Raw genomic sequence first — 72,089 nt, forward strand, 5'->3', positions numbered from 1 at the left:
CATTTTTGTGATGTGAACACTGTTCAAGCTTTCATCTATGTTCAGGCGTGATTTCAGAGTGCTCTTGTTTTTTATTTAATCCATCTGAGCACAGATCCATCAACATTTTCTGATGCTGATGTTCTGTGAAATTGTTTACGTGCAACAGAATAGCTAGGCCTAACTGTGAGTGCCAAGCCAATTCCTAGCTGTCAGCAGCTAGATTCTCACCAGGAAAACTCTTCATCGTTCAAAATCCAGGAATGCCTCCTGTAAATCCCTCCAGCCCCCCTTGTTCTGAGTTAGGGACTTGTCCTCGATGCTCCCCAATTGCATGCTCTGTGCACCCCAGGGGAGCACATGTCACACCAGGCTGTCCATATCTGCTCACTCCTCATTCTCCCTACTAGATTGGAAGCTTTTACTAGCAGGGCATTTTATCTGTATTTGCTGAGTGTTTCCTGTCTCCCCACACACACTCTTTCCCAGACATTTTCTCTGCCTGCTCCTCCACTCTGTTCTATCCAGAAGCTTGCCTCATCTGGTCTGCAACTTGCTCGCATGCCCTCTGCCTTCCAGTTTGATTTCAATGGAGGGGGCAGGAGCTGGCAAGAGATGGAGAAAGGGAAAAAAGGGAGGTCAGGGCATATTCCTATGGCACCCTCCCCACAAGGTTGCCTCAAGATGGATGTGTCACTCCTTGTAAACCTCAAGGGAACATTTCTATAAGACTCTCTCCCCTGGGTTTCAGTAACTGTTTCTACCCTCTTCCCCTCAGACCTAGATGGGATCACGGTAACTCTGCCCTTCCTAGCCTGGGGTACCACAGCATCCCCTGCAGGGCCCCATATCTGCCTTTGTGAATAAACCCTCCTCCAATTATCCTAACTTGAGTGTGTCTTCTTGTCCTGTTGTGACTGTGACCCACACAGTGTCTTTATCTGGTTATGGGTCTACTTCTGTGCCATATGATTCTATTGCTGAGAATAAGAACCCAACTTCATGGGTTTATATTCTGGACCTAGTCCAGTGCCTGTCACTCATTTGAATGAATGGATATGTTTACTCTTCATGTTAAATCTTTTCCTTTCTTCTGTATTTAGACTGCTTTCCAGGCTGTTGGTTATGTGTGTGGCAGAGTCTCCTGAAAGGACTCAGGACAAAATGGGAATAAGCCACACAAAGGGAGTACTCCCAGAATCAGTGGCTGGTTGAGGGCTGAAGAGAGCTGGGGGTGGAGGTCCCATGAAGGATGTGATAAGTTGGAAAAATGGTATAATAATTTCCATCTAAATTCACTTATTCTTACCTCACTAATTCAAAGACTCCAAAAAATATTTTACTTGAGTGAGATTTAAAAATGAACACAGAATGAAGGTTTTAGGACCATGCCTATCAGATTCAATGCTCAACCTGCCATCTTCCCAAGAATCATCCCCCACACAAAGGTCCAAGGTGGCTTTTAAAAATGCATTTTGTAGAAAAGAGCCACCTTTCTTCACATAAGAGGCAGATGGATTACACTAAATGTATTATTAGTAACATACACTACTGGGCTTGAGTGCCTTGCGAAACCATCTTCCACATCTGTCTACAATTTCAACAAAATAATGCCCATTCCCAAAGACGAGAAGATGTTATCATGTCCTTTCTTCCACTTATCCTTTAAAATAAAGTCAGACTTGCTACAAACAAGCAGACGTTGTACATTTAGAGCCCTCTCTGAGAAAGATCTTTGGAGGGTGACAGCATTGCCATCTGCAACAGAGGGTGGTAGGTTGTAGCATGAGGATGATATAATTATTTCTTGATGCCAACAGAGGTTTCACCTGATTGTTCTCCAGCTGTTTCATATTAAAATAAATTACACACATTTAAAAGAGCCAGGAAACAGGGTAATAATGATTCCTATGCTCTCGCATCTTAATAGTCAACTCTGTACAGAATTATTTGGAGTATAAATAAAGCAGGAATCACATTGAGAAATTCTACTTAATACTGATCCAAAAGGGGGAAAGTCTCTTTGAGAATATTTTTAATTCCCTATTTTATGCAAGGTGATATTAACAATGACGCAAAACAGCTACATTCTGTCCTCTAAAAATATCTGTAGGCAAGATGGGAAGATATTCAAAAAAAAAAAGAGGAAAGTCATGAGAGATTGGATCTCAGATTCTCTTACAAATATCATCAATTAGTATATGAAATAGAAGCAGGTGCTACATATTTCTAAGGAAGGTTTGGAGAAAGGAGTTAGAAGTAAAGTAAAACTAAACATGAAAATCTGATTTTTTGCAGTATTCTGTCAGTAAGCTATAGTTCCTACTAAAAGATTTAATTCAACAAGTATAAAAATGGATTGAATAACTGACTAAATACCTAGCAAAGCAAATATATATTAAAAAACACACACACATGCACAACACAAAACAATGTGATAAAACACCAGAAAATAAATATTAAGTCCTTAAAAGAAAAAATTTTAAGACTCGATAACTATATTTAAACCTACATGACTACAGAAATTGCTTGCTCCTTGTGCAACCAAATACTGGAAGAAGACACAATAAAAATTTCTAAATCCAATACCAGTTTTACTTCTAAATCATCTTTCTCTCATTTACATGGATGAAGCAGATAATTAAATAATATCACCATATATAACAAATCCTGTTTAGGGGCGCCTGGGTGGCTCAATTGGTTAAGGTCTGTCTTTGGCTCAGGTCATTATCTCGGGGGTCCTGGGATCAAGCCCCATGTAGAGCTCCCTGCTCAGCAAGGAAGTCTCTTCTCCCTCTGCCTTGCCTCTCCCCCGAACTCGTGCTCTCTCCAACTCTCTTTCTCAAATAAATAAATAAATAAGCTTAAAAAAAAGGTATAAAAAAAGATACACACATTTCAAAGAAATGAAATGTTACTTAATAGCTATATATGATATCCATTTTTCCTTTACTTTAGCTGCTGCATTTTGTTACACATTGAAGGATTTGGGGCACTTGGTTGATCAGTCTTCCAAATTGGTAGGTAAACCCCAAAGTGACTCTGTTATGTTCCATACTTTTTTTGCCTCCTTATAATGGCTTTTATTTGGCTGTGACTTTCTGCATTCATTCACTTACTTTTCATTAGAATAATCAAGATGATGAAGGCTCCTAATTCTAATATCCCATAATCTGTGACATGTGCTATAATTTTATAAGATTTGTTTCCTTTTATGTTTTAAAATTATCTCCCTTGGGGCACCTGGGTGGCACAGTGGTCAAGCGTCTGCCTTCGGCTAAGGGCGTGATCCCGGCGTTATGGGATCGAGCCCCACATCAGGCTCCCCTGCTATGAGCCTGCTTCTTCCTCTCCCACTCCCCCTGCTTGTGTTCCCTCTCTCGCTGGCTGTCTCTATCTCTGTCGAATAAATAAAAATAAAATCTTTAAAAAAAAATTATCTCCCTTGATGAGTATATTATTTTCTGAAAACTAATGAATTAATTAATATTTACTAAGTTAGATGATATGCAAAGTAAGGATTTTTAGAGGCTATAAAAAGAAGACCTGGGCAACAAGGGCTTGGTCATTTATTTGAAAACTCAAGGCACAAACACACGAAAGGCTAAGAATACACACTAGCAATGACAATTGCTGGGTAAATACACCAAGAAGAGGTGCTGTGGGTTCTCAGATAAACTGCAACAGGACTGAGCAAGATGTTCAAGAAACAGTATCAAATGGATTGTTTTATGTGAAAGAAAGTATGGGGGAGAAAAGGTAGAGGCAGATGACAACACCGGAAAGCCAGAGCAATCAGAAAGCACAAGGTTCATTTGAGGCAGATGGAGAGGGATTTGGTGACTGCCACCTACTTCAAAGGAGCAGTGTGTGTTTGGGGGGTGGGGGGTGGCTGACCAGAAACGTGGGTATGAGGCCTATCGGCCTACAGCTGCAGAGAAAGACAAAAGTTCCTTCCAATTTCAGTTCTTTTTTTTTTTTATTTTTTTTATTTTTTTTTAATTTTATTTTATTATATTGTGTTAATCACCATACAGTACATCCCCAGATTCCGATGTAAAGTTTGATGCTTCATTAGTTGCGTATAACACCCAGTGCACAAAGCAATACGTGCCCTCCCTACTACCCATCACCAGGCTATCCCCTTCCCCCACCCCCTCCCCTCTGAAGTCCTCAGTTTGCCTCTCACAGTCCATAGTCTCTCATGTTTCATTCCCCCCTCTGATTACCCCCCTTTTCTTTATCCCTTTCTTCCCCTACCGATCCTCCTAGTTCTTATGTTCCATAGATGAGAGAAATCATATGATAATTGTCTTTCTCTGCTTGACTTATTTCACTTAGCATTATCTCCTCCAGTGCCGTCCATGTTGCAGCAAATGTTGAGAATTCGTTCTTTCTGATAGCTGAGTAATATTCCATTGTATATATGGACCACAGCTTCTTAATCCAGTCATCTGTTGAAGGGCATCTCGGCTCCTTCCATGATTTGGCTATTGTGGACAATGCAGCTATGAACATTGGGGTGCATATGGCCCTTCTCTTTACTACGTCTGTATCTTTGGGGTAAACACCCAGTAGTGCAATGGCTGGGTCATAGGGTAGTTCAATTTTTAACTTTTTAAGGGACCTCCACACTGTTTTCCAGAGTGGCTGTACCAACTTGCATTCCCACCAACAATGTAGGAGGGATCCCCTTTCTCCACATCCTCTCCAACAATTGTTGTTTCTTGCCTTGTCTATCTTTGCCATTCTAACTGGCGTAAGGTGGTATCTCAGTGTGGTTTTGATTTGAATTTCCCTGATGGCTAATGATTTTGAACATTTTTTCATGTGTCTGTTAGCCATTTGTATGTCTTCATTGGAAAAGTGTCTGTTCATATCTTCTGCCCATTTTATGATTTGTTTATTTGTTTCTCGTGTATTGAGTTTGAGAAGTTCTTTGTAGATCTTGGATACCAGTCCTTTATCTGTGGTGTCCTTTGCAAATATATTCTCCCATTCCGTGGGCTGTCTCTTAGTTTTTTTGACTGTTTCCTTGGCTGTGCAGAAGCTCTTTATCCTGATAAAGTCCCATAAGTTCATTTTATCTTTTATTTCTCTTGCCTTTGGAGATGTGTCGTGAAAAAGGTTGCTCTGGCCGATGTCATAGAAGTTGTTGCCTATGTTCTCCTCTAGAATTTTGATGGATTCCTGTCTCACATTGAGGTCTTTCATCCATTTGGAGTTTATTTTTGTGTATGGTGTGAGAGAGTGGTCAAGTTTCATTCTTTTGCATGTAGCTGTCCAATTTTCCCAGCACCATTTATTGAAGAGACTGTCTTTTTTCCACCGGATGTTTTTTCCTGCTTTATCAAAGATTAGTTGCCCAAAGAGCCGAGGGTCCATTTCTGGGTTCTCTATTCTGTTCCATTGGTCGATGTGTCTGTTTTTGTGCCAGTACCATGCTGTCTTTGTGATCACAGCTTTGTAGTACAGCTCGAAATCCGGCATTGTGATGCCCCCAGCTTTGTTTTTCCTTTTCAACAGTTCCTTGGAGATTCGGGGCCTTTTCTGGTTCCATACAAATTTAAGGACTATTTGTTCCAGTTCTTTGAAAAATGTCCTCGGTATTTTGATCGGGATAGCATTGAAAGTGTAGATTGCTCTGGGTAGTATGGACATTTTAACTATGTTAATTCTTCCAATCCATGAGCATGGAATATTTTTCCATCTTTTTATGTCTTCCTCAATATCTTTCAAAAGTGATCTATAGTTTCTAGCATATAGGTCCTTTACGTCTCTGGTTAAGTTAATTCCAAGGTAACGCATGGTTTTTGGTGTTATTGTAAATGGGATGGATTCCCTAATTTCTCTTTCTTCAGTCTCGTTATTCGTGTATAGAAATGCAACTGATTTCTGGGCATTGATTTTGTATCCTGCCACCTTACTGAATTGTTCTATAACTTCTAATAGTTTGGGAGTGGATTCCTTTGGGTTTTCCATATAGAGTATCATGTCATCTGCAAAGAGAGACAGTTTGACTTCTTCTTTGCCGATTTGGATACCTTTGATCCCTTTTTGTCTTCTGATTGCTGTTGCAAGGACTTCTAGTACTATGTTGAATAATAGTGGCGAGAGTGGGCATCCTTGTCGTGTTCCTGATCTTAAGGGAAAGGCTTCCAGCTTTTCCCCATTGAGAATAATGCTTGCAGTAGGCTTTTCATAGATGGCTTTTATGAGATTGAGAAATGTACCCTCTATTCCTACACTCTGAAGGGTTTTAATCAGGAAAGGATGCTGTATTTTGTCAAATGCTTTTTCTGCATCAATTGAGAGGATCATATGGTTCTTGAGTCTTTTCTTGTTGATATGATGTATCACATTGATTGATTTGCGAGTGTTGAACCATGCTTGCATCCCAGGTATGAATCCCACTTGGTCATGATGGATAATCCTTTTAATGTACTGTTGGATTCTATTAGCAAGGATCTTGTTGAGGATTTTGGCATCCATATTCATTAGAGAAATCGGTCTGTAATTCTCCTTTTTGAGGGGGTCTTTGCCTGGTTTGGGGATCAAGGTAATATTAGCCTCATAGAATGAGTTTGGTAGCTTTCCTTCTGTTTCTATTTTTTGAAATAGCTTTAGGAGAATAGGTATTATTTCTTCTTTGAATGTTTGGTAGAATTCCCCAGGAAAACCGTCTGGGCCTGGAGTTTTATTATTTGGAAGGTTGTTTATCACTGACTCAATTTCTTCATAGTTAATTGGCCTATTTAAGAAATCTATTTCTTCCTGTTTCAGTCTTGGTAGTTTATAGGTTTCCAGGAAGGCCTCCATCTCTTCCAGATTGTTTAGTTTTTTGGCATATAGCTGTTGATAAAAGTTTCTAATAATCCTTGCAATTTCAATGGTGCTGGTCGTGACCTCTCCCTTTTCAGTCATAATTTTAATAATCTCAGTCCTTTCTCTTTGTTTTTGGACAAGTTTTGCCAGTGGTCTATCAATTTTATGGATTCTCTCAAAGAACCAGCTTCTAGTCCTGTTGATCTGCTCTACTGTGGTTCTGGTCTCTAATTCATTGATTTCTGCTCTAATCTTGGTCAACTCCTTCCTTGTCAGTGGGTTAGGCCTGTCCCTCTGTTGCTGTTCCAGTTTCTTGAGGTGAGAATATAGAAACTGCATTTTAGATTTTTCTATTCTTTTGAGTGAGGCTTGGATGGCTATGTATTTCCCCCTTAGGACTGCCTTTGCAGTATCCCATAGGTTTTGGACCGTTGTGTATTCATTCTCGTTGGTCTCCATAAATTGTTTAATTTGTTTTTTGATTTCCTGGTTTATCGAGTCATTCTTGAGCAGGATGGTTCTTAGCCTCCAAGTGTTTGAGTTTCTTCCAGGTTTTTCCTTGTGGTTGAGTTCCAATTTCAGAGCGTTGTGGTCTGAGAATATGCAGGGGATAATTTCAATCTTTTGGTATTGGCTGAGACCTGTTTTGTGTCCCAGAGCATGATCTATTCTTGAGAATGTTCCATGGGCATTTGAATAGAATGAGTATTCTTTGGTTCTGGGGTGTAGTGTTCTATATATATCTATGAGGTCCAACTCGTCGAGTATGGCATTCAAAGCCTTTGATTCTTTGCTTAGTTTTTGCCAGGGTGTTCTGTCTATTTCTGATAGTGGGGTGTTGAGGTCCCCTACTATTACTGTGTTCTTATCTATATGTCTCTTTATTTTGGTTAAGAGTTGGCTTGTGTATCTTGCTGCTCCCCTGTTGGGGGCATATATATTAATAATTGTCATATCCACTTGTTGAATACTTCCTTTAAGAATAATATAGTGCCCTTCTGTATCTCTCTCTATGGCCTCTAGTTTAAAATCCAGTCTATCTGATATGAGAATTGCTACTCCAGCTTTCTTTTGAGGTCCATTTGCGTGGAAGATGGTACTCCATCCCCTTACTCTAAGTCTGAATGCATCTTTGGGTTCAAAATGAGTCTCTTGTAGACAGCAAATGGATGGGTCATGTCTTTTTATCCAATCTGCAACCCTGTGGCGTTTTATGGGAGAGTTTAAGCCATTTAGATTGATAGAGATTATTGACAGATATGATTTTAATGATGCCATTTCTCTTTAAAGTCTTTGTATCGGTTGTGACTTGCTGCTCTGTATCACTCTTGGGGCCTTTTTACCTTTATAGAGCCCCCCTTAATATCTCCTGTAGGGCTGGTTTCGTGGTTACGAAATTGGTTAATGATTGGCGATTTTGGAACGTCTTTATTTCTCCATCAATTCTGAATGACAGCTTTGCTGGATAAAGGATCCTTGGCTGCATGTTTTTCTCTGAAAGAGCTTTAAAAATGCCCCCCCAAGCCTTTCTCTCATTCCAGGTCTCTGTAGACAGGTCTGACGTAATCCTGATACCTTTGCCTTGGTACGTGAGAAATTTCTTTGCCCTGGCCGCTTTCAATACTGTATCCTTGGATCTAATATTTGCGAATTGCACTATGACATGCCGTGGCGTAGGTTTGTCCTGGTTGAGCTTGGATGGGGTCCTCTCTGCCTCTTGGACACGAATGCTTGTTTCCCTTGCTAGATTAGGGAAGTTTTCAGCTACAATTTGTTCAAATATCTCTTCTAGACCTCTGTTTTTCTCCACCCCTTCAGGGATGCCGATGATTCTGACATTGGATCGTTTCATAGAGTCAGTAATCTCCCGTAATCTACATTCGTGGGCGTGGATTTTTTTAAGACCAGCTTCTATTTTCGTTTTTTCTTCTACTAACCCATCCTCCAATTCGCTAACGCGTTCCTCTGCCTCGGTGACCCTGGCCGTCAGAGCCTCTAGTTTTGACTGTATTTGGCCCATAGAATTTTTAATTTCTGTCAGATTCGCTCTCATTTCTGCCCTTAGGGATTCTATATTCTCAGCAACGCTTTCTCTGATGCTTTTTTCAAGTTTACTCATCATCTTGACCATTGTTGCTCTGAATTCCATTTCTGATAATTGGGATACATCCATATGTATTAATTCTGTGGCCGAGGCCAATTCTGTGGCAGAGGCCACAGACTCATTATCTTTTCTTTGCTGGGGGGGACTTCTCCTTCTCGTCATTCTGATGAAGAGAGATTGCAGGGTTGTCCAGAGCCCAAGTGTTGACTGGGACCCAGGCCGTGCGCCCTTGTTTTATAGAGATCTTAGGGATGTGGGCTTCTTCCTTAAAGAGTTTATTTATTTATTTGAGAGAGAGAGAGACAGTCAGCAAGAAAGGGAACCCAAGCAGAGGAGTGGGAGAGGAAGAAGCAGGTTCCCGGTGGAGAAGCCCGATGAGGGACTCCTTTCCGGAACGTTGTAAACACACCCTAATCCGAAGACAGGTGCTTGGTGACTGCGCCACTCAGGCGCTCCGGGTTGTGGGCTTCTTGATTTTTCAGCCTGCCTTCTGGGGGAGGGGCCTGCCTGCCGGTACTCAGAAAACCCTGTTTGGGTAGAGTCTCTGTGTCCCTTGCGAGGGGGGATGGGGATGGGCACCCTGTGAGCCGGTATTTCCGGGCTTTTGTTCTCTGGCGGCTTTCCCTGGCGGTTTGCTATGCCTCTTCTGAGAGAGCAGCAGCGGCTGAAATTCAGCCTCTGTCTCAGAACAGAGGGATCGCGGATCGTTCTCCACTGATGTTCTGGCCACTTTAACTCTGTTTCTGTTGGTGCTGCTCAACCCTGCAGCATCCCGGGCTGTGCGCCCCACACCCGGCGTCCCAGCCCTCACTTCCAGGGCCGGCACGTCTCTGTCCTTTGTGTTTCCAACCCCGCCCGCCGCCAGCCGCCCCGCGCGGGCTCCCGGAGCTCCCCGTCTCAGTCTGGTGTCTCACGGGTGCTGACCGCGAGTCCGCCTGCTCCCCCGTGCAGGTGGCCCTCCAGCCGCCAGCCGCCCCGCGGACGCTCCCGGAGCTCCCGGTCTCAGCCTCGATCCAGTGAGCACACCGGAGCTCCGGAGCTCCGTGAGATGCTTGGTGGTGCACGCTCCCGGCTCACGGACTCAGTCTGCCGTTTCCAGAGTGCGGGTCCGCGGTCCGCCCGCTCCCCGGTGCAGGTGGCCCGCCAGCCGCCCTGCGCGCGCGCTCCTGGAGCTCGCGTTCTAAGTCTGTTGTCTCGCGGGTGCCGTCCGCGAGTCCGCCTGCTCCCCCGTGCAGGTGGCCCGCCAACCGCCAGCCGTCCCGCGTGCGCTCCCGGAGCTCCCTTCTCAGCCTGCTGTCTCAAGCGTGCGGGTCCGCGGTCTGTCCACTCCCCCTTGCAGGTGGCTACCGCTTCCCGGCGCCCTGACACGGCGGCTCCCTCCCCCTTCTGTTTAGCTTCCGATATCTGTGCGCGGTTTCACGGCTCCCCGCTTCGTACCTCGATACTCAGCGCTGGAGATGTTCATTTGTAGAGATCCAGATGTATCTTCCTGCGTCTCAGGCTGATTCCGTGGATATTCCTGCTGGTGGTACCTATCCAGCTCAACTCAGGGGACCGGCTGAAAAAGGTGTCCCCTACTCCTCCGCCATCTTAACCTCCCCCCCCCCAATTTCAGTTCTGCCACCTGCCAGCCCGATTTCTTCATCTGCAAAATGGAAATGCTAATGTCAACTACCTCAGAGAATTCCCGTCAGTATTAAGTGGGAAAACACCTTTCCCAGTGTGTAGCACATTTCAAGGGACCAACACAGTATGAGTTCTTGTTATCAAACACACAGAGTCTTGCTGTATCACTGCTGAGTGATGTGATGACTCATCCCATTGCAGCCAGGGCTCGCCAGAACCAAGCCTGTGGCCCCTGTACGCCGTGGTCAGCTCCCGACAATGCTCTGTGTCTGCCCTCACGGACACTAAGTGTCACGGTACCCTTCACATGCACTCGGATCAAGACAGACCTACATTCAAACAGTGACTGTGAGTGTCACTCTTGACAAGTTATTTTCTCTGAATTCAATTTTCTCACAGGTAAAAAATATGTAAATAATAGCAACTTGTAAATGTTGTTATGATGCTTAAGTGAGATGACTAAAGCATCTTACCGAAAGAGTGGGCACGCAATAAAGGTGACACTATGGCGGACACTGCCAGGGCCTCACTTCATGTCCAGCAGTGGGCATCATCTTGTTTAATCATCTTAACGAGAGAGATGCTGTGACCTGTCCCATATTACAAATAAGGAAATGAGGTTCAAAAAGCTCAAGTAACTTGTCAAGTCACAGGCAACTTGGGTGGCAGAGCTGTGTCTGAACCAAGCAATCTGACCCCAGAGATACCCCCTAGCCTTCTCCTTCCCACCTCCTCAGAACCCCAAGAGAGTAACCACAGGGGCCAGTGTCAGCTGCTCCAGGCCCAGGGCCCCCTTGGCCTCACTGGCTCACCCATGAGAACGGCTTTGGTTGACAGAAAAGCCTTAATCAAAGGGAAATCCTTTGTGTTCTCTAGGAAGTTGTTCCATATTACTCTGCGTTTTATCCTTAAAGTCAGACCCTGACAGCCATTGCTAGTGTATAGAGAGGTGGCAAGAGTCAGCCAACATCTCAGCTGTTTAACTGTAACATCCTTTTTCCTTCCAGAGGAATGTATTTTGCTCAAAATTACCATCTTCTGAACACAGCTGGCCTCCTCCCTCTCCTAGCTGTGACCTGACAAAACCTGTGATCAGGCTGATTTTATGACTCAGCGTGCACCTGAACGGCTCATCACTCCTCCTTTCTTCAAGCCCTCGCTTCTTATCAACCTTCCCCTCAGTCTTTGCCAACGATCACCTTTCTGTCCTCAACACCTCCTGCTTTTCTTCACCTGTTTCAAGGCTGCACTGCTTGCTTTATTGCTTTTCTTGAGAAGCTTCCCGTTTCTTTGCTTTGACAACACAAAGCCTACTTTCTTTAATGTCAATTTCCACAGAACATTAATGAACCTGAAACTGTTCCCTTCCATTTCTTTGAAGACCTACATTCAGCACTTTACTGAGGGAAATAAATATAACATACTTCTAAGAATAGGGCTCAAGTCTTTTTACCTTTTTATAGTATGATGATCTACCACTCTCTTTTACTCTCTTAACTATATGATGCATCTTAAAATATATGTTGAGACATCTGCTGCCTCACCAAGCAGCCAAAAGCTATCTGCTTAAACTATGATTCATTCCTCTCAGATATATGTTGACATTCTGTCTTTATACTCCTCCACATGCCTCTTGTACTTTGGGGAGAGAGAAAGTGCGATGACCACAGGGATGGTGTATTTCCTCTCAAGCACCCATCGGAGTCAGCATCTATCTAATGAGGCCACATAACTTTGCTGACCTGAAGAAGAAGTGGCCTGATCTCATTTTGCCCATGGTTGTAGGAGACACAGCATATTTTTCTCGTCAGTGAACCCCTCACCTTTACCTCAGACATCAATATTTTTTGACTCTCCCTCACAGTTTCCAAGCCTTTCTCAGGGCTGCACCAGTGAGCAGATGGGTGAGCACAACCAGAAGCTGTAAGGTCACAAATTATTTTGAGAATTCTACCAACTAAACAGAAAAAAAAAACAAAACAAAATTATTTTGAACTGCATTATGGAAATAGTGAAAGAATCAGTCATTAGGAATGTGCCACATTCCCCATGCTATTGTGGGACCACCATTATCAATCTTTGTGAAGCCCAATTTTATTTAACTTTATTTTACTTCAATTCAGTAGCTGGTAATTTGCATTTCTATTTTGACTTGTTTTGCTTTTTACAACTGAAACAGTTATAAGAGACATTTCCAGCAATCACAGATCCTCCTGCCTCAAGGTGGGTAGTGGTTTAGCTGACAACCATGCTAAGCTATACTGTGATTATGGAGATTATGTGGGACCTCTGGGCTTTTTTCAGTTCTGTGTAAACATTTCAGAACATAATTTGGTGCATATCTTGGTGTGAACTTTGTTTCTTGACAGTACTTGGCTTCTGTTTCAAGAATTAGCCTATTCCAGGCTAGTTAAAAATATGTAATAGTTAAAATAACCAATCATCTCACAACTGTGGTCTCATCAAATGCAGAACTAGGCTGACCCTGGGTTAGGTGGACAGGGGTAAAGCTCATCAGGAGAAAGAAACACCCACTCGGAAGGCTGCCCCATCCCCCCAAGTGGTATATATAGCCCTCAGTGTCAGTCAAGGTGTAGTACCATCTTTAATGTAAAAATTCTGTCCAGTTGTGAAGTTATGAGATTTCATGTCAGCTAACTCTGTCTCTACATAAGGTGAGTGAAGTGGTTAAGAGCAGGGACTAGGAGCTAGCCTGAAGAAGTTTGATTTCCAGCTTCATTACCCACTAGCTCTGTGATCCTGAGGAAGGCTTTGTTTTGTTTTTTTAATCTGGGATAAAAAATAGGATTGTTGAGGATTCAATAAGTATGAAGGCATTGAGAACATGCATGAACATACTAAAGACTCAATAAATGTTAGTGTGATGGTTAATTTTAAGTATCAACTTGGCAGGCTATGGTACCCAGTTATTCAAACAAACAGTATTCTAGAGTGCTATGAAAGTATTTTGTAGATGTGGTTGACCTCTATAATCATTGACTTTAAGTAAAAATTAGCTTTTATTATCTGGAACAGCCTCACTGATTCAGCTGAAAAGCCTTAAGAGCAAAACTTAGATTTCCCTGAGGAAAAAGAAATTATGCCTCTGGCCTGAATTGCTAACCCCTCCCCCAAGAGTTTCTGGCTGGCCTGCCGTATAAATTGTGCACTTCCCTAGCCAGATCCTGCAATTACATGAACCAATACAACTCCTTGACAAGAAGCTGATTCTCATTATTCCTAGTAGTTATATTCAACAAAGTTGCCATGATCACTGAATTCATGCATATGCAACTGTTGCTCCTGGGAGAAATACAGGTTAGGTTCCTGCAAGCCTCCGGTCACATTTTTGTCAACCAACCAATACATAATCTTGTTTCATATGTCTCTACTTAAAAACACCTTATTTTAATATGTATTTTTTACAAATAATTAATTGCATGGTCTTTGAATGATTTAAAGCTAGGAGATTCAGAGGCTATTTGCGTTATGTAGGCTTGTTTGCCGGTGTTCTTACAAAAGAAGCCAGTCTCGGTGTGAAAATCTGTTCTTTCATATAACCCTTTTCCTGTCTAGCATTTATCAGGTATTTCTAAAATTCTTATACAGCCTCCTAATCTTCCGCACCTACCTCATCTACAAATTATTTTTCAGGCTGTATCACCTTTTGAAAGACGTGAGCAAGACAGCACTAGCCAAGAAGGGTTTAACATTTTCCTGACCATGGGTAACATGACCTGAAATTTCTTTGGCTTTCCGCCTCACAACACTGCTGTTCACTCTGCTTTTTTCTATGAGTTATTACCTCATGAATCCATAAACTTAGCCATTTCTCCATCTTTCCCATAGCTTCATCACATACTGCAGTTGTCACTTTAGCACTTTTCAGAGCAGCCTCGTGCAAAGCAGTGAACGTCTTCTTCCTTTTCCTGGATATGCGCTGTTCTTGATTCATTAACACTGAACTCATGACTCGCAGCACCGTGACTCACGCCCGACGATCCAGCACACATATTTTCTCCGTAAGGCACAACGCAGCCTTCTTGAGCTGAGGAACACTAGACAGCACTACACTTGGGGGCCACTGTAAACACTGACATCACCAACAAAAAGAGTAAAAATATGAAAAATGTGGCACTAAGCAGACCACGGAAAAGATGCTTGTTGACAGTATGATAGCTGAAGCGAGAAGGCAGGCCGCCGCCTTGTTCAGCCTCAGCTGGAAGCGAGTGCATCAGGCAATCCAAAGTTTTCGCCGCTCTGTGTGTGTCCGTGAATGACCGTACAAGCACTGCAAGTACTGATTTGGGGGTTACAAAAATTTTAGCAAATACGTGAATTGACAAAAACAAACTCTAAAAATAATGAGCATCAACTATACATATACCAGATATACGTAGAGATGATATAGATATAGATGGAGATCCTGCTGGTTTTGTTTTGCTGGTAAAACCCTGACTGCTACAGCTAGTCCTATTAATTATTCTGGATACATCTAAATCCCTGGGGTGTTTTTTATTGAATTCAGAATTGCATCTGATTAGTAGGTGTTGAATAAACATGAATAAATATTTGTATAATTAAACAGAAATGACTATGTTTCAGAAAACATTCTGGCATAGAATGTGATGGGAATGAAGGAAAGTTAACCCACATGTAACTCAGATGCCTGCCTCACAGGCTGAGGTAGGTATGTGTCACTAAGAGTCACAGTTGGGGTCAGGAGTCAGGTCCTGCTCAGAGTCAGCATGAACTGGAAGGCAGCACCCACCCATCCAGACTGAATGTCACTTGTGCAGAATGTGTTGTCTTAGGGGATAAAATAGGAAAAAAGAAACACAAGCCACCTAAAACAGAAACAATACCATAGAACATCACTAATAAATGTAATATTACTGCAAAATAAAGCAAAGCATGCGAGCTAAATAAAATTACAAACTTAAGGGAAATATATCACACTTCAGGAGAGAAGGAGATTTGAGCTAAAGGGAGTAAGGGAGGGATCTCAGGGTCATTCTAAAGAAAAAGCACAGTGACTTGCAACAAAGAGGAATGATTCTGCTGAAGAACAGTAATAAACAGGCTGTGGTGGTTTGCCAGGAAAAGAAACATTTAAATGGTTTCTCTGCAATATAAATCCAGGTTTAACAACAAATTTGACAACAAAAATTGAGAGCCAGAACTGCAGAGAATAACTCCGCAAACAAAAAATCATGGCAAACAGCATAAAGATACATGTATTTTTGTTAACACAAGATGCCTTAAGCCCATAGCACCCCAAAGGTATAATTATCTATAACTAAAACTGCAATATTCTTAAAACGTAGGCAAATTTGCCTAAGTACCAAGAGCAATAAAGAGAATTCTTACAACAGAACACATAAGGGGAAGGACAGATGTTGGGTGTGAAGAAGTCAATATTTGTCTTGCAGAGGAAAAGATGTCTTTTGGGTTGTTTCGTCTGGAGGGGAACATCCCAAAGAATTGTCAACAAAACTAAGTAGTTCCCAAGTAATGTTTTTTTTTTCTTGTGATAACCTAGATATTCCAGGGTAATTCAATCTCAATGACACCAAGAAAGGTACCTCAATGATCAGTTAACAACTATTTAGTTTTTCACTCAGAAAACATTTTTTTGAGCTTTAATATGAGCCAGACACTATTCTAGGAGCTGGGGATAGAGTAGTCAACATGAGACTTGAGGCCTCTGCATTTATGAAGCTTATATTCTAGTAGGAGCACAAACAATAGACAAATAAAGAGCAAAAAACAGCAGACAGTGTTAAGTGTTTTGCAGAAAATAAGGTGATGTGATAGAGAATGGGCTGGAACTACCCTAGATTGAATGACCAGGTCTGGCTTCTCTGAGGAGATTGGACTTGTAAGCTGAGACCTGAATGACAAGATAGAGACAACTACACCAACATCCAGGGGAGGGGTATTTCAGAGAGAAAGCCAGCACAAAAGGCCCCGCATTGCGATGTACTGGGCATGCGCCAAGGTCAGAAGACAAAGTATGGTTGGGATGTTGTCAACCAGGGAGGACGTAGGAGAAAATGGGGTTGGAGAGGAGTAGAGATGCCATGGATGGAAGGCCTTTTAGGCAGGGTGAGGAAGAGGGATTTCATTCTAAGTAGAATGGGAAGCCAACAGAGGTATTTAAGTATGATTAAGACATAATATTAACCTTTTTTAAAGATGACTCTGATGAATAGTGGATTGCAGAAATGGAGACGCTAATTAGGAGCTTCTGATGTAGACTAGAAGAGAAATAACGACAGCTTGGATCAAGGTAGTGGCAACACAGGTGAAACAAAATAGACAAATTTGGGATACGGTTTGAAGGTATTGTTAACAATCTCATCAGGAAAAGGGGAAATTCAAGATTACTCTCTTATACTTCTGGCCTGAGCAACTGCACTGATGCTGATGCCATTTACTGAGAGGAGGAGACTTGGGAAATATGTTAGAATGAATTTTGAGACACCTATTAGACATTTAACTGAAAACATCAAGTGGGCATTTGAATGTATGGATCTAGTGTTTAGGGGTGGAGACAAATTTGAGTGCCAATAGCTTACACGTGATATATAAAGCCACAAGACTGGATGAGAGAACTAAGGGAGAGACTATAGACACAGAAGAAAGGAAACCTCTCTTCAGAGACCTAGGGAATGCCAACAGTTAGCAATCAGGCTGACATGTAGCAGCAACCAGCCTCTAAGACGGCCTCCAAGGATCCTCCTCTCCTGGTATCTGTGCCCTTGTGCACTTCCCCACAAACCCAGGCCCCGCACAATAAATCCGGGCTAGTATGTGTGGCCAACAGAATAGTGTGGAAGTAACGGTGTATGACTTTCAAGGCGTGGTCATAAAAAGCACTGCAGCATCTGCCCAGCTCCTTGTCTTCTCAAAGGAGAGCCCGTCACCATGCTGGGACAGGGCTCGAGCAGCACCACAGACAGGCTGCTCCGAATTAAACCTTCAGATGACTGCAGGCCCAGCTGACATCTGACTGCAACTTCATGAGACCCCAAGCCACTCCCAAATTCCTGACCCACAGAAACTGAGAAAGATCATTAAAAATTATTGTTGTTTTAAGCCAGCTAAGTTTTGAAGTAATTTGTAAACCAAATTATTACAGGTATTGATGGGGAACAAGCAAAGGAGCCCAGAGAGGGAAAAGCCAATGTATTAGGAAGACTGTCAGGAAAACTGAGGTGACAGAAAAAGAGTTAGTTATAGGTTTGAAGAGAGCGAATGTGCAAAACAGTCATTTTGGAGTACGAAAAAGTGAACAGAGTAGAAAGTTCAGTAGGACTGATGGGCAGCATTGAGTCCCCATTTAAGATTTATATTCATAAATCTGCAAGTTACATAGTTTTCTTCATGGACATTTAGTTGCTTGGATTCTTGCAGAATAGATACAGAAAACTGCAGTTAAAGTAGAGCTGTGGTTCAGCCAGGTGAGTATAAAGAAGGTAGAGAGGGAGACAGGAGTGGATGTTGTGAGAAGGACTATGAAGAGGGACCACAGACGCTACCATGGGTAGAAAGAGTGCCCACATGGAGGGTGACTGAGAGTGAAAGGCAGCAGGATCCAAATCTTGGAGATGTTGGTGAAATGGAAGAAATGCTGGAGAGGAAGCATCAGAGAAAGTGAGGTGAAAGGGAAGGAGCCAGTTTGCTTGAAACTGAGATCTAAGGGAGATTGATGTATCTGCAATGTTTCATTTCCTAAAGGACCTGGAAGAATTTCAAATGTTCAAAGTTTTCTTTCTGGGGCAATAGGAATATGGGTGCTTGTTTTGTTTTCCTATATACTTTTTCCTGATTTTTTAACTTTTCAGAAAAAAAAAACAAACAAACAGGAAAAGCAGTCCTTGAAAGAATACTAGAAAATATGCTTGAGTAAGGAACAGTATATTTTAGATAACGAATTGAAAAGTATAAACATAAAAGTAAAATTAGAGGGCATTTCATTTCTAATAGGAGACATACTAGACCACTGCTCTTACTTGAATTAACTGCCTCACGTTTTTTTCCCCAAAAAAACTAATGACTCGCTAGTGCTTGACCAAGACAATTACAGTGTAACACTGTTTTAGCATGCCCACGGTGAACGCCCACAACGGCATGCATTCACTTTGAAGAGTTTTGGACAAAAGCCCATAAAAGTAATTAGGACCTTGCAAAAAGAGAGTCCATCCCGCAGAAATGTTACATATAAAGTTATTTCAGTGAGGAGCAGAACAATTCAACAAAAAAAAACCCCATCAGATACAATCATCAGGGCCCAGGTTTTCATTCTATCAGCTAGCTGGCTGTCACTCCACAGCCCTTCAAAAATGTATTAAAGGGCTGCTTAGAGATGGAGTGTGACACATTTCACATTTTACTTCAAGGTGAATAAGGTCCTTCTGAAACGTGCTGAGCCCAAGGCCCTGGACAGTGAAATCCCACTAATCTCCAGCGTGATGATGACATGGAAGAGTAGAATAAATTGTCAGTGCCCAACAGGTTCGTGAAGTGTAAGCTAAAGCCACTTGAGACCCACAGGGTAAAGGGAAATAATGCCCTTCATGTCCACTGAATGTTTCCAGCTATCCAAGAAGACACCATGGGGCTCAGTCTCTAGAATTTAGGGCAGCTACTGAGTAAAATCAGGAAGATCTGGGTTCACACCCTGGATCTTCAACTCCTGGCTGTGTAATGCTGTGCAAATTACACAACCTCTGTAAGCCTTCCTTTCACATATGTAAGTGTGGCAAAAAAGAACGACTTCACAGAGACATGCTGACTGCTAAATGTATTAACTTGCTGGCTTCTGATAGGAACTCCATGGCATTTCCCTTTTCCTTCGCAACGGCAGAGAGGTAATGAAAAATTAATCTAAAACTCTCAAGAAATTGAAAAACAGTACCACAAATGCATCAGACAGGAAGCTTCTCTGATCTGACACTCTATCTCCCCATTCCGAATTTCAGAAAAACTGGTCAACTGCAGGAGGTTATCATACAATAGCAACAACAACATCAATGAATTGTCTATTGAATGCTTTAAGTTGTGCTGGGACTTATGCTAAAATATTTCTATACTTAATCTCGCTTAAATCTTACAACTATCTCATGAGGCTGTATTACCATTATTCCCATTTTTGGAGCAAAGAAATAACCTAACTTCACACTACTACTAACTGATAAAGCTGAGACTTGAACCCAGTTCTTTTAACTCCACAGGCTAGCTAGGTACCTAATCACTGGGCCATGCTACTCCATCATTATTAAAAAAGAAAGGAATGTCCAGAACCATTTTTCAGGAAAAAAAAGTATGCCAGTGTCATCTTCCAAGTGGTTCAATTTTCCTTATGTGAAAACTAAACTCTGTTTCTTACTATTCTTACTATAATTGTAAGAGCTTTGCTACTACAGGCTTTGTCATCTAATCTTGATCAAAGGGAATCCTTGACAGATAATAGCTGCAGTCTGATGTTGAGTTAGTTGCACTTGGCTATATTACTTTAAAAAACACAATTAATAGTAAGGTTACAGAGCTTCTGAATTATCAAACGAGAAAAATACATGTATTGTGCATCTGTGTATTTTCTTTGCCAAGTAAATAAGCAATCACCTGCTCTGGTACAAAATTTACCAGCTGCCTGGACGCAACAAACATGAGTTAAATTCTAAACCTAACCACGTCATTAGTTAAGCTTTACATAGCAACCATGTACACCAGAATAATTCAGATGGAAATTTTAATTGTTTAATAAATGGACTTTTTTTTACTTTTCACTGGCAGACCACTAATGAAATACATTCCCTATTCTTTCCATTCCTCAAGGGAATTCAGATGTTCCTTTATCAGTATAAACTAGCTGCCATTTCACTATTAGAACATTATCATAACTGGAAATAACAAACTTTAAAAATGAGGCTAAAATGTTTAATGTGTTTCTAATAACAAGAAAACAAAACATTACTGCCAATGTATTCATTTTATTCCCAATTACCAATTTTGTGGGAACATATTTCCCCTCTTTCAAACAAGGTCTCAAATCTTATTGGCCAGTAGACAGCTCTCATTTACCCAACTATAGCCAACTGTACATGTTCAGAAATGATGAAATTAATTAAAAGCCAGAAATAAAATTATAAACAATATATTGGATAAATATTAAGGAAGTTCCTAATGGTTTTTATGTTCTTTGGAGGAAAAGCAAAATTTTTAGAGGCTCAAATCAATTAATAGATATGAATAATGGTACAGTTTCTCCAACCTGTATAATAAAATCACACTCTGAAGGCTCCTAATACCATTTATTAAATATTAAAATTCTTTCAAGCTACAAATATGTATAGAGAAAATTTTATTTAAGAGATAATCAATATTGAGCTTTCACAGATATGCAGGATTCAATTATGGTTAAAATCTCAGCATTATTGCTTTGTCATTCTCAACAGTTAAGTGTCACTCTCAGTTAACTGTTAAAAAATATAATATCAAGTGGCTTGAGATTTTTTAACTTTCACATTTAAGTAATGTGTACCTTCTGGCTTTGACCACGTTTTGCCACACAGAGATCTAAATCAAAGATGGCCAGGCCACCGCGCTTGTTGCCAGAGACAAGAATCCCCTTGGCATCTCCCTTTAGGGCAGGACTCAGTGCCTACCTCCCCAGCCTCCCTGTGCCCGCTACAGAAATCCTGAGCTGGTTGCTGTCACACACATGCATTCTGTGGTTGCAAACCTCACATGCTGCTTGTGCTGCCCCTTCTGCCTAGAGACATTCCCACTTTCCTTCTGCTCACTGTCTTGGGACTCCGCTCCCGCTAAACATTCCAAGTTGGGTAGGATGCCCTGTCCAGGGCTCCTGTAGCACCTAGTGCATACATCTATCATTGCCCTTTTTACTTATGTGACTTATCTACTAGAGCATAAGCAGACATCAAACCCAGGCTGGGCCAGTCTCTTTTATGAGAACCTGGATTCGGAACACAGTAATTCTTGTTTATTTCTTCTCAAGACAAACTGAGAGACCATGCAAGGCTAGAACGGAGTAACTCTGCAATCACCAAATTATGGAAAGCCACTCTTTGAAAGGAGAAGAAAAGGAAGAAAACATGAGCAAAAATCAAAAGGGAAGCACCAAATCCTGAAGAGGTAAAAAACAGATCAGTTTGATTTGCTGTTTCTTGTGTCTAGAAACCAGGCTCACATATGCAACCTTGGGTTCTGGGAGATTCTCATATATCCTTTCAACACAGTCTCCATTTTTACTTAAGCAATTTGAAAGCATTTCTGTTTCTACAAGCAAATGATCTCTGAGATACTTATATATCATAAATGGTGAATATATGTCTGTTAATTAAATGAATCTGTGACTGCTTTTTAATGAATTAGGTCAGAACAAGGATTCCCTCTCAGCCCCAATCTTTAGGAGAACCTCTAAGTTTGCACCTACCATTGAAGAATAGCAATTTTTTTAAAGAGAAAAAAAATGGCAGTGCAGTTTGATAAGATTCTGGATATAGAAAGATCTTAAAAAGTATTCAAAAACCTGAACCTCCTCCAACTACTACCATTTTAAAGAAGAGAAATGGAGACCCAGAGAAGTAACTGGCCCTGGGTCATATGCCAACTCAGAATCACAACAGAGCCCAAGCTTCTTATCACACAAGCCATTTCTTCTCCCTAACATGCTTTCAAATAACTTTGACTCAACCACAACCAGGGAAACGCTTATGCTGTGACATGAGCTTTCAGAAGAGCAGAACCAAACAGTGGTTTTATATCCTGCAGACTTTTCAAAAGTAGAATAAGGGTCAATGGTAAGAGTTCAGATCTTCAAGATATTCTGTTCTTTTAGTCTTCGACCATGATCAACCTTAAGGTGTTAAAGACAGTACAGAGCAGCTCTCAATCCCAGCTGTAAATGTGGTGATTTAGCAAAGAATCACTAGAGATATAAAAGAGGATCTCTTATTTTCTTTGCATAAAAATCAAAATTACAGTTATCAAAGTAAGTAATCAACCATAATATATCTTCCTCATAGTTGACATATATCTATCATAATTCCTTCCACAGTCACAAATAAAACTTGCTTAAAGCTACGTGCAAAGTATAAAAGATCTATAATAAAGATTTAACTATCAGTTACATAAAGCTCTATCAATCAATAACTACAATGCATTGATTATTCACTAGGTGCAGATGGATGTCAGCCCTTAAGCTCAACGCAAGCATTATCCTTTCACTCACCCACCTCTGGATGGCTACTTAAGTGTGTTTTATTTCTTTTTCAAATTATGATAAATTAGTTGCCTCCATCCCCTAGAAATCCAGATTTATGTTCTCTTTAAATACTCCATCAATACTTTTGGAGGTTAAATTTTTAAGGGCAAATCTTTAATACCAGTCTCCACATAGAGGCTGATGCTTAGAATGATTTCAAAATCAATATGCATTTTCTAGCTTATGCATAAATAATGATAATCATGATTTGTATAATGCAAGCTGTATTAATATTTGTAAAGTCTACATACAGAAAGTATAGCTTCCCAAATGAAAATACAGTTTATTTATCTAAAAATTGGTAAACTGTGTCTATTTATTTCTTGCATTTCAACCTAATTACTTGTTCATTTAACTAATGCTGCTTTATTCAATAAAGACTCTAAAAATGTCAAAAGGGTATTTTTTCTTCACTAATTGTTAGTCATTAAAAAATGAAGAACACACAAGCAATTCTTTTCAGTCCATTTATAATGAGGATGACATTCATCAGTTAAATAAATACGCCCTTCTGCTAAGAATGAGTGCTAACCCAGGCATTCCGTGAGTGTTCTAAACACTGATGAACTTCACAACATTACCTCAGAATTCTTGTTATTTTCTACATTTTCATACACTGTTTTTATTCCCTTTCAACTGCTATATGCTCATAAAAAGAGACCAATAACCTATATCACAGATACGTCAAATCAAAACCAACTCATTTTTCCTAATGAACGAGACAGAAAATTAAGGGGCGCCTGGGTGGCACAGTGGTTAAGCATCTGCCTTCGGCTCAGGGCGTGATCCCGGCATTATGGGATCGAGCCCCACATCAGGCTCCTCTGCTGTGAGCCTGCTTCTTCCTCTCCCACTCCCCCTGCTTGTGTTCCCTCTCTCACTGGCTGTCTCTGTCTCATAAATAAATAAAATCTTTAAAAAAAATTAGGAGACATTTTAGAAAGAATATGGGTTGCAACAATAATTCTTCAACACTGACCTGGAAATAAATATGGGGAAATCTTAGCACTTCTTAGCTGCTTCTACATATTGGATTGTTTCAAGTCTTTTCGTGTATTATGTCATTTATTCCTCATAAAAATCCTGTGGGTTAAGTGCTAGTACTTTTGCCAATGTACGCACAAGGAACCTAAGGCACAGAGTTTAAGACATTTGCCCAAGATCACACCTGACAAACAGTGGAGCCCAGGCACTCTGACATGAAATCAATGCTCTTAACCACTCTGTATACTGCATACTTCCTATGCTTTTGTAATAGTAAAATTTAAAAATATACGTAAAACAAGCAGCATATTTCCTACCCTCTAGTGAGTACCCAGACAAGTGTAACTGCAGTGGTCACCGTCACAGTTATTGGCTTGATAATCATGATTATGAATCATGATGCTTCTTACTTTTCTATTCTAAATTATTTTTATATGTATAATCCCCTTGTTTTCTGCTGAAAAAAATAATTGGCCCTCTAAACTCATCATGCTTTTTTTTTTTAATGTTTCAAACATGAATTTCTGGCATCTGTCACAAGCACTCTACAAAACAGTATCACTCAGTGTTCAAAATGTGACATACGGTTTTGGTGGGGGAGTCACTGAAGTTTTTACCAAGTAATTTGGGATCATAGGATTTGCTACCTCCTCTAGAATTATGTTCTCATGAAAGAACTCTCATTATATCTTCTCAATTTTTATGCTATAAAAATAAACCGAGACTGCTTTTATTATAATCACCATCGTTCCGTGGGCTACATTACAAGGAAAGTGGGAAGAATGGAGGAAAACAGGGAGAGTAAGAGAGAAGTGCTAATTTGTGCTTCGCAAAAGGATGGAGAGATGTTTGGTGATCTTAAAATCACAGCTCTTAACGAAAGCTAGAGGATTCTGTATGGTGACTGTTTGATGGGAAAGCTTGAGACCGGGGATGGGCTAGCAAGAAGCCAATATGACAGTGACTGAATTGTCTGTCAACCAGAAATGCCCACATTCTGATAGCATCTCTCTGAATATATGATCCTGGGCATTTACTACAAAGTAGGTATCTAAACTTGATTAGTTTCAATTGATAAAAGGAAAGAATTTATCTTCCATTAACTGAAATTCACCTAGGCAATCAAAGATTACCAAGCACCAGTACCTAATTAACACTATGCGAAATGAACCAAGGACAGCAGTAGCTAGAATCTTTACCAAATGCTACCTATAAATTAATGTTGTCTCCTTAGCAAGTGATTTCTTTGGAAAAAGCTTTTAATGTTAATTTCTGAATGAAGCCAAGAAGCATTTTATTGAAATGAACCATTTTAGTGTTGAGCTCAGTTCAAGTACCAACCAACACAGTTTCCAATAAGTTTTCAAATGAACACATCAAAGTAATTCTTGTTTTACTACTTATTCTGGGGACTCAATTAGAAAGAATAACAATATATATAAAATACATTCACTCCATTTCACTGTAAAGGAATTTCAGAGTCCAGCTTTGGTACATCAGCTAATTCCACCCAAAACAGAGGCAGAACTTCTCAGAACAAACCCTCTTCCCTAATGAGAATCCCCAGTGGGAGACTGCCCATAATTTATAAAACTAATTTGCTTAATTTATTTTAAAATAAGTTTCTTAATGGTTCCCATTATTTCTGTTGTTCCTATGCAAAAACTGAGGTTATCTGAGCATGTTTTTAGTGAAATATTTCCTTCCCTACTTAGGAACATCTGCCTGGACATCAGTATCACCCAACTACCCTCTCTTATGCCTTAATAGACACTAAGAATTCTGTACCTCAGGGTACTCAGTGTTAACAGAATCTATGAACAGTTCATTGTATTTAAAAATAAAGAATATTTTGTAAACAATATAAAATCATTTTTATGCAATTGGGTAAAGATTTAAAAAGGTCGTAGAGGTATCTGAATTATTAAATTCAAATAACAGGACGTGTCATAAAGGATTTTTTTAATAATAAATTATTTTAAAGCAACCAGGTTATACTGAAATCCAACAGATGAAAAGCTCTGCTGAGGAAGAAGGTTTCACCTTTGGCACAGTATGGAAGGACAAAATCACCATTACAAAAGTAAGGGAAAAAAGGTAAAATTTTAAGAAATTCTTAAATGCTGAGTATGGACTAGCCTGTCAGTTTAGATCTCTGGGAGGCCCAGACTTTAAAAAGAGTCTGTTCTCATTCACCAGCTTTTATCCAAGGGCCTCCACTGGGTGCTCACAAGAATGGACAGAGATAGTCCCTAGCACAGCACCCTCTCAGTGCAATATCTAGTCTGCAGCAAAATCTGGAAGTCATGGGAGTGGTGTAGGAAAGCCTGCTGGCCTGCTCTCAGACACAGGTACACTGCAGGAGGAGGAGGGCAAGCAGCAACAGCAACCTGCAGCTGAGGAAGGGACAGGACAGCTGCTTGAGCCCAAGCCCCTAAACTGGTACAAAGCAGACGTCTACTGTCACTGTGGGAGGGCAGGACACCCATGCCCACTTAAGCGGTCCCTTCAAGACCCCTTCATAAATAGAGGGCAGACTATGGGTATGTGGCAGGGCGAGGTGGGGGAGGACTGTAGTGAGGACAGAGGTCTGAACCGTTAAGAAAGCTCCACCCCCAAGACGTAAGCAAACAATGCCTTCCTGAGACTGAGGCTAGATCAGGTGAACCAAACACCTCATCTACCCTCCCTGCAAGTTTCCACCAAATCACAAGCATTAGCAATGTGCTGCCTGGGAGGAGCAAGACCATGGGAAAATCTCCACTTGTAGTTCAAGCATGCAGGATCTGCTGATAGCAGAACAGGAGCCCTGAAAAAAGCCCTGTGTCAACGCAGGCCTTATGCTAAGCACAAAGTGGCAGTAGCCCACCATTGCAGGAATCTGAAGACAGGCACACTGATGGCAATTATGGCAACAACAAACCCAGTTCAACTACTGATAACCACTCAGGGCCTGACAAAAGATGTGTGCCAGTTTCAGGTATAAACAGTATTAACATCCATCTTTTCTGCTCTTTAAAAAAAAAAGTCAGTATTCAATGAAAAACTGTGACACACAAAAAAAGAAAAAAACAAAAAACATACTATCAAATAAAAAAAAGCAGTCAAAAGAACCAGAATGAGAAATGACTCACACATTAGAACTGTCAGATAGGCAGGGACTTTAAAATAATTATGATTAATGCGTTAAAAAATTCTGTATGGTGGGGCGCCTGGGTGGCTCAGTCGTTAAGCATCTGCCTTCAGCTCAGGGCGTGATCCTGGGATCGAGCCCCGCGTAGGGATCCTCCGCTGGGAGCCTGCTTCTTCCTCTCCCACTCCCCCTGCTTCTGTTCCCTCTCTCGCTGGCTGTCTCTCTCTCTCTCTGTCAAATAAATAAGTAAAATCTTAAAAAAAAAATTCTGTATGGTGACTAACATAACATAATAAAATATGAAAAAGGAAGACAACATGCATTCACAAATAGGAAATTTCAGCAGAGAGATGAAAACTATACAAAGGAACCAAATAGATAATCTAGAATATATAAGTACATATATACATATATACACATTTATATACGTGTGTGTGTGTGTGTAGAATTCCTTGAACAGGCTTAGCAACAGGACACCACAGAACAAGGAATCAATGAGTTTAAAAATAGGCTATCAGAAATTATGCAAACTCAAACACAAAGAGAAAAAAAGGGGTGAGGAAAAAAATCCCAGACCATCTAAGAGATGTGGGATGTTATCAAATAGTCTTATACACATGTACTGGGAGTACCAGAAGGATAAAAAATAGAGAATAGGACAGAAAGAGATAACTGAAGAGATAATTTTCAAAATCAGCAAAAAACAACAAACCACATATCCAAGAAGGTCAGAGAGCCCAAGCAGTATAAATATCAACACAAACTCACTGGGCACATTATAGTCCAAATGCTGAAGCCCAAAGATGAAAGAAAAATCTTGTTGGTAGCCAGAGAAAAAGAAATATTTCCTACAGAGGTACAAAGATAGGAAGTAGACCAGATTTCTTGTCAGAAATTAAGCAGAAGACAATGAATTCATATCTTTAAAGAATTGAAAGAAAGAAAAAAAAATTGGTTAAGTCATAATTTTTTTTAAAAGATTTTATTTATTTATTTGACAGGAGGACAGCCAGCGAGAGTGGGTACACAAGCAGGGGGAGTGGGAGAGGAAGAAGCAGGCTCCCAGTGGAGGAGCCTGATGTGGGGCTCAATCCCATGACTCCGGGATCACGCCCTGAGCCGAAGGCAGAGGCTTAATGACTGAGCCACCCAGGTGCCCTGGTTAAGTCACAATTCCATATTCAGTGAAAACACCTTTCAAAAATGAAGATGAAGATTTTTCCAGACAGACAAAAGCTGAGAGAATTAATCACCAGGAGACCTGCACAGCAAAGAATGCTAAAGGATGTTGTTAAAGGAAGTTCCTCAGTTCAAAGGAATCTGATACAAAATAAAAATAAAGAAATAAAGAGCATAGGAGAAGGAAAAATGTGGATAAATATGACAGACATTTTTCTTTTTTTTTTTAAGATTTTATTTATTTATTTGACAGAGAGAGAGACAGGCAGCGAGAGAGGGAACACAGGCAGGGGGAGTAGGAGAGAAAGAAGCAGGCTCCCAGTGGAGGAGCCCGATGTGGGGCTCGATCCCAGAACGCCAGGATCACGCCCTGAGCCGAAGGCAGACGCTTAACGACTGAGCCACCCAGGCGCCCCAGACATTTTTCTTAATTTTAATCTCGTTAAAAGTAAAAACACTTGAAAAGCATTGTACATTTCGTAAACTATGTTGAAGTAAAACGTGTGAGAACAGTAGCATGAAGGACAAGAGGGAGTAAATGAAAGCTGAAACTTGAACAACGTGGAGATAAAGGGTACTGACCCCCCCCAGTCAAAAATTCACATATAATTTTGACTCCCCAAAAATATAACTACTAATAGCCTACTGTTGATCAGAAGTCTTCCTGTTAACATAAGCAGTCAATTAACACATATTTTGCGTAACGATTATATATTGAGAAAAGAAAATGTTATGATGAAAATATAAGAAAGAGAAAATACATTTACAGTATTGTACTGTATTTATTTTTAAAAAATCCCCAATAAATAGACCTGTGCAGTTCAAACCATGTTGTTCAAGGGTCAAGTGTGTGCTAAGGTAAGATTCTTGAACAATACAGGAAGTCCTATAATATTCTTTAAAAGTGAACTGTCGTAAATTAAAGACATGTATTAAAAACCACTGAACCAAAATAATTAAAAACATATAACTAATAAGCTAACAGGAGACATAAAATAGAATCATAAAAAGTACTCAAAAAGAAGATGGTAAAGGAGAGACATAAAGGAACAAAGAACAGGTGGGACGGATAGAAAAGAGCTAGACCTACATAGAAAAGATGGCAGATTTAAATGCAAACATATCAATAGTTACATTAATGGTATGTACATTTCAATTAAAGGTGAAGATTACTCGACTGGATGAAGAAAAGCAAGACCTGATTATGTACTTTTTAAAGGAAATTAATTTTAAATATAAAGACATAATTGGATTAAAATGATGGGGAAAATATGCCATTCAAATACTTATCAAAAGAAAGCTGATATGGCTATATTAATATTAGACTAACTGGACTTCTAAACAAGAACTATTACTGTTAATAAAGAGGGACATTCCATAATGATAAAGTGGTTCATTCATCAAGAAGACATAACAATCCCAAATGTGTATGCACTTAAGTTCAAATACACAAATAATAAATGATATTATAATAGTTTTGTTAGTTGTTTTGAATTGTACCAGTAACGAATACTGCAGCAAAGGTTCTGCTCCCTTAGTGCCAGACATCACCACCCTCCTGCTTTGCCAAGTTAAGTGATACGGTGTTGATGTAGCCATCATAAGGTCTACAACTGAAGACTAGAATATTTCTGTCTCCCAAGAAAATAAAACTTTCACAGCAACATATATCCTAAGACATCTTTAAACAAAGAAATTTCATATAAAAATGAATGAAAGGAAGTAGGAAGAAACCAGTAATGACATGCAGAGAATTTTTAGAGGGGGAAAAAAACCTCAAATAATATGAAATTAGATCTCCTTGCATGACACAGCTTGTGTTCTGAATTCAGAAAATGTACTTATTAATTAGGCTAAAACTTTAATTAAGACACTTTAAAGTAAGCAATTAATCTATTAAGCAAACATGACTTCACAACATTACTTTGGTGGCTATTTATTCAACTTCACACTTTGTTCATTCCATTATTTCATTTTTGACAGGTATCAGCTGAATAAAGTGAAGAACTACTCATCTGAATTCAGTCAATTACACCTCTTTAAAAAGGTGTAAAGAGGAATAATAGTTGACCAACTACCTTCAGGAAAAATGTTACTAATTATTAAAAATACATGATGTGGTCACAGATTTATTTTTTTATCACTTACAAATCTTACTGCCCTAGCTTACCAAGTTTCCTTCAAACCAGTATAATGCTGTTAATGATTTGAAATGCATTTGGCCTCTCATAACATCATACGTATGAAATAAAATCTTAACATTCCACCTAAGGAGATTAAATAATATGAGGATAATTTATGTAATGTTTTCTAACAATGTTTTCTTTTTGAGGAAAAAGAACAAAGCAAAATGTTTATGAAAATAAAATATTAAAATGGTATTTAAGTTTGGTTACTGCGAGGGACTGAATATTTGTGTCCTTCCAACATTTCCACGTTGAAGCTTTGATCCCCAATGGGATGGTATTTGGAGGTGGGGACTTTGAGAGATAGTTAGGACATGCGGGTGGATCCCCCATAAGTGGTATTAGTGTCCTGAGAAAGGTTTAAAGAGGTAAGAGTTTCTCCCTTCTACCATGTGAAAACACAGCAAAAAGACACCCATCTACAAACTAAGAAGCAGGCTGTCACCGGATATCAATACTGCTGACACCCTGATCTTACACTTCCGGACTCCGGAACTGTGAGAAATAAACCTCTATTGTTTACAAGCTACCCAGTCTAGGGCACTCTGTTATAGCAGCCTGAACAGACCAATACGGTTTCTCATTTCAGCAATGCCAGTAGGGAGTTATACGCTCTTTATGTCTCCTAATTTTATATACCTTACAATTTCACCTTAGTGACAAATGTGAAAACGTTCTCTAAATCCAATCCTATCTCAGTAATTTGATTTACATGCTTTTGTGCCAGGTAATTAAAATAGAATTTTAAGATCCCCTGAGTGGAAATCTAACCAATGGTAGATTTCCACAAAAGGTAGAAAATGAGCCCATTTTAAGCAAAACATCATGGTCATCAACCAGAAAATTCCACAAGGGCAGAATTTTGTTTCATTGACTGCCACATCCCCCAAAACCTGAAATAATGCCTGACAGATAACAGATACTCAACAAATATTGTTAAATTAATGAGGGACTATGAGAGACCCTACAACATAGGCTACCACAGAGAAGGAAAATAAATTACCCATGAATTCACCGAGCCAGGAATCGTCTCAGTGCATATTGTGGTGACTGTCATCAAAATATGAAACCCACACTCCTACATGTGCTATTGCTTCCCAGTGCCTGAGCACAGAGGCTCCCTCCCCCTTCCCTTTATCTTCCTATATCTGTGCTCCGATTCACAGCTCCCCGCTTCGTACCTCAATACTCAACACTGGAGATGTTCATTTGTAGAGATCCAGATGTATCTTCCTGCATCTCAGGCTGATTCTGTGGGTGTTCAGAATGGTCTGGTAGATATCCAGCTCGACTCGGACCAGCTGAGAAAGGGTCGCCTACTCCTCCTCCATCTTTTCTCCTCCTTGCAGAAAGTGGTTGCCTTTCTGTTCATAGAGTTTCTGCTACTCTTTTCTTCATTCTCCAGTTGCATTCATAGGTATTCGGAATGGTTTAGTAGCTCTTTCGCTGAATTCCTGGGATCAGACGAACTTTAGGTCTCCTGCTCCTCTGCCATATTCCACACTCCTACATGTGTAAGGAATAAGGAAAATAAAGATAAGACTTCATATACAAATCCCCAAGCTTTCTAATTTTCAAGGGAAAAGTTGTGTGCATTACTTTGATGTATTGGTAGGGTGGGGGGAAAGTACTTAAATACAAAGCACTTCTCATTTCACAAGTAGCAATTCAGGGAAAAGATAACAGTAAATTAACTTCTTCTGATCTAGAGGTGGGTATACACCCACAGTCCAGGATTTCCAACTCAATAAATTCTACTTTTAAGCCAATCGCCACAAAGAAGATAAAATCAGGCAACTAAATAAATGAAATGAGAAGAAAAGGATTTTTGCCATGCTTCCCGACATCTGTAACCCATCTTTTATTTGCCAGATAAAGTATTTGTGTCAGCCTCAGAGTAATGAGCTCAATATAATTTCACCCTAGGGTTTTGCTCAATAACAGCTCTCACAAATGAACTAAACAACAGCAACAGCAACAACAACAAAAAACTCACACAACTTCATTATTTCATTCTCAAACTGTGCATTTCAGAATCTCAGATTCACTCTCTCTCAGAACCCATTTGCTTTGCTATGGACTGAATTGTGCTCCCAAAAATTCATGTGTTGAAGTCTTATCCCCCAATGTGATGGTATTTGGTGGTGTGACCTTTGGGAGGTAATTAGATTTAGATGAGATCATGAGCAGGGGGGCCTTGATAGGATTAGTGCCCTTATAAAAAGAAACACCAGAAAAGCTTACCTGCCCACCTGCGTGAGCTTGCCCCCCCCCCATTCTCTCTGTCAGGTGAGGACATGGTGGGGGGACGGGCATCTGCAAGCAAGGAACAGAGCCCTCATCAGGGAAGTGAATCAGCCAGCACCGTGATCTTGGACTTTCTGGCCTCCAGAAATTAATTTCTATTGTTTACAAGCACCCTGTCTATGGTATTCTGTTCTAGCAACCTATGATGACTCAAAAGAAAATAAAAGGAATGATAACAAAGTGCCATGATCAAAGAGTTTTCCCCTGTATTTGGAGTATAGATTTGCACTGTCACATTTAACCTCACAACTTGTCATTTTACACATGAAGACACTGAGGCTCAGAGAGATGGAGCAAACTGCCTAGAAGTACCAGAATCATGCTTTAAACCAAGGCCGCCTGCCTGCAGGGTCAGAGCTCTTAAGTCCTACACACATCACCTCTTCAGACTCTTTATTAAGCTCACCTAATCCACCTCCAGATACAAAAGAACAAAAATAATTCCCCATATTACTAATCCTTCGACAATATACACAGAACTCTATAACTGCTTTCTTTTCAAAAGAAAGAAGTTTCCCTCCTCACTCACAAACACAACAACCTGTAAACCTCGGAGCTAAGCATTGCAGTCCAGTTACTGCACTCTCTAAAATTGCTGGCGTTTGGGGTTAAACGTGAAAACAATCTCGAAGGCCCACCACCTGACCCTTCACCTATGCTCACTCCTCACCAGGGCTCAGAACTCCAATCTGCCTACAGCACAACCTAACCTTCCAATACAAATCCACCCAGGCTACCCCCTACTCACTTGGGAACCTCAGGTAGTGATTTCACCTCTTGGCCCTCAGTCACCTCACATGTAAACTGAGAATTATAATATCTATCCCAAATGGCTACTGTGATGGCTACAGGTAAACATATTCCTAAACACCAAGTATGCCTTGGTACTTAGGACACTGGACCCCATGTGAGCTCTGCCCCTGTTCCCCCGTCCCCTCCTCCTCCCCAACACCTTGCTCATCCTCCCCACCACCTCCCCTAGGATCTCCTTCTATCAGCTACTCTCTGGCTCCACCATCTTCATCAGTCCTCCTTAGGGGTTTTCTTCCCTGAGACAATATCCCCAGGAATCCCTTGTCCATGACATTGAAAATGAATATAAAACCAGCCATTGTTCCAGCTAACATCCTTTCTCTCCATGTCTTCATTGCCAAATGTTCATTGTCACTTCCAACACTGCCTTACCACCTGCTCATTTGTTTACTCATTTCACAAATATTTGTGCAGCTACCATTTGCCAAGCCCTGTGCTGGGAACTGAAGTTACAACTATGAGCAAAAACTGACACCCTGCTCTCATGGTGTTCATCAATATTTGTTCATCATTCATTATTTAGTTTTTTTCTTCCTCTACTGAAAGGGAGGATACACAGGGGTAAAGACCTTATCTTCCTTATTGCCCAGGACATCCCTGGTGCTTGGAACATGCCAGGCACAGAGTAGACGCTCATTAGGTATTTGTTGAATGAATGGATAGAAGGTAAAGGAGAGAATAACTAGGAGCAGAGACCCTGAAAAGAGGGAGTTTTCCAGGACTGCACAGAAGACATAACTTGAATGGTAAAGTACCAATGCTGTAAGTAGAACTTTCGTATTTATTAAAATTCGTGTCCATTAGAAGCAGGCTAATTGAGTGAACACCTGTGCTTGTAAATCTACATCAATCTTCAGAGTTAGGTCAAAGAAGACAACAATGAAACCATAAAGGCTCTGGAAAATCCCATACTCTATAAGTATTTTCCTCCCAATCCAAAAGCATATCCCCTGGGCTTCCAAGATTCTTCTGGGCTTCCTCCCATACTTGTGCTGAAATAAATTCCTAACACACACAGAGCACAGAGAGACAGCAAGAGGAAGGTAGAGTGCTCTCCTCCCCCACAAAACTGAGGGTGCCTGTTCTCTGATGCCTGGAGGACTTCTGCCAGGGAAGCAGCAAAATGTTTGCTCTTCCTAATTGAGGCTTTTCAGAACATCTCCCGCTTCCAACTGACAGCAAACAGAAGGGTTTCTACTTCTTCCTCTTTCCTTCCACTACGCCTTCTAATTTAATATAGGAAAAGGTAGGAGCGAGGGTGGGAGCAAGGGAGAGAAGAGGAAATCACAAGGAATTGACTGCCAGCTTTATTCTCCACCAGCTTTATTTATCACTAGCAGCTTTATTCTAGGTAATGCTGAACATTAAAACCCACACAGAGCGGCGCCTGGGTCACTCAGTTAAGCATCAGGCTCTTGATTTCGACTCAGGTCACGATCTCAGGGTTGTGAGATCAAGCCCCACATCAGGCTCTGCTCTGAGCATGGAGTCTCTTTGGGATTCTTTCCCTCCGCCCCTCCTTTCTCTCTCTCAAAATAAATGAATACAATCTTAAAAAAATTAAATAAAATAACACCCACACGGATGAGAAGCCCAGCCCAGTACCTCATCATGGACCACTCAGCTTGAGGAGACATGGGGAATCCATTGCTTTTGGGTTCTGGTGGTGACGGCGTGTGGCAGCCACCCCGAGCTCCTCAGTGAGGAAACTGCTGCTGCTTCCTATTTTCCCAGTGAGGATGCACTGGTAGTGTGGGGAGCTGGAGGCTCCCAGGCTGAAGTGGGCTGCACTGATGGGGGACCCCAGTGCCCCGAGTGCTCACGTAATTGAGAGGAAACACATAGAATGACAAGACTTGCGACTAGAAACAGCAGTCTCCTGATCCATCCAACCCTTTCTCAAGTCCTGCTCCCCACAAGCAAACATTCTCACATCTTTTTTTTTTTCTGGTATTTTCTTCCATATTTTAAAATAATGCAAGTTTACTAGTAGTACCTGATATTTCAATTTTCAGCATTATCACATTGACTTCTTTCTATGAAAAACTAGAAATTGGTTGCCTTACGTACATCATCACCATCAGTTACCCCCCCACACGTGCTCACAAGTATACACACATAGGAACACACATGATCCTTCCCCACATCCTCCAAAGACTACACTTTCACGATATCAGTTAAATCTGTTTTCATATTTCATTATTATGGCTAGGTAAATATCATTTGTCACTGATCTACAGTTTACCACAATTACACTTTCTCTCTGGAACCACACCAAGATATAATTTTGTACCTATTAAAATTGTCAAAAATTAAAAATCTGATATGACAAAGTACTGGTGAGGACGTGGCACGAAGGGAATTCTCATACACTGAGTGTGAATGACTACCTTCAGACTGTGTAACTCAGGACGGTACTTCCATGCCTCTGTTTCCCTCTTTGTAAAACAAGCATAATGGGCTGACTGTGAGCATGGCCTGTCACAGTGCCTGGTGCACAGCAAGGTCTCCCTGTTCCGTGCTCTCATTCTGCATGTATTCTTTATAGCAATCATCACACTTGTCATCAAATATTCATGTAATTACTTATGTGATGTCTATCCCCTCACCAGATTATAAGCTCTTCAAGGATAAGAACCGCACTATTTTATTCTCAGCCATTCCCTTAATGCTAGCAGAGTGCCAAGAACAAAATAAACCTATGCCAAATGGACACACAAGGAAGAATGAGTTAACGAGTGCCTCCACTACTGCAGAGACATTGAATGTGAGGGCTGAAAGTTTCAAGTACAGAATCAGAAACTCTGAGCTACGAGGTTTCTAAGCCGCATTTTAGCAATGGAATTCCTTCTACACACTTGGAAATTTCTTATGATGGTCAAGGATGGTTCATGGAACAGAAAGAAGAATTATCCTCTTTGAAAAAAGAAGCTTGGCTCTACTGAGATGGGATGAAAAGGAGTAAGAAGCGCAGATGTCAGTTGGCTGGAGAGTCATCAGACCACAGGAGACACCAATTCACAGATAAAACGAAAGCAGCTCTGGACTGGACCAGACGAGAGAGTGTTTGCAGTTAGTTGTCGCATCCACATGCTGTCAGAAGCAAAGTGAAAGGAAGTTAGAGGCAGCTTTTGTGTCCATTTGAGAAGAAAGAGGAAAGAAAGAAGGGAGATGAGTCCCTTGGTCTCTGATAAGTGAGGCTGGCCTGCCAATTTCTACATAACATTACATTACAACTGTTCCATTGGTTAAAGGGAAAGAAAAGAAAGAAAAATTAATATGAGCCCAAGGGAGGTCCTCAGGCTCATGGCATTTGGGTACTGGGGCATTTGGCATAAAATCCATGCTCCAGATGAGCTTGGGTTATAGTGATAACTGGGCTCTTTGCCTTTTACAAATGGCTGGGATTTACAGAGAGCCAGCGGAGCAGCAGGCTCTATTAAATGATCTCCAATTATCAACTTCACAGGCAGGAAAGTGATTAAAATTTAATAACATAGCCCAGCTTGTTGCCATTCAATAGAGCTACTGTCATCTTCCTGTCAAGGAGAATAAAGAAGAGGGAAATGCTGGGGAAAAAAAGAGAATATTTTAAGGTAGAATTCTTCATCTGACAAGGTAGGAGAATAAATCAGCCACATAAAGAAAAAGATCAAAAGTGATTTTGCCTTATAATTACTGACTTAGAGTCTGCATGTCAAATGATTGCTATTTATGGATTTAATAGGGAAAGAGACTCTCAGTATCTGCTTCAACTTCTAATATGCTTAGTCAGGACATTCTTATCAATATTCCACACATTAAAATGCTTTATGCTTCTTTCCTTTAAATGGACAACTAAATAAAGTTATGCTTTAGTTTCAATATGATGTACAACAATAAAGTAACAATGTGCCTACGTATTTCAAACTGACCCTCTGCAGAATTGCAATAGGCAAGTCCCAAAACTGCTTTGGGCAGTTTTTCTCCAGCAGCATCACTGGAGGAGGTAACAGACTCCAAGGTCAGCAGCATCTCTTACTGGACAGCACCCATTTGGATGCCTTAGTCACAAGTGAAGTACCTGCCCTGGGGGCTTCACACTGGGAGGGCATAGGCAGCTCAAAGAAAGCCCTGAATACAATATACGTCAAACTCTGGAGAAGGGCAGGGATGTGGGCATGTGGCATAAAGACCTAGAAGCAAAGGGTGTATGTAGCAACTTTTCATTGGTGATCTTAATCTATAAATTACATCAATGTGATTATGACATGTGACAAACACAGCAGCTCTCTCTGTATGATCAACTGCTGAAAGTAATTTGCATTGAAGCAAATCATGCAGGCTACAAGATGGATCTTCGGAAGTCTTGATTATACCTACTTTCATGCCAAGTTGTCACAGAGACAGATCTCAGGACAGCTTCTATACTGGAAGCCGGCACCAGCCAGTCTGGGTAGTCCTGACAGGCACTGCACCCATCCCATGTGGTCCCAAACTGCCGCTCCAGTCAATAGGGGTAACTCTGTTTTTCTCTTTCCCACACCCAATCCCTCTCTCTGCCCCCCCCCTTGTGCCTTATGCCAGCCAGCTGTTAGTGACACCTACAGGCACAGCCTAGGTTGATTTATCATATTTCAGAGCTAGCAGTTTAGCAAGAGCAGTTGTGCCCTCAGAAAGCTCAGAAAGAGGCTCACAGAGCTGTTCAGTACAGGCACCGGTGATAATCCACCATCACGGTCACGCTGATGTACACCCTGACCACCTTTCAAAAGAAGCCTTGCTTTCCCAGTTCTTTAGAGATAGCTTCAGTGGAAGAGCTGCCTCACCTAAAGTCACATCCCTTCCCAGAAGGCCAATAAGCAATGACTAATCAATGAAGGAGTATAAAGGTATTGATCACAAGAGCACTTTTCCATAAACATCTTGCAGGTAAAATTCCATTTCAGAATTTTCTCTTTAGGACTCAATCTAAACACTTGGTACCATGAATGGTCCAGGAAAAAAAAAAGGTGCTAAGATGGGGTTTGGAGCGGGATCATGGATCACTATCTGCCAGATAGCAATAAGGACCCTCTTTCCCATGGTAAGTGAGGCACACCAGTCCCTGGCACAGAACAGCAACTCCATTTTTAAAGCTTTAGGCATTGGTCAGTTGGGATAGTATACTAGTAGAAGGGAATGCATTAGCTGGTATCTGAAATATACAGGGGAAGGAGCAGCTATAGGATAATGGCATTAGCTGGTTATTGCTATGTTAGATATTCGAGAGGAGGTGGCAGGGCCTGGGAGGTAGATGATGAGTAGTCGAAAGATTACTTGCCAGTTAAAAGCTATGTGTGATAGCCTCCTTGGTGTCCTATGAGAAGGCTTCTCCTCTGCAGAGAGGGTAGAGAAAGCTAAGGAATAAGATTCAGGACTTCATTGTCTTAGTAGAGCTGAGCTCCGAAGAATGCTAAACTCCAATCCAAGCCAGGTCTGCTATGCCAAGGTGAGGTCCCTGATGGGGAAAGAATGGGACTCTGAATAGTTGAAATATCTGGATTGATGCCTACAAAGAAATCTTCAATTCCCAGATCAGAATCCCCAGAACCCTCTGAAGGCTACAAAAGTGACCCACTTCTTCCTATCTAACTAACACTCCTCTCAGCCTGGCTTAAAGATGGTGCAGGAGCCTCTCCCTCCAGGAGAGACCACATATCCCCCCCAACGAGACATTCTACCCCAGAGCTACTTCAAGATCTAGCCAGCCTGGACCAGCAGGAATACATGTGGAATTGTATTCTGAGGGTGCTCAGTCAAGAAGGCCAAGGCATAAAGTTAGACAAAAGAGAAATTATCATTTTTGGCACATTCTTCTGGGAAACAATATCTAACCCCTTAGCAAAATCCCCAGGAGCTGGTGTGAACTTACTACTAGCAAGGCTCTAAGAAGCATGGTGAAAGCCATGACCTATGATAAATTAGATAAAAATGCCAGAACTGGTTACAGTGGTGGAAAAAGGCTTAAAAGGCTGAGAGAAGAGACATGCTGAAGTGGATATTCTATGTAAGGCCTAAAAACCCACCAAAGGATTCTATTTCCCTGGAAGGCCTGGAGGATATTCCATTTGCTAAGGCCATAAGGAACAAACTGGTAAGAGGGTCATCAATATCTCTCCTCTATAGACCAGGATTGACAGTAGGAGAGGCCATTCCCACAGAGGGACTCATTAATTATAATGTGGAAGATGGGATGTCCAAGCAATAGAGGCCACTTAGCAGTATAGAACTGTCAAAAACCAGGTGAGAGCAATTGTCATAATAAGCGACCTGAGCCACAGAGACTTAATAACATGTTTAACAGAATGCAGTGGTCCTAGGGATCAAACAGATGAGCTAGCAACAAGAATACTGCTCAGTTTGAACATCAAAATAAATCAAGCATGGATTATTAGTAATATCTCCAATAAAAAGTCAGAATCCCTTACAAAGTTTTTAGGCATGAACAAGTTTTCATACACAGAACCTACTGACTAAGGAAGAGGGCAAGTCTCCAGGAGGAAGGAACTCTCCAACACCCTCTACCACCACCCCCAAGTAAACACAGAAATGACTGCCCAGATCCTTCCCCAAAGGAACCCATGGCTATTTACTCAGGTTACTATGCACTGAGAAAAGGTTCAAACATTTTTTTAAATTAATCTATTAATTATTTTTAATAGAAGTATAGTTGACATACAGTATTTCATTAGTTTTAAGTGTACAACATAGTGATTTGACATCTGCATACATTATGAAATACTTATCACAATTAAGTGCAGTCACCATCTGTGATCATACAATGTTATTACAATATTATTGACTATATTCCCTATGCTGTACTTTTCATCCCTGTGACTCATTTATTTTGTAATTGGAAGTTTGTACCTCTTAATCCCCTTCACCCATCTCACCCATCCCCATAACCCCATGCCCTATGGTAACCACTGTTTGTTCTCTATGAATCGCTTCCTGTTTTGTTTTGTTTGTTGAGTTTTGTAGATTCTACATATAAGTGAAATAATGTGGTGTTTGTTCTTTTCTGTCTTATTTCAATTAGCAGAAGACTCTCTAGGTGCATCCATGTTGTTGCAAATAGCAAAATTTCATTCTTTTATGCCTGAATAATAATACAGCGTGTATATATACCACAACCTCTTTATCCATTCATCTGTCGATAGACATCTTGGGGTGCATATATCTTTTTATCATTTTTTTCATCATAATAAACATACTCTTTAATCCCATCCCCTATTTCTCCCATCACGCCACCACCTCCCCTCTGGTAACCAACAGCTTATTTGCTCTACTGAAGAGCCTGTTTTTTGGCTTGCCCCTGCCTCTCTCTTTTTTCCCTTTGTTCCTTTGTTTTGTTTCTTAAATTCCACATGAGTGAGATTACATGATACCTGTCTTACTCTAACCGACTTATTTGCTTAGCATTATACTCACTAGCTCTATCCATGTAGTTGCAAATGGCAAGATTTTATTCTTTTATTCTTTTTTAAAAAGGCTGAGTAATATTACACTGTGTGTGTATATATATATCACCTCTTCTTTATCTATTCATCTATCAGTGGACACTAGGGCTACTTCCGTAGTTTATCTACTGTAAATAATGCTTCTATAAACATGGGGGTGCACTCCCTTTGAATAAGTGTTTTTGTATTTGGGCGTAAACATCCAGTAGTGCAATTACTGCATTGTAGGGTACTGCTATTTTTAATTTTTTGAGAAAATTCCATACAGTTTTCCACAATGGCTACACCAATTTGCATTCCAACCAACAATGTAAGAGGATTCCTTTTTCTCCACACCCTCACCAACACTTAGTGTTTCTTGTATTTTTTTATTTTAGTCATTCTGACAGGTGTGAGTGGTATCACATTATAGTCTTGATTAGCATTTCCCTGATGATGAGTGAGGTTGAGCATCTTTTCATGTGTCTACTGACTATCTAGAGGTCTTCTTTAGAAAAGTGTCTATTCATATCTTCCGCCCATTTCTTAACTGGATTATTTGTTTTTTGGGCGTTGAGTTTGCCAAGTTCTTTATAGATTTTGGATACTAACCTTTTATCAGATATGTTATTTCCGAATATCTTCTCCCACTCCATAAGCTGCCTTTTAGTTTTGTTGATTGCTTCTTTTGTTGTACAAAAGCTTCTTATCTTGGTGAAGTCCCAATAGTTCATTTTTGCTTTTGTCTCCTTTGCCTCTGGCGATGCATCTAGTAAGAAGTTGCTACAGCTGATGTCAAAGAGATTACTGACTGTGCTCTCCTCTAGGATTTTGATGGTTTCCTGTCTCACATTTAGGTCTTTCATCCATTTCAAACTTATTTTTGTGTACAGTATAAGAAAGTGGTCCATCTCATTTTTTTGCATATTGCTGTCCAATTTTCCCAACATTATTTATTGAAGAGCCTGTCTTTTTTCCCATTGGATATGCATTCCTACTTTGTCAAAGACTAGTTGACCATATAGTTGTGGGTTAGTTTCTGAGTTTTCTATTCTGTTCCATTGATCTATGTGTCTTTTTTTGTGCCAGTAACATACTGACATGATGGGCATAGGAGAAAAACTAGGCAGCAGGGATGGAGACTATGTCTGGGTCAACAGCATGAGCCCAACAGCCCAATCAAGGCCAATCTAGTTTCTGCCACTGGCAAATATCCAACCTGCTAGCAATAGAGACCAGTACTGAGTCGCAAGTTGACAAGTGAGTCCCCTCCACCTTAGAAGGGTAAGAAATTCATTCTGAGCTTTCTTGCCCCTAGGGCCTCAGCCAACACCACTCTGATGACATATACAATATCTGTTTTACTGGCACAGAATCCTACATTTCATTTTATCAGACCAAGGGACACTCTCGATAATAAAGAAGATGTGAAAATGGATCCATGACCATGGGATCCATTGGACATGGCACACACCACAGTAACCAGAAGCAGCCAGCCTGATATAGTATTGGAATGAAGGCATAGATAAAATAATACTTTGGGATGCAATACTCTACAAGAATGGGACACCATCCTCCAGGATGCAGTATATATGTTGAATCAAAGACCTTTATATGATGCTGTGTCTCCAAAAGGAAAAATATACGACTCTAGGCATCAAGGGCTGGAAGCTAGAGTGACCCCACTTCCCATCACTCTCAGTGACCTACTTGACAAATCTGTGCTCTCCTTCCAAGGTTGTACAAGAGGTTCTGGTTCCTAAACAGAGATCACTTCTGACAAAGGATACATGAAGAATCTCATTTAATTATAAACAATGACTTCTCCTGGGCACTCCAGGCTCCTCGTGCCAAGGGGCCAGCAGGCATGAAAAACAGTAACCATTCTAAGCAGGAGTAATTTCCCCCGGTCACCAAGAAGATGTAGGGTTGCTGTTACACAACAGAAATAGAAAGGAATAAGTTTGATGTCCAGGCAATCCACAAGGGTGCCTTTTGGCACTCCCTTGCCCAATTTTTATTGTAATCAGACAAGTGTAACAACCCGGATCTTAGAAGAGCATGGTGATCAGGGTGCTGATTTCTGAGTAATAAGGGTCTGGGTCCTTCCACCAGGTAAGCACTAAACTGGCAGAGGTGCTAGATGAATGCAGGAGGAATCCAGAATGAGCTGGGGAAGGACACGAGTAGCAAGTGTGGCCCTGGGCCCAGCATCAGCAATGAACATACAGTTCCATCCCACTAATCTTCCTCTTCCAAGTTTCCCCCAGGAAGATATCTATTGGAATTCTGGAAGAGCCAGTCCCAAAATGAAAAGGAAAACCTCATTCAAGCAGAATGAGGAATGGACTGCCCAAATCTTCCCTCCACTGAAGAACTCTCCTGGTGCTGACAGTGCTGTGGGCAGAGAGCCTTTAGCTATCAGGCTGTTCAGGGATCGCCTTAGTGGCAGAGTGCTGCCTTGCCCTGTCCCTTCCCAGAGTGGCCCACATTGGCCATCTCAACCCAACTTAGGACAACTCTGAAGGGCCACTCTAGCTAGAAAGATCTACATGGGGCACCAAGGCTGTCATTGGGCCTGCATCACATATCAATGTTTCCCTTTGCCCAGTCTTGCTTCCTTCCCCTGTCTTCCACAGGTATTAATTCCAACGACTCTCCTTCATAAACATTCTGCACACTAAATTCTACCTCAGTCTGTTTCCTTGAAACCAATCAGCAGAGGTCATATACCCTCAGTGTCCTCAACTCAAAATGGGGGAAATACCTGCCCTATTTATTTCACAGGGAAAAAACTAAATGGCATAATCTATAGGTAAGCACTTCTAAAACCATAAAGAGTTATAAAATTACAATGCTGTAATTACTATTGCTATTTTTTAAAAACTCATGTCCCCAATTCTTCCATTCCCTACATTTTTTTTAGTGTGATCCAATTTTTGATAATGCTAAATGCTGAAAACTACTATGTGGTTCTAGCTCTAAGGTGGATTTGCTACACTGAAAAAGCAAAGAGAGGTTTGAGTGCAAACATGAATCCTATTTCTCCTTCACAAATTAAAAAATCTACCTAGTATCAGCACTTTTTCTTAAATTATGGGCTTCTATCATGTTACCTATGCATTGCTATAAGAAGTAGAAAGAAAAAATCCTTTACCTACCTTCACAGATTTTAAAAATAAAGAAAGCAAGTATTAACCAAAATAAAACCATTGGTCCCAATCAGGTTGTCCTTTGCCATCAGAGCTAACTCAATGAAGCAGGAGTGGTCACCACCTGTTCTCTCCCTGGGGGTAAGCAAACAGTCCAGATCTATTCTATTAATTAATTCAGCATTTCCACACATCACATTAATTCCTTCAGTGGACAGGAAACGGGTGTCAAATAAGCTAGCATCTTGCCACTATGGTCTTGTAGTCTAAAAAGGTAGCCCACTGGTTTGCAAATAGGTGCAGCTGCCTAAATCTGTTGTGGTTCTGCTAGCTGGATGATAAGGCAAGAACTATCTGGATAAGCTAGCTACTACTCAGTGGCCTAATCACTCTACCCTTCCCATTTGATTTAGCTGTCATTTCCTTCATGCCAGACCCTGAGGTCGCAGACACTTTTCATAATTTAAGGAGCTCATAAGCTGAGACTAGACACTCAAACATGATTTACCCATCTGCTGCTAAACCTGAACTTCTGTAAATGTGTCATTAATTTAGAAGCTACACTTTGCCTAGACCTTTTTAAAATTCAGAGCTGCCCAAATCAGCTTGTGGAAAATTGTACAAGTGCACAAGTACACACAGGTGTCCAACTCAAATACATATGACACAAGATTTAGTGGCACTCTCCACTCTTGCGAGCAGTTGTCATTATTATAAGTTTGCAGTGATTGTTAGCTGTAAACACATGGATACGATTTTTTTAAAGTTTTTACTTAAATTCTGGTTAGTTAACATATAGTGTAATATTAGTTTCAGGTGTACAATATAGTGATTCAGCATTTCCACACATCACCTTAATGCTCATCACAAGTGCACTGCTTAATCCCCATCACCTATTTAACCCACACCCACCCACCTCCCTCTGGTAACCATCAGTTTGTTGTCTATAGTTAAGAATCTGTTTCTTGGTTTGCCTTCCCTTTGTTTTTTCCTTTGCTCATTTGTTTTGTTTCTTAAATTCTACATGAGTGAAATCACATAGTGTTTGTCTTTCTCTGACTTATTTCGCTTTGCATTATATTCTCTAGCTATATCCCTGTCATTGCACATGACAAGATTCCATTCTTTTTTACAGCTGAATAATATGTCACTATACACACAGACACACCACACACACACCAACTCTTCATCAGTTCATCAATCAATGAACACTTAGGCTGCTTCCGTATCTTGGCTATTGTAAATAATGCTGCTATAAACATCAGGGTGCATGTATCCCTTTGAATTAGTGTTTTTTAATTTGGGGGGTAAATACCCAGTAGTTTGATTACTAGATCGTACAGTAGTTCTATTTTTAACTTCTTGAGGAGCCTCCATACTGTTTTCCACAGTGGCTGCATCAGTTTGCATTCCCAACAACAGGGCAAGAGGGTTCCTTTTTCTCCACATCCTCATCAACAATTGTTGCTTCTTGTGTGTTGATTTTAGTCATTCTGACAGGTGTGAGGTGATACTGTAGTTCTGATTTGCATTTCTCTGATGATGATAATGAACATCTTTTCATGTGTCTGTTGGCTATCTGGATGTCTTCTTTGGAGAAATGTCTGTTCATGTCTTCTGCCCATTTTTTAATTGGATTATTTGTTTTCGGGGGTGTTGAGTTGTGTAAGTTCTTTACACATTTTGGATACTCACCCTTTGTTGGATAAGTCTTTTGCAAATATCTTCTCCCATTCTGTAGGTTGCCTTTTGTTCTGTTGCTTGTTTCCTTTGCTGTGTAGAAGCTTTTTATTTTTAATGTAGTCCCAACAGTTTATTTTTGCTTTTGTTTCCCTTGCCTCAGGAGACATCTCTAGGAAAAAAGTTGCTATGGTCAATGTCAAAGAGCTTACTGCTTTTCTCTACTAGGATTTTTATGGTTTCCTGTTTCATATTTAGGTCTTTTGTCCATTTTTAGTTCATTTTTGTGTATGGTGTAATAAAGTTGTCTAGTTTCTTTATTTTGCATGTTGCTGTCCAGTTTTCCCAACACCATTTGTTGAAGAGACTGTCCTTTTCCCATTGGGTATTCTTTCCTGCTTTGTTGAAGTTTGTATAACTGTGGGTTTGTTTCTGGATTTTCTATTGTTACATTAACCTATGTGCCTATTTTTGTGCCAATACCATATTGTTTTAGTTACTACAGCTTTGTAACATAACTTGAATTTCAGAATTGTGATGCCTCCAGCTTTTCTTTTCTTTTTCAAGACTGCTTTGGCTATTCAGGGTCTTTTGTGGTTCTATACATATTTTAGAATTATTTGTTCTAGTTCTGTGAAAAATACTGTTGGTGTTTTGTTAAGGATTGCATTAAACTGGTATTTGATAGGGATTGCTTTGGGTAGTACAGACATTTTAACATTATTTGTTCTTCCAACACATGAGCACGGAATGTCTTTCCATTTCTTTGCCTCATTTTCAATTTCTTTTATCAGTGTTTTATAGTTTTCAGAATACAGGTCTTTCATCTCTTTGGTTAAGAGATATTTTACTGGTTTTGGTGCAATTATAAATGGGACTGTTTTCTTAATTTCTCTTTCTGCATTTCATTATTAGTGTATAGGAATGCAACTGATTTCTGTACATTGATTTTGTATCCTATGACTTTACTGAATTCATTTACCAGTTCTAGTAGTTTTTTGCTGGAGTCTTTCAGGTTTTCTATATAAAGTATCATGCCATCTACAAATAGGGAAAGTTTTACTTCTTCCTTACCAATCTGGATGCCTTTATTTCTTTATGTTGTCTAATTGCTATAGCTAGGACCTCCAGTACTATGTTGAATAAGTGGTGAGAGTGGACATCCTTGTTTCTTTCCTGACCTTAGGGGAAAAGTTTTGGTTTTCACCATTGAGTATGATGTTGGCTGTGGGTTTTTCATATAAGGCTTTTATTAAGTTGAGATATGTTCCCTCTAGACCTACTTTGCAGAGGGCTTTTATCATGAATGAATATTTGCAAATATTGAACCGCCCTTGCAACACAGGAATAAATCCCCCTTGGTTGTAGTGAATAATTGTTTTGATATATTGTTGAATTCACTTTGCTTAAATTTTGTTGAGGATTTTTGCATATACATTCATCAGAGATGTTGACCTGTAGTTATCTTTTTTATGGTATCTTTATCTGATTTTATTATCAGGGTGACAGTGACCTAATAGAATGAATTTCGAAGTTTTCCTTCCTTTTCTATTTTTAGAATAGCTTGAGAAAAATGGATATTAACTCTTCTTTAAATGTTTGGTAGAATTCGCCTGTGGGGGCGCCTGGGTGGCACAGCGGTTAAGCGCCTGCCTTCGGCTCAGCGCGTGATCCCGGCATTATGGGATCAAGCCCCACGTCAGGCTCCTCTGCTGTGAGCCTGCTTCTTCCTCTCCCACTCCCCCTGCTTGTGTTCCCTCTCTCGCTGGCTGTCTCTATCTCTGTCAAATAAATAAATAAAATCTTTAAAAAAAAAACAAAAGAATTCGCCTGTGAAGCCATCTGGTCCTGGAATTTTGTTTGTTGGGAGTTTTGTGATTGGTGATTCAATTTCATTGTTGATTATCAGTCTGTTCAAATTTTCTATTTCTTCCTGTTTCAGTTTTGGTAATTTATTTGTTTCTAGAAATGTATCCATTTCTTCTAGGTTGCCCAATTTGTTGGTATATAGTTTTCTATATACCATAATAATTTCTTATAATTTTATTTATGTGGTGTTAGTTGCTATTTCTCCTCTCTCATTTGTGATTTTGATTCCTCTCTCTCTTTTTTTTTTAAAGATTTTTTTTAAATTTATTTATTCAACAGAGATAGAGACAGCCAGCGAGAGAGGGAACACAAGCAGGGGGAGAGGGAACACAAGCAGGGGGAGTGGGAGAGGAAGAAGCAGGCTCATAGCAGATCCCATAACGCCGGGATCACGCCCTGAGCCGAAGGCAGACGCTTAACCGCTGTGCCACCCAGGCGCCCCTCTCTCTTTTTTTAATTAAGTATTCCTAGAGGTTTATCAATTCAATTAATTTTTTCAAAGACCCAGCTCCTGGTTTCATTGATCTGTTCTACTGCATTTTTTTTTTTTTACGGGGCGGAGGGGGGATTGTTTTGTTTAGTTTCTATCTCATTTACTTCCTGCTCTAATCTTCATTATTTCCTTCCTGCTGTTGGCTTTAAGCTTCATTTGTTGTTCTTTTTCTAACTCCTTTAGGTGTAAGTTTGGGTTCTTTGAGATTTTTCTTGCTTCCTGAGGTAGGCGCTTATTGCTATGTACTTAAGGTTTGGACCATGTGTTTTCATTTTCATTTGCTTCCATGTACTTTTTTATTTCTTCTTTTATTTCTTGGTTGACCCATTCATTGTTTAGTAGCATGCTATTTAACTTCCATGCATTTGTGGACTTCAGATTTTTTCTTGTGGTTGACTTCTAGTTTCATAGTGTTATGGTCAGAAAAGGTGCATGGTATGACTTTGATTTTCTTGAATTTGTTGAGGCCTAATTTGTTTTGCTGCCTAATATGTGATCTATTGTGGAGAATGTCCCATGTGCACTTGTAAAGAATGTGTATTCTGCTGTTTTAAGATGAAATGTTCTGAATATATCTGTTAAATCCATCTGGCCCAGTGTGTCATTCCAAGCCACTGTTTTAGATTTTCTGTTTGGATGATCTGTCCATCAACATAAGTGGGGTGTTAAAATCTACTATTATTGTATTATTATCAGTTTCTTTATGTTTGTTATTAACTGTTTTATGTATTTGGGTCCTCCCATGTTGGGTGCATAAATATTTACAATCATTATATCTTCTTGTTGGATTGTCCCCTTTATTATTATATAGTGCCCTTCTCTGTCTCTTGTTACAGTCTTTGTTTTAGTTTTGTCCAGGGGCGCCTGGGTGGCTCAGTCGTTAAGCATCTGCCTTCAGCTCAGGGCATGATCCCAGTGTTCTGGGATCGAGCCCCACATCAGGCTCATCCGCTGGAGGCCTGTTTCTTCCTCTCCCACTCCCCCTGCTTGTGTTCCCTCTCTCACTGGCTGTCTCTATCTCTGTCAAATGAATAAATACAAAATCTTTTAAAAAAAATAAAAATAAAGTTTTGTCCAATATAACTGTTGCTACTCTGGCTTTCTTTTGACATCCATTTGCATGATAAATGCTTCTCCATCCCCTCACTTTCAATCTTCAGGTGTCTTTAGGTCTAAAACAAGTCTCTTGTGGATATAGATAGGTCTTGTTCTTTTTATCCATTCTGACACCCTATGTCTTTTGATACGGGCAGTGAGTCCATTTATATTCAAAGTAATTGATAGATAAGTATTTGTTGCCATTTTATTACTTGTTTTATGATTGTTTCTGGGACTTCCTTTGATACTTATATTTCCCTTTTCGTGGTTTGCTGGTCTTTAGTGATATATTTGTATTTCTTTCTCTTTATTCTTTGCATATTTATTAGTAATTTTTGATTTGTGGTTACTGTTATGTTTATATATAACTTCTACTGCATAAAACAATCTATATTAAGTTGAGGGTCACTTAAGTTTGAACCCATTCTTTATTCCTGTCCTCCCCACATTATAGGTATATGGTGTCATATTTTACATCCTTTTATTTTGTGAGTTCCCTGTTTAATAGATATATTCATTTTTACTGCTTCTGGGTTTCCTATCTCCATACTGTCACTTTTGGTGTTTCTTTTCTACTCACAGTGAACCCTTTAGTATTTCTTGCAGGACTGGTTTAGTGGTCATGAACTCCATTAATTTTTTTGTCTGTGAAACTCTCTATTTATCCTTCTATTTTGAATGTTAGCCTTGATGGCTGGAGTATTCTTGGCTGCTGATTTTTCTCACTCAGCATTTTGAATATATTATGCCAATCCCTCTGGCTTAGAGAGTTTCTACTGAAAAATCTGCTGATAGTCTTATGGGTTTTCCCTCATAAGTAACTGTCTTCTTTTGTCTTGTTGCTTTTAGAATTTTTTCATTATCACTATATTTTGTCAGTTAAACTACAATATGTCTTGGTGTGGGTCCACTTTTGCTGATTTTGATGGGAATTCTCTGTGCATCCTGGATCTGTATATCTCTTTCCTTCCCCAGACTAGGGAAGTTTTCAGCTATTGTTTCTTCAAATAAATCTTCTGTCCCCTTTCTCTCTCTTCTTTTTCTGGGATGCCTATAACATGAATGTTATTACATTTGATAGAGTCTGTTTCCTAAGCCTACTTCATTTTGCATAATTCTTCTTCCTCTTTTTTGTTTAGCTTCATTACTTTCAATTACTTTTTCTTCTAAGTCATTAATTCATTCCTCCACTTCTTTCAGCCTGTTCATTTCATCAAGCATGTTTCTAATCTCATTTATTGCATTCTTCATCTCTGATTCTCTTTTAACTCTTTTATCTCTGTAGTAAGGGTCTCACTGATATCTTCCATTCTTTTCTCAAGTCCAGTGAGTATCCTTATGATCATTGCTTTGAATTCTCCATCAAGCATGTTACTTATATCTGTTTCACTTCCACCAGAACTGAAGCCCTGCAAAATTCTCTGGTCAGGAGATATGGTGTGGGCAGGTGTTTGTGCTGGTCTTCTGCAGTGCCCGGGGGAGAGGTGTGAGCTGGGACTGAGATAAGCATGACTAAGAAGGACAGTCCCACTGGAACACAAAGGGGTGGAGCTCAGTGTAAGCAAATTAGACAGCAGTGCCTATGCTGTGCTGGTTCCTGCATGTGGCTCTGTGTTTGCGCTGAGGGGCAGAGGAGGGAAATGGTGCTGGCTGGCTCCTTTGATACTGGAGAGGTCTTTCTATGAACGCTGCCCATCAGGGGAAGACTCCAAGAAGAGTAAACTCTCCCCACTGTGTGCCCCAGATGCTCTTCAGATTGCAGTTTCCACACTGTGTGTCCCTGGGTTGTTTGCCTGCCTTCTTTCCAAGAGCAGCCCTGATGCCTCCAGACTCCATCTCTGAACTTTTTCCCGGGGCCCAGCCCAGCCCACTGACACTTAAAACCTCAGGTTTTAAGCCCCTCTGGTTGAAAGAACTCATCGAATTCAGCCCTTCTCACTTTCCTAGCCAATGGCTAGGGGGAACTGTTCTCCTTGTGTGCTCCCCTCTGTGCTCCCCTCTCTCTCTCTCTCTCGCTCTGACTCTCTCACTTCTCTCTGTACCCATAGCTCCCTCCCCTCTGCAGCAGCCAGTATCCATTTCTCTTCTAAACCACATCCCCACATTTCCTACCTTCTTTGATGTGGTCTCTTCTCTACCTTTATTTCTGGAGTTTGTTCTGCCAGTCTTCAGGTCAATTTCTGGGGTATTTAGGATGATTTGATAGTTAACTAGTCGCATTCATGGGACAAGGAGAGCCTAGGATCCTCCTACACCATTGCCATCTTCCTCTCTACCATGGATACAATTTTATTTAAACTCTCTGAGATCATGGATCAGAAAGCTTTTACTGAATAATAAACCACCCCAATACTTAGTAGCTTAAAATTTTTTATTTAACACAGGATTGTGTTGGTCAGCCATTTGGATATATCCAGTTGGGTGGCTCTTCTGGGCTTGCTCATGCATCTGCAGTCTACTGCTAATTTTATCTGCCCTCTCTCACATGCCGGGGGCCTCAACTAGGACAGCTCACCCTTGTACCATGTGGTCTCTCCTCCTCTCATCTTCCAGCCGGTGACCTGGGCTTGTTCCCATGGTGGTGACAAAGTTCAAAGAGTGAGAACAGATGTATGCAAATCCTCTTGTAGCCCAAACTCAGAACTTCCCCATTGTCACTTCCACTGAATTCTGTGTGGCAAAGTAGGGCACAAGGCGAGCACAAATCCAAAGGCTAGAGAAACAGAATCCCCTTCTTCATGGTAAGGGAAAAATTTGTGGTCATTTTTGCAATCACCTACCTGGTTTTCTTATCTATAAATATAAGAAACCTTATATAATTTTGTATTAAATAGGATAAAATATTTAAAAATCACAGGATAAATTAGATTGAACTGCTCAATAAATATTAAGGCCTTTCTCTCCTCCATTCCCTTTCAAACTAAGGGGGTGGGGCCACAAACCAATGAGATAAGTTTCCTTGTATAACTTGTGGATATTGTCTTTTTAATTTAAGGCTAATTGGATGTTGGTTTTAGTTAACTTTATTAGATTATCTAGTAAACCTATTAATTATTAATCTATATAAAGTCAATTATATGCATACATATGTATTGATACCTAGTACACATACAGAGAAATTCCATTACCACCTATACTGGGAGGAGAGCTTATCTCCAAAGAGACCCCAGAGAACCAACTCCCCCAAGCATTCAATCCTTGAGTCAGCTCTGGCTCTCTGACTCACAACCAACTGACTACAATGAAACTAGTGCCAGTTTCCAGGCCTAGACTGCAAAAGACTGGCAGCTTCCACTTCCTATATCTTGAAACCCTAACTTGTAGAGCCCTGAACCACCATGTAAGAAGACCAACTCTGCCTCACCACCTTCAGTTGTTCCAGCCTCCCACTATCTGAAGCATCACAGATGAATCTCCAAGCAACATGGAGCAGAGATGCATCATCCCTCCTGTGCCCTGAATTCCTGATCCACAGAATCACTGATACAGTAATAATAATAAAGTGCTTTAAGCCACTAAGTTTTGGGGTAGTTTCTAATGCAGCAATAGATATATGGCACAACCAGGAAAACCCTGGACATAGCTGAATGTTAGCACTGGGAGCAGAGAGCTGCAGCTACTGCCATGGTGCTGACGCTAGAACACACACTGACCATTGACCTGAGAATTTGAAAGGAACTAAGAACTCAAGAAGGCCAGCATAATTTAAAGGGGGCAGGCAAGGGAAGTGTGATTTCACCATGGTGTCAAGACTCACACCAGCTCCAACTCACAGTCTGAAAACCAATGATTATGAGCAGAGCAGCTGGGAGGCTCGGATCTGTTCCATCTACACACAGGCTCCTTGAGCGCTGAGCTCAGCATCACTTGCAAGGCTTTCTGAGGGTGAAACAGAGAACCAGGCTCATCAGCAGCAAGGTCTTGGAGCAAAGCCAGGTGTCTGAGTCTGGAAGAACACTCATCACTGCACATGTGGATATACAAAACACAGATAACACCATGACTTGCAAGTACTCCTCGGGTGGTAAGCCAGAATGAGGAAATCACAGACTAGGCAAGCACAGCTCGTGCTTTAGTAGTATCCTGAAGCTCTACTTGTCACCTCCCAGTTCCACTAAGCAAAACTAGGAAGCCTCAATAGCAGCAGAATGTGCCGACACAATGCACACTGCTGTAAAAAATGTGGCATCCCTTGGAGCGGAGACGCAGAGTGGAAAATAGTGTTGGACGTGCTAGCACTAATACCAGACTGAAAACCAATCACCATGTGAATAAATGCACTGAGAAGGAGCTGTTCACCTGGCCTCTTCAGCCACACCTGTACATTCAGATATAAGCACCAAACATGTACCGAACACTTACCCTGTATCCCATGTTCTTCTGGAGGCCTCGGAGGGTGGGATCAAATTTCTGAAAAACAAGGTACTAGTGATCAACCACTAAATGTCTACACAAGGCACACACTGTGATTCAATTAGTGACCACTACCAGATTCAATAACTGAGTGCTTTATTCCAGGAACAAGTATATTTTAAAGTACCTCCTATTTGTCAAGTGCTGTTCAAGGAGTTTAAGATCTGATGGGGAGTCAAGACACCTGGAAATTACATACATCATAAAGAAAACTAAGTTCCATGGGAAAACACAGAAGGAAGGGAATAATTTTGACTAGAAGATCTGGGAAGATTTCATGAAAGAGCTTACCTGTGAACTGAGACTGAAAGATCAGGAGAATTTCAGGAAGCAGAAGTGAAGGAAATATGCATTCAAGGTCAGAAAGGAAAAGGAGCATTTCAGGCAAAACAAGCAATAGGAACAAAGGAACAGGGATCTAAAATAATGGGGGATGTTTCTAGAAGCAATGCATAAAATGACAAGAGAATAAAATAAATGGAAGGTGTGGGGGAGGGTACTGGTAAGCAAAGCTGGAGGCGTGTTGGGGCCACACTATGAAAGGTCTTGAATACCACCATGCTAAGACAAGTAGAATCAACTATTTTTAGGCAGTACTAAAGTGTGAGGGGTACTAGGAACTACTAAAAGACCAATTCAAAACAATAGAAAAATGCATGCAAATGAGCAAAAAGCTTTTCTGCCTCAATCTGCAAGCCACTAGCACCAGGGTGACTTCATATCTCTCTGCACAATCAACATGACCAGCAGGGTGGGGACTGGGTCCCTCACTGTCACTGCTGCATCCCAGCTCCTCTCAGGGCTGTTGTGCACTGTGGACAAGAATATTTGTAAAAAGAAGGAGTAGTTAATTCTTCCCTGTCTACCCAAGTTGAAAACTGTTTCTCTTGTTTGTAGCATAACATATTGCTTGCTTCTGTAGACATCTATGTGTTTTGATGCTTTTCTTTCATATTTTAAGTAATATATGGGCACGGACAAAGTTGTATCTATTCAAATACCCCCCTGAAACCTAGCAGAGAGCCTTGCAAACTAGTTACTCATTATTTGTTGTGTGTAAATAATATGGAGGATAAAAGAGTCTCATTTCATCACATCAACATGTTATTCTAGGCCAAAAAGAAAACAATCTAAGTTTGCTGTTCCACATCTAGTAATGTATATAAAAGAAATGAAATCACTACCTCAAAGAGGTATCTGCATCCCTATGTTCACAGCAGCATTATTTACATTAGCCATGACATGTATATGACCTCAGTATCCACTGACAGATGAATGAATAAAGAAAATATAATGTATACAATGGAATACTATTCAGCCATTGCAAAGAAGGAAATCTTGCCATTTGCAACAACATGAACGGACCATGAGGGCATTAACACTAAGTGAGATAAGACAGAAGAAAAAAAACAAACTGTGATCTCACTTATATGTAAACTCTAAAACAAAACAAAACAAAACAAAACAAAAAACCCAAGCTCACAAATACAGAGAATGGTGGGAACAGTGGTTGCAGAGGTGGGGACTGGGAGGTGGGGAAAATAGATGAAGGTGATTAAAAGGTACGAACTTTCAGTTATAAGTACATTCTGGGGATTTAATGTATAGCATGGTAACTATAGTTAACAATACTGCATGGTATATCTGAAAAATGCTAAGAGAGTACATCTTTTTTTTTTAAATTAATTTAGTTTAAACTGAAAAAAAAAGAACTTAAAGCTCTCATCGCAAGAAAATATTTATAAATATGTGAGGTGATGGGTGTTAACTAAACTTACTGTGGTAATCATGTTTTTAGAAGATTTTATTTATTTATTTGAGAGAGACAGCAAGCATGCATGAGCAGGGGGAGGGGCAGAGGGAGAGGGAGAGAATCTCAAGCAGACTCTGCACTGAGCAGAAAGCCCGACACGGGGCTTGATCTCAAGACCCTGAGATCATGACCTGAGCTGAAATCAAGAATCTGGTGCTTAACCAACTGAGCCACCCAGGTGGCAGCTAATCATTTAATGGTAATTAAATTGTAATCATTTAATAACATATACATCTATCAAATCATTATGTTGTACACTTAAAATTAAGATGTTGTTGGGGTGCCTGGGTGGCTCAGTCTCTCTAAGATAAACAAGTAAATCTTTAAAAAAAAAAAAAAGAAAGAAAAAGAAAAGAAAAGAAACAGAGATGATATTATATGCCAATTATGTCTCAATGAAACTGGAAGTTAATTAATTTGCCATCATTTCTGATATCATTTATAGTCTTCGTATTTTGTTCAACGCTTAATAACAGATATTTCCCATATTTTTTTTTCAACCCTTTGTCATCCACAAAATGCATCTTTTTTTCCTATTTCATGTTCTCCTCTTTAGGAACCTGACCTGGAGTCTACTTATACTGAGTCTCCTCTTTTTCATTTCCTAGTATAACTTGATTCCTCAGACAAATTTTCTCACCTCCTTCCTACACCTACCTCCCGGATCTTTTTGTGAATGCAAGTGGCCTTCTCAAACATCTTTCCCTAAATAAATGTCCAACTCTTCAACTACTTTGCTCTTCTATCTTGTTTCCATGGATTCTTTTCAGTTAGTCCCGAAGTGTGTTAAAACCTTTTTAAAAGGTCATTTTGCTAATAGGCTATTCACTTTTTCTTAGTCTCCAAGTTAAATTCTATCAGTTTGTGATCATATTGACCAAACATCCCTACAGTTTAATGCACTTTCTCTGCAAGCTTTGAACTGGGAGAGTTTCCTGCCTACTCATTTGTTTTTGTTCCTAGTAGTTGCCCCCACACTACTATTAGCACAGATTTTTAGCTGAACTAAAATCAAATTGCTTGCTAGAGGTATAATGCTGTCTGTGAGCTTCACTTTTAAAAGTGGAAGACAGGGGCCCCTGGATGGTTCAGGGTTGAGTGACCGGCTCTTGACTCCTGCTCGAGTCATGGTCTTGGGGTTGTGAGATCCAGCCCTGCACTGGGCTCTGCGCTCAGTGTAGAGTCTGCCTGAGATTCTCTCTCCCTCTCCCCCAACCCTCCTCATGCTCTATAAATAAATAAATATATATATATATATATATATATAAATAAAATCTTTTAAAAAATAAAATAAAAAGATAAAAAGAGAAAGACACTACCTATAGAGAATGTCATGAGACATTCTATAGTTAGAATAGCGGTCTTTGTATTTTTTCCTCATGTATTTCCTAAAACAATTTCTTTAAACTATGTATTAAATTTTACCTTTCTGATACCTAAATTTTGTCATCATAAATTTAATTAGTTGAAAGAATGTTATGTCCAGTGCACCATAAGTGCTGGCATTATAAAATAAAAGTGATATCACTGCTTTATACCCCACAGTATCTAAACACAATAACGACTAAAGCCTATGATCATATACTTATACAAATGTGAACACAGTCATTTTATATCCCTCTTTTTTTCTCCTGAAATTCATATTCCCATTCCATTTTCCTCTCAGCATTTCATCTTACTGTAAGATATTTTATGCTTGAAATTCTTTTGTTAATTGTCCTATTTCTCTGCATCAAAATATGCACATAAATTTCAATTTTTCCTTTTGATCATAAAGCCTTATAAATGTTAAAAATCATTTTGAATTTATTATAATTATTAATATAGGATCTATATAGCTCTATTATAATCTTGTAAATAGATATTAAACATAAAATATGCACCTCTTAATAAAGATGGAGATGGCTATTTTGAGTGTTTGGGCGTGGTTTGGTTTGGTTTGTTAATTCTTGTATCTGAGATCACTATTATCTCTTACTAGAAGAGAGCATGCAGCATGCTTTTGGGTTGCTAGACCCAATTAGGGGAAGGTGTGGATTTCTCCAAACCAATGAAAGATTCTCTGACACAAGCTGGGTGTCCTGCAATTCAACTCAATTCTGACATTATCTACCCAAGGAGAGCATCAGATTCCAGGCTAAGAACTCAGTCCCACAAGACTGCCCCTCACCCCCTTCAGAGGTCAGTTGCAAGCCCAGGTTATTATTTATGCTTCTAACTATCATTAATTCAGAGGTTCCCACAATCCCTTCCCCGGGTTCAATTAATTTGCTACAAGGGCTCACAGAACTCAGAGAAACATTTTACTTACTAGATCACCAGTTTATTGTAAAAGGATGTAACTCAGGAATAGTCAGATGGAAAAGATGCACAAGGCAAGGTACAGGGGAAGAGCCTGGAGCCCTTATAACCTTATAACTTACAAAATTCTGAACAACCCACATTATAGTTTGACAATCTAATGGGAACAGAAGAGACCTTGTTGTCCATCCCATTTCCACTCCCACTGGAATAAACTGAAGTTTGTGTCCACCAAAGGCCAGAATGTTGGGTGAGATTTAACGCCAGTGCTCTGAAGTGAGACTTGACCCAGTGTGTCTCGGCACAGCTTCTGCATAACTCAGCTTTCTGAGAGCCTGTTGTGAAATGATTCACTTCACAAGCCCCCCCTCAGAGGAATGAAAACAGAGCAGTGGACAAGACAAGGAAGTCCAGGGGCACCTGGATAGCTCAGTCGTTAAGTGTCTGCCTTCGGCTCAGGGCGTGATCCTAGGGTCCTGGGATCGAGCCCCACATCGGGCTCCCTGCTCTGCTGGGAGCCTGCTTCTTCCTCTCCCACTCCCCCTTGCTTGTGTTCCCTCTCTCGTTGGCTGTCTCTCTCTCTCTGTCAAGTAAGTAAATAAGTAGATAAATAAGACAAGGAAGTCCATTAAGACCTGGACAGAGCATCACACTCTGTAAATGGAAGAGTGGGAGTGCTGCTAGACTTCAGAAAGCACTAGGAAAACAAAACTGTGAGATAAGGGCAAGACGAGGGGTCCCAGTCACCAGAAGGCAGGCTCCGCTATCTTGGGCCCATCTACCTGTGGCTGCCTTTACACTATGTCCTTCTTCCTCAGATTGAACTTTCTAGAACAACAAAGCCACTGTTTAAAATCATTCATACTTGGGGCGCCTGGGTGGCACAGCAGTTAAGCGTCTGCCTTCGGCTCAGGGCGTGATCCCGGCATTATGGGATCGAGCCCCACATAAGGCTCCTCTGCTATGAGCCTGCTTCTTCCTCCCCCACTCCCCCAGCTTGTGTTCCCTCTCTCGCTGGCTGTCTCTATCTCTGTCAAATAAATAAATAAATAAATAAATAAATAAATAAATAAATAAAATCATTCATACTTATGATCACAGTGAGAGGAAAAATGCAATCTTATATCATTGGTGGATGTCCAGGTTGCAGAAGCTTATGTAGCAATGTTTCAAAAGCTTTAAAAAAGCACGTAATGTTTGACCAACAACTCCACCTCCAGAATTCTCATAAGAGGGAATAACTAAGGAAGTGCGCAAAAATGTATGTGTACAGAAATGCTCCTTACCATAGTATTATAGGAGCGAAAACTTGAAAAATAAAATAACTAAATGTCCAACCATAGGGAAATGATCAAATTGCTTTTGGTAAATAATCAAATTAACACTATGAACTATCATGGGCAATTAAAAATGATAATGTAAAACTATATTGACACGGGGATATATTTTCATTATATAAGTATTTTTAAAAGAAGATAATTAGGGGCGCCTGGGTGGCACAGCGGTTGGGCGTCTGCCTTCGGCTCAGGGCGTGATCCCGGCGTTATGGGATCAAGCCCCACAATATTCTATATCATCTATATATATGAAGATCCTCTCCCACTCCCCCTGCTTGTGCTCCCTCTCTCGCTGGCTGTCTCTATCTCTGTCAAATAAAAAAAAAATTAGTAAAAGAAGATAATTAAATGGTGCAGTGGGTTCTTATTTTATTTTTAAAAGACATGAATGCATAAAAAAGTCATTATCTGTGTAATAAGTTATAAACTGTACTGTAGAAGAAAATGTTGATGATACATTAAGTTTAAAAAGCAAATTGCAGAACAGTATTACATTATGACTTCCAGTTAAATAATCATATATATGCATATATAGTATGTGTCTTCATTTAACATGAGTGTTTGTTAAATATATACAGTATATTCTATATCATCTATATATATGAAGAATGAGAGGATACACACCAAAGTGTTAACAATGGTAGGATTACACATGGGTTTTTCATTTTTGTACATTTCTGAATTTTCCTAATTTTCTACCAATACTTATTTTTCATGATCATATTAACTCTTATCTACAACATTGATGCTCATTCCCTTGCAAGTAAAAGCCACAAAGAACCAGTGCTAGCTTCCCACTTCATGACATCTAAACACTGGTAGTCCCACGTTTTCTTTTTTGTATTGAAAGCCTAGGTGTGAAGGAGGGGAACAAGGTAAGACATCCATTAGGTCATATCTTTGATACATATGACTGATTCCTACAGATACAATAGTTAAGACAAAGCATTCAGATTATACAACACAGCATCATTATTTTAAAAAGACAAAGAACTTACTGTATTCCCCAAAAATAAAAAAAAAATCTTGAAAGATGGTAGTATTCTGTTACTACAGTCTTACGAGATACATTATGTGATATAAAGTGGGAGGCATACCTCACTTTCAGTGGTCCACAGGCATCCTATCTAAAAATGTGCATATACGATCTACATGGATCTTTTCTTCCTCTCTCCTGTGACAGATTAGGAGAGAATGCCTCCTGTTTGAAGTGTGTTCAGTTAGATTTCAGAACATCAGAAGGAATTACCAAATATGGAGCAGCTGCATAACGAGAGAACCATATGAAATACCTTCACATATAAGAATGACTGAGAAATCGAAAGGAGCCACAAATCTGGAGTCAAAAATATTTCCTAATTTCTAAAATGTGGCAAGTGAGCTCTAAAATTATAGATGAATGAACTCGACATCAAATGATAAACCATTCTGGAATAGATTACTAAATAAATGGTTTGTAAGCACTTAGAAAAGGACCTCGGATTAGACTGAAAGCCAATACGAGTTTAGAAACAATAAAGACTGAACTAATTAACCTCATTTTCAAAATAGAATCATTAAGCTGGGAGTGCTATAAATACACTCACATAGTTTTGAAAAGGCATTTATTAAACTCTCTCATAAAAATCTCTACATACAAGACAGAGAAATGTGAGCCAGATGAGAGCCCAGTAAAATGGCCTGGTAGGAGTCACAGAGCAGTGATTGATGAATCCGTGCCATCTTGAAAAGAAGCCTCCAGCTTGTGACTACACACTTATGTGTGTGTGAATGTGGGGACATATATGTGTTCCTATGTAAAAATGGGTGAGTGGGCTTAATAGAGAGCTGCTACACACACATTGCAAATTCTCCTCAATTCTTGTTTCCTTACCCTACATTTCAATGCTGCATTGGGTCTTTTCACTTCCCCAGAGTACCTGTTGACTCTCACCCAATTTGTCTACTTTTCTTTTTTTTTTTTTTTAAAGATTTTATTTATTTATTTGACAGAGATAGAGACAGCCAGCGAGAGAGGGAACACAAGCAGGGGGAGTGGGAGAGGAAGAAGCAGGCTCATAGTGGAGGAGCCTGATGTGGGGCGATCCCATAACGCCGGGATCACGCCCTGAGCCGAAGGCAGACGCTTAACCGCTGTGCCACCCAGGCGCCCCTGTCTACTTTTCTGACCATCCCTCCTACTACGTGGTTGAAGCTCAACTCTCTCTCGACCACCTGGTTGAAGCCGCCACCACCACCTCTCACTTGGACCACAGTAAATACCTCCTAGCCAGTTGTCTATTTTGATTCTCACTCCCTACAATCCATTTTCCACACAAAGCCAGATTGAGCTTTTAAAATGTAAATTAGATCACCCCATTATTTTGTGGAATATCCGCCAATTTACTAGAATCAAATGAAAGCTCCCTGGCCAAGCGCCAGAGCTCCCTTTCTGACTGCTGCCTACCTCTCCCCTCAACAACCAGGCAACTGTAACACTGTCTCCCTTCCCCTTGCATCCCAGCCTCCTGCCCTAATGCTTTGAAATAGCTACACCCTTGCCTGGCTCCCTACCCTTCTGTCCTCCCTGCCCTCCTGTCTTTGAGATTTTAAATGTCACTTCTGCAGAGTCCCCGGCTGATCACTCCATTTTAAGTAGACATCCCTCACATAGCCCTATCTTAAATCTCTGTAAGGCCCTGCATCAGTCAATATCCAGTCAAGAGACAAAAGCCGTACCAGATATTTTAAGAGAGAATTTAATATTATGATAACCAAAAATGAAGTTGTTAACTGAGTAACTGAAAAGACCAAAAGAGAAAAACTAAGGTATCACGAAGGCAGCAACACTGGAAGCAGGTTCCAACCCTAGAGCTGTAGAAACAAATGAAAGAGACTGGAATTATTCAAAAGAAGAAGTTTGGAATAGGGACCTGGCAGAGCTGAAATTAACTGAAATTAACACCAGCTGGTGCTGATATTCCTGAGGGGCTGGTCATGAAGGTGATTCTGCACATACAGAGAAAACTGCAAACCAGACTCAGCTCCTGCTACAAGAGGCACTGCTTTAAGGACGGGAAGACGTCTGATGGGTGATGTTACGGGAATCACAAGCAGACAGGAAGCAGTGAGTCCCTTCCTCCCAGCCCCACCTTCAGCCTTGCAGTCTCTCCCTCCTGCTCTTTGTTGGCTGACCTAAATAGGGATCCAGCTGGCAAAGCAAAAAAGTGGCTTGCACAGTCTCATCCCTAGCAACACCTAAGTAAGTGGAGAAAAAGCACAGAAGGGTTTGGAGGCAAAGAAAACAGCTTGATAACTGGCAAAAGTATTCATCACTTTAATTTTTCTTATTTATTCATTAATATATTTGTTTGCCTCTCCCTGCTATGAAATTGAATTGTATGAAATTGACAATTCCTAAACTCCTAAAACCTCTTAAATTATTAGCAGTTTCATATGGTTTAACCTAATAGACTAAGTTCCTGTGGCAGGAATTTCATCTGTCTTGCTCAAAGTTTAAGTCTAACATGAAGATCAGTGTTCATTAAATGTTTGTGAATTAATATATTATTGAATTCCTGATGAAGTGTTTAACACCAAAACATAAAGAACATAATTTCAGCTTTCTTTGATTACTAAAAAATACTTCAAACTCTTGCCTCATTAATTTGTATGCTATGGTAGTATACAAATTAAAAGAAGTATGGAATTGATGGTTAACAGAATGCCAAATAAAACAAGGTTTATAGTACAAGATTCACAGTTTAAAGGATACTAACCTGAAAAGGCACCTATAATGTGCTTCCTTGAGGTCCAGTCTGTTAAGCCCAGAGTTGAACTACTTTTGCAGGCAGGCAATCTCAACCTAATTTTTGGAAAAGCAATAAAAACACTCAAGAAAGCATCTTTTCATTTCAATCACAAAAACCACTTTTCAAAATTAAAGTTCTCTCAGCCTTTTACTGTCAGAATAAACAACAAAGCCAGGGTTTTCCATTCAAAGTTGGCTTTACTACATACATTTCACACATAGACATAGTACACTTTAAATCATTCATTAGTCTCTGGGTAAAAACAAAAAGAAAAGATAAACTCACCTTTTTTCTTAAAGACTTATTTTTAGAGAGAGAGAGAGCGAGAACGAGACAGCAGTGTGGGGGGGAGGGTCAAAAGGAGAGAGAGGTAGAGAGAGACGCAGAGTCCCCACTGAGAGAGGAGGCTGGCAGGCCAATCTCAAGACCCTGAGATCATGATCTGAACCTAAATCAAGAGTCAAATGCTCAACCAACTGAGCCACAGAGGTGCTCCTGGAAAAGATGAATTCACCTTTGAAAAAAGGAGAGTGTAAACCATTTCCCCTTGCTGTTCTATCCCACAAGGCCCACAGGATTTCAAAGTTAACTCTCCTCAGAGAGGCTGCCTGGCATGGTGATTAAGACACAGTCAGTCACAGTCACCTAGCCTGCCAGGTGAGAGGCAATCCTGGCTCTGATGTTTCTTAGTTGCATCAGCTGGACAAGTAACTTAACTTCTCTGTGCCTCACTTTCCTCATATGTTCCCTTTAAAGATTAAGCAAATTAATGCAAGGAAAATACTTCAAACTGTAAGTGCTAAATACACCCTATGGTTTCTAAATTTCTAAGTATCTAGGAATCCCTGCATCCTGCAAATGAAGATTCCCTAAACCCAACTCCACAGATTCTAATTCACTATATCTGGCTGGAGGCCCACAGATGTATCTACTTACTAAGCATCTCAGGTAAATTAAAGCAGGCAGAGCTGAGACAATAAGAAACACAGGTCTACAAATTAAAGGGCAATGTACAGAGCACCAACTGCCACACTTTTCAACCAAACTCTGCTCTCCCTGGTAACTCAATGTGCATTTACTATCATTTAAGTTAAAATTACAGCAAGAAAAAATTTAAATACATCCATTTCCTTTTATCGTCCATTTCCAGTGTCTCAAATGAAGGGTTCTACAACAATTTCCAGGTGAGTTTCCACAGCCCAATCGCAAACACAGCACATTCTCCCATCTTCCTCTAAAGCTGCTGGTCTGCCCATCTCTTACCACCATCTTAGCTCTCAAATGCTCATAAGTGGTTTCCATAGTCTTCTTAAATCATTCAACCAATAAATATCATCTGATTCTTCTTGTTTTTCCTCTAATGCGAGTCTCTCTGGCCCTTCATCATTTTGGTTGCTCATCTTCCACACTCCATCCAGTACCAAAAACAAATCGGCAAATCATCATCCTCATGTATTCAAAGTACCAGAGGATGTGATTCGTAAGCACCAATGCCAACATATAGTGCACTTGGAGATGACAACAAAGTTCATGGCTGTGATTCAAGTTTAATGCATGACATCCTCACATGGTTTTAAAGAAAAGGGGAGCTGGTCAAAAGCAGCCCATGACTAAGTTCAGGAGTAATTTTTGTCACCTTAGTATTCAGAGTAACAACTGCACCAAAGAAAATCACTAGCCACATGTAGAAGGTGGCAAGTCCCAAAAGAACACCCTCACAAAAGGAAGTCAGCAAATAATGCAAAGTAGATCAAAAAAAACCATTTTCTTCAAAAGTGATTGCTAGGCTGATGGTTTTTAGCAAAGGTTTGCCCTTCTTTTAAAGATCTCTACTGGTGGAGTACTGAAGGGAACAGGGATTCGTGTTGTTTGGAGGAGAAGCTATTTTCAGGTCCTGTACTCTAATTCAAGGGGGAAAAGATTCAATAGCTTCCTGCTTGTGGACTGGAAGAAGAAAAATATGACCCTCCTCAAGAAAGCAGGTTATCAACACAGCAGAAATTTAGTTCTGAGTTAGTGGGATAGGAAGAGAACTTCCAATAGTTCTGAGGTTCCCCTCGGGGTATTTATACACTTGAACTCTGCAGCACCATCCACCATCAATCATCCTTCACTACACTGTCCTGGAGGAAATGCTGAGGATCCTCATTCTCCACGGAAAGTCATAATCACAGCAGATTCGGCTGAAAGCCACAAGAGCTCTGCTGGGAATCAGTCTTTAACTCCCCAGTGACCAGGACCAATAGTGTGTCCAGGGACATCCTAGTTAGGAAACAGGGCCAAGGAAACATCATACTGCCATTTAAAAAAAAAAGTAGAGACCAAACTTATTAACCTTATCTGGAAAAGTTCCTAAACAGTCGCAAAAATAATCATATTCACTAACATTTGTTAAGCATCAACTTTGCATGCAAAGGAATGTCCTAGGGGCTATCACTTCTTGGAGCTTACATTGTACTGGGGACCAACCTGGAGAATATCTGGGGGAAGAGAAAGCAGAAAATGCAAAAGCTCTGAAGGGGCAGTGTGCTTGAGTGAGCTTGGAATGCACAAAGAACATAGATTCTAGAATGCAACAAGAGTGTGTAATGAACAAGCTGAAGATGCATGGAAGATTATATCCCAGAGGTAACCAGGAGTCAGATCTCACGGAGCCTGGTGAATAGAAAGTACCTATTACCATGTATGTGTACTGGGCGGCAGAGGTGATATTTTTACTTTGGCATCATCGAGCATTTCTTTTTTTTTTTTTTTTTTTTTTTTTTTTTGAGTGCGTGTGAAGTGGAATAACAGTCATCATCAAAGTTAGGGAAAGTATGAATATTGCTCCAAAGCAAGTCAGGTAAATTAGGTGATAAAAAATAGACTGGTGATAAAAAAGGCTTCGGAAGATGCCTTCGTCCAGGGTCTCACCAGGTGACACACAAGAAAAACTTCATTATGCAGGAGTATCACACCCCCACACAACATAGGGTGAGATTTAAATCTCCATTCATTAACTCCTCTACTCTAGATACCTCAGCTAATATTGATTTGGCTAGTACTTTTTTTCTCTGTAAAACTTCCATCGACTTCAATAGTATTTTACCTGAGCTGTATCTCTGAGGAGATATGGGCAAACAACCTAAAGACCACTAGCATTCTCTATAATTCTTTCTTGTGGAAAAAGTAGGACAGTGGTGCACCCAGATATGGAGCGAAGTGTCGGAGGGAGCGGTGGCAAAACCGAACAAACGAAAAACTGATCCCACACCTTCTCCGGACCCAGGGGCCAGCTGCGCGAGGTGAGGGACTCACTTGAAGGTGAGGACGCAGAGCGGCCGGTCGGACTTGTGGCTGTTGTTCTCGGCCATGGCCTTGCCCCAGAAGTCGTTGGTGAAGATGCCCAGCGGAGCGCCGCTCCAGGCCGCACTTTGGAGACCAACGTGCACAAACTTGCCCTGCCACTGATCCTCCCCCGGCCTTCAACACCTCCTCCGCCCCACTGAGCATGCCCCAGTCCGGTTTCCCGCCCCCACCCCCGGAAAACCGGGAAAACGCACGCGGGTCTCCCCAGGCTCAGCTGTGGGCGCCCGCGTCCCTGGCCGGCCGCCGGAGTTCGCGCGCAGGTGGAGCGGGGTCGCGGCGCGGGGCTGCCCGAGAGGCGGAGAAGGGCCACCGGGGTCCTGCCTGGCGCTCCCGGCCACGCTCACCGCCGCCCCCCAGTCATGCGCCCCCACCACCCCCACCCACGGAGCTGGGGAGGGCCTCATCTGCAGACACCTCCGGGCCCAGGGCCAGGGCGGACTTAGCAGGTGCGCCCCTGAAACCCCCACACTTCCCGCTCCGACACAGAGAAAAGTGGCCGCCGCTTCCCAGGAAGTTCCCAGCTTTCAGCACCCCGGACAACAGCGGTGGCGGCGCCCTGCGACACGGTCTCCTGCCCGGCGCCCGGGCTCGCGTCCCGTCACCCTGTCCGCGTCTCCTCCCCGGGCGTTTTCTGCCCGCACCGGCCTGCGCCCCGTGCTCGCAGCCTCCGCGTGGGGGAGACCGAGGGGGAAACGGCGCCGCCCGAAGCACCTTCTCGAGACCAAGAGAAAGGGTCTCCTGGCCGAGGGCTTCCTGCCCTCCCTGCGCAGTTTGTTCAGCCATTGCTCTGCTCGCACTTCAAGTCCCAGGTTCGATTTGGGGTTTGGGTCAGGGGGCTGAGTTGGTTTCTGAAACATTTCCTCTCATTTTAGTTGCTACTTAAACTCTTGGCGATGATCGGGAGATGTGGATCACTTGGGTCTGATGATTATTTTCTGGGCACTGCACGTGTTTCAACTGTTTCTGCTAACAATACTGAAAGAGCTGCCTAAGTTCTCTTCCTTGTCTCCTTAACTTCCCTGTCTTCCTCAAAGGTCGTTTTCCTTTTAAAAATACTAATTATAATCTATCAATAATTAGATATCCCAGAACGCTGCTCACTAGATAGGTCTCTGTGTTTGAAAGTCTCTTTCTTTGCCTTGTAATTGACCTTTGACCATTGTCGCGAGTTAATAGTAGCAGGCCTTCCAGATCCTCTTTCAGAACTGAAGGACTTGGGGTGCCTGGGTGGATCCGTGAGTTATGCATCTAACTCTTCATTTAGGCTCAGGTCATGATCTTAGCATCGTGAGATTAGCGCCCCCCCTGGGCTTGCGCCGGGAGTGGAGCCTGCTTAAGATTCTCTCTTCCTCTCCCTCTTTCCCGGGCCCCACCGCTCCATTTAAAAACAAAACAAAACAAAAACTGAAGGACTTATTCTCTTGGGAGAGCTGCAGGTAGAGAACCCTCAGGAGTCAGTTCTCTTCAGAAGTGCCTTTCTGAAAAGAGTCATCTTGACCAAGGGTATCACCCCTTTCCAAGAGTAGCATATATCCAATGACTGATGGATTTTTGGTTATGAAGGACAAGTTGACCCCCTTGCCCTATCTAGGGACAGCACTGATGGATCATCCCAGCTTCAGGTCTCCCCAAGAAGCCTTCATAGAGACCACATTATGGCCTAGATTCTCCCTTTGCCCAATTCAATTTCTATCCCAAGAACACTCCCAAAATAACTTGTACACTCCTCAGGATTTGTTCCCACATTGCCTCTGGCCATGAAGACCTTGGTAAGACACATGCCCTCCTGAGGGTAGGAGAAATATCCTACCAAGATTCAGAGTCCTGTCTTATCAGTATTTAGGCATGAAGTAGCCAGGACATTCCCTTCAAAGTTAAAAAAAAAAATCACTGCATCTTGTATTTCCCACCCTTAAAAATGGAAGCACAGTGCTTGGTAGGCCTCTACTGTGTCTGAAGGCAGCACATTCTATATCTAAGAATAGTGGTCCAGCCCAAATACTGGGACCCAAATGGCCACCAGCTTAGAGAAGCCCAAAGCAGGATAGGAATATGCAGCATGTCCAGGCTGTGGAGTATGCCATGCTCAACCTTGGGCCATCTGGACAGACCCTATGTTAGAGTGATCAGTGGTGGGATAAGACACTATAAAGTGTTTGGCAAGCCTCTGGGGGGAGAATTACAATGCAGAAACATAGAATTCTAGGACAAGGCCATGTCATCTGCAGTAGTGAATTATATACCCTCAAAAACAGCTCCTGGTATGCCGGGCCCCAGGAGATAGAGTGCTGAACCCATGGGACACCAAATTACCATGGGCCATACTGATCTGGATTCTGCCAGACCCACCAAGTCCTAAGGCCAGGCGGACTTAAAAGCATTCCGACAGATGATAGAAGTGGTACATCTGGGATCACATACAAATAGGGCCCGAGCTAGCGGAGCTGGCTTCTACTGCCTCATAGCGCCAGTTGTTAAATTTCCAGGAATTTTGCAAGCCAGTTATTGAATACATCCATTATTAAATATTATATAAAGCACAATTACATATATTTAAAACAAAGGCAAGAAATACTCAAACCTTATTATTATATTATTACCTCTGTTCTTGGTATTACTTTTGTCTTTTATATGATAGAAATAATCCCTAAGAGGGTGCTATGGCACATCTTTTCAGAACTACACATTTAGTGACATCATGTTGGTAGTTTGCAGTCAGCTATGTTGGAAGTGTTGATACCGTGTAAATTGATAAGTGCTACAAATGAGGGCTTGATTTATTGTTTTACTGATTGTTTGCACAGAAAGTAATAGGAAAATCATAATATAGATTAAATATAAAACTTTATTTCTATAGCCATTGCATTGTGAATAACACAAAAAATTGAGGAAATATTCCAACATTAGAAAACAGGGGCACCTGGGTGGCTCAGTCATTAAACGCCTGCCTTCTGCCCAGGGTCCTAGGATTGAGCTCCACATCAGGCTCCCTGGTCCCTGGGAAGCCTGCTTCTCCCTCTCCCTCTCCCCCTGTTTGTTTTCCCTCTCTCGCTGTCTTTCTCTGTCAAATAAATAAATAAAATCTTTAGAAAAAAAAAAAAGAAAGAAAACAGTTATCCCATTCAGCCAATAAGCCAGTCACATCATTAGCAAAGGATTCAAGTTCAATATACACCTTTGTTGTTTCACTTTCATCTTATTCATAAAGTAAATAAAAATATCAACCAAGACTCATGTCAGAACCATATTCATTTGTCAATTACAACCATAGATTGACTAGAGATACAAGAATTTGGCAAATTCTTATTTACAGAATACAAAGGTATTCTGTAAGAATCATTTGGTTATATGGAATTTAAAATAAAGAATACTGTTTATTATTTTAAAATTGGGTGCTGCACATTCTTCATATCAGTAAAAATTATAATAAATCTATTTATGTATATTGCTATCAACTGAATGTGTCCCCTCAAAATTCATGTGTTGAAACCTAATCCCCAATGTGATGGTATTTGGAGGTGGGACTTTTGGGAGGTAACTAGGTCATAAGGATGGCATGGTAATGAATGGGGTTGATGTTTTTATCAAGGAGACCCCAGAGAACTCCCTCACCCCTTCCACCATGTGATGACACAGTGAGAAGACAGTTTTCTATGGAGCAGGAAGTGGATCCTCACCAAACACCGAGTCTGCTGGCACCTTGATGTCTTGGACTTCCCAGACTCTGGAGCTGTGAAAAATAAATCTCTGTTGTTTATAAGCCACCCAGTCTATGGTTATAGCAACCGGAATCGACTAGGATGAATATGTACATATACTCTTTTGAGAGCCAGTTGTTAAACTGGCTAGAGGAAGCATAGACCTCAATGTCATTCACCAATTTTATACCAACACTACACCTCTGTCTCATTCCAATGGCCATACGGAGGGTTTCTTTTGAGCATCCTACAAAAGAGTAAAAATCCAGAGCTTTGTTCATTTTAATAGGCTTAGTAGACAAGTGTAAGCATTACCGTGCCACTCAGGAATGGCTGCAAATGAGCCCAACAGCCTGGGCTCCCCTAATGAAGGCTGATCTAGCTCAGCTACTCCACCTCGGAATATACAACCTGACAGCTTTGGGTCTGTTCCTCTAGAATACCAACTGGCCACTTCTATCCTGGAAAGGCTGTTGGGTTCTTCTCATGGGAATAAGCAACTCTTCTGGGTATGTGTTTGCTTTTGCTGCCAACTGGAGCTCAGGCAGCATCACTATCCAGGAGCTTACAGAATGCCTGATGTCATACAAGCGAGCATCCAGGCAGGGGTCCCGCTTCATGGTGAAGGAGGTGTGGCTGTGGGCCCACTGTCATGAGGTACACTGATTGGATCAATGGCACACCATCCAGAAGCAGCCAGTCTGATCAAGCATTGTATTATCCTGCTGAAAGTGCCTCTGAAGGACCAGTTCACAGACAGGTCCCTTCAGGTGTAAAGTGCTGTCCTCTAAGACCTCTGTCTGGTGCTGTGCCCTAATAGGAAGAACACCTGAATTCATGAAACAAAGATTGGAAGCAGGAATGGCCCCACTTACCATGACTCCCATGCACCTGGGGAATATCGTACCTCCTGTCCCCCAGACCCTGGCTCCTACATGCATAGAGGTTTTCGTCCTCCTCAGAGGACAAAGCAAGGTATCCATTAACCTATGATTGCTCCCTGACACTTCAGACATCTGGTGTCCAAAGGCTGTCCAGTGAGAAAAGAGATAGCATCTTGGCAGGGGTAATTGACCCTGATCAGAAGGATTAGGTAAGGCTGCTCTTACAAAATGAGGCAGAATAGGGGTGCCTGTGTGGCTCAGTAGGTTAAGCATCCAACTCTTAGTTTCGGCTCTGGTCATGATCTCGTGGGTTGTGAGGTTGAGCCCCTTGTCAGGCTTCCAGCTTAGTGGGGAGTCTGCTTGAGATTCTCTCTCTCTCTCTGCCCCTCTGCCTTTCCACTCTGTCTCTTTCTCTCTCTCTCTCAAATAAATAAATCTTAAAAAAAAAGAATCTTAGAAAACAAAATGAGGCAGAGTACAAAAGTCAGGTGCTTCACTTGGGTGCCTCTTGGTATTTCCTTGCCCAAATGTAACTGTCACTGGGCATGCACAGCAATGCTGGCCTAAGAAAGAGATGGTTACCAAGGGCTCAAATGCCTCAGAGATGAGGGTTTGAGTTATATTACCAGGTTGTAAAAGAAAACCTCTTTTCTCCCACTCTACTCTCTGCTATTAGCACACTCACACCGTTGACCACCAAATATGGGGGAAGATGGTTCCCACATCAAGTAGTTCTCTGACACCAGCTAGGTGTCTATAACAGAACTCAATTCCAACACTCTCTACCTGGAGACAGCATCAAATCCCACGGGTTAATAAGATCATAGTCCCACAAGACTGCGTCTGCTTCAGATGCCCATCACAAGTCTGGGTGGTCACCTGTGCTTCTGACACACAGGCTGTAAGCGGAGGCTCCCACCACCCCTACCTTGGGTTCAAGAATTTGCTAAAATGGCTCACAGGGGGCGCCTGGGTGGCTCAGTTGGCTCTGCCTTTGGCTTAGGTCATGATCTCAGTGTCCTGGGATGGAGCCCTGCATGAGGCTCCCTGCTCAGCGAGGAGCCTGCTTCTCCCTCTCCCTGCTTATTTGATCTCTTTCTCTCTCTCAAATGAATAAATAAAATCTTTAAAAGAATAAAATAAAATGGCTCAGATCTCAGGAAAACTGCTTACTTCCTAGATTACAAGTTTATTATAAAAGGATGCAACTCAGACACAGCCAGACGGAATAGATACATAGGACCATGTGTGGGGGACGGGATGTGAAGCTTCCATGCCCTCTCCAGGCACACTAACCTCCCAGCATCTCCATGTGTTCAGC

Source organism: Ailuropoda melanoleuca, chromosome 16 (assembly GCF_002007445.2).
Source record: "Ailuropoda melanoleuca isolate Jingjing chromosome 16, ASM200744v2, whole genome shotgun sequence".
In the NCBI taxonomy this organism is placed as follows: Eukaryota; Metazoa; Chordata; class Mammalia; order Carnivora; family Ursidae; genus Ailuropoda; species Ailuropoda melanoleuca.